Consider the following 72,089-nt stretch of genomic DNA (forward strand, 5'->3'; position numbering starts at 1 on the left):
CCCTGCAGAAACCCCACAAAAACCCCACAGTAGTTTTCCCACCTCTCCAGGGCAGAGTATACTTTTATTTCTTGTGACTAACTGCACCCGCTGTGTACCCTAACATGTGAAATGCCTCTCTCCAGGAGACTTAACTAGCTAGCTCACCTTCCGCAATCTAGGATAGCTCCAGCTAACCCTCATGGGGATACCATCATCTATGCTCCAAACTAAAACGCCCAATTCATAGGAATACTTTATTTACATACTTCTATAGTCCAAGCCTGTCAAGTCTCTAGTCCCGGTTTACCACCAGAATATTTTACCTCGAAGACTGAACGTTCCCTAGACTTAGAAAAGGGACTTCTACCTCAGCTATGTCCCTACTTAACACTCACCTGTTACTAATACTCTTGATATACTACACAATCCTATACATTACAATCAACACATCTCTCCTATCGCACTTATAATGCCCACCCGCAAACCTTTTGTTGCTGATTGTCTGGACCAATACTTACGTTCTGTGTTCGTGGTCACTGCTCAACTGCTGGCTCTCCATCCACCGCTCGCCTCGCCCTTCCGATCTGTCTTGGACCCTACGCCCATCACGGATGGGATAATTTCCAAAACGACTCACGACAACCTTTCTCCGGGTTGCGCTTTTCCAGTTTTTTCTCGCAATACCCGTTCAGGTCCGGCGATGAAGGAGGCAGCTTCTTGCCAGGCTGGTTCTACAAACCATCCTCTGCTACCAACTTGGTAGGATGGTCTCCTAGGCAAGCAGGGTGGGAGTCTGCAGATGCCAAACTCATGGAACGCCTAACTCCTTCCCAATCCCAAAAGGAACACAAGTCCAGACAACTAGCAAGTTCAACTGAGGTTTAATACAGCCAACAAACCACCAGGGATCAAATGCACGGATGCAAATCCAGGCACAGCTCGAAGAACTCTGGCTCGAAGGCCAGTTTTGATGGAATATTACGTCAGAAGTCCGTCATACTGTGGGCCGCTCTGCAGAAACCAATCTCTACTCCGGGTTTGCTATTAAGTAGTAGTTCCCCTATAGCAGCCCCTATAGAAGTTAGTGGATTGAATGTTATTATGTCAGGTGTCAGGCCTGGACCCTCCGCGCAAACTGGTACTTACTCATTGTTACAGTATGTGGACCTAATGATGATTGGTTGGTGGCCCCAGCTACCACCCCTAGAGCCATAAATTCTGATTGGCTGAGCTGTGAGCCCCCAGGCCTTAGACAAAATCAATTCCCAGCTCGGACTGCACCTGTTCACGGTGCTATGTGCAACTATGTGTCTGAAATGGAACCGTGTGTAGACCATTATTGCAGAGAGAGTGCTCCTTTCCCAGCGCATAACTGTAGCTCGAGTGTAATAACTTTGTTGTAACCATTGTCTGGTCTTTGAGACGGTTGCTTCTTCCCAGCGGCCAATTCTTGGTCCACTGTCAGCTTGGCTGGGTCACGTGTCTATAGACCGTGTTTGTGAGCTCTGGAGCTCTGAATTATTCTGCATTTAAGAAGGATTATCCTACTCTGCTGCCAGTGTTACTTCGATTCAGGGTAAAGAATGTCACTTTCCAACAGTGCAACATTGACAGTGGCCTCGTTCCCTACGCGGTAGTTCTGCTTGCACAGCACTCAGTGTGGTATCAGGTTTCCTGAGACGGTTGTGGCCTACTATGATTTCCTAAGCCATCGACTGGTTTCTCCTGTGTGTCTTCTGTATAGCATCCTAAGGTTAGTGCTTTATGGCCTGGTCTGGTCCCTTGAGTGTTCCTGCCATTCCATAGGGTATTTGCATGTAAGCATCTGCAAGCCGGTACACGTGATCTTCCTGCTTCTGGCGGTTTCTGCGTTAATGCGATAAGCTAATGGAAAAATAATAAACGTGCAGACAGTATGTGCATGTCACTGTCCTCTATCTGACAGAACTGTACGCATGTGTTCTTTGTGTAGTTGGGTGTGTGGGTGTCCCGAATGTGCAGATGGCATGTGTGCTTCATGTCTGATGCAGCTATGTCATGTGGTCTCTAACAACTTGAGGCATGGCTTCTCAGCGCTTTAGTCGATTCTGTCAATATAGTTGTCACTGGTTCCATCTTGTGCGTCTTCATCCACTTTGTGTAATGTTCGCACTGCTCCGGGGTTGTAGGGTCGACTGAGAGGGTATTTCTCGCTGTACTTTTCAATTGTGAGTGCAGTGGGGATTGGTGCGAGCTTGTACGATCGGTGGCCATATTGTCTTTGATTCTTCTTTCGGTTAGAGTGTCTTCCGGAATGGGGGCATAGTTCGACCTCCCCTCCTCAACTGATTAAAACCTCCAATATTGTACCCGGGGGACCAGGTGCTAGTAGGAAAATGTGTTGGTACCTGGAATACCCCTTGATTTAATGGACCATATGAAGTGGAGTAAATAAGCCTGAACGCCGCGAAGCACAAGGGCCGACGGGCTTGGATCCATCTGCACAATATCAAGCCCTATAAAGGTGAAGCTTTGACCTCTCCTGCACCTACCCCAGTGAAGCAAGTGTCCACAGTGAAGCAAGAGAAGAGTGGAAACAAATGACAATTCAATCTATGGCCATGAACACAGATAACAAGCTCAAACATTATTATTTTTTATTAAAATAGTTTAGTTTATACATAAACCTTTCATTTCTTAAACATTTCTTTCATTTTTACATTTAGTTTTGATTCTTAGGAACAAAACTCCAGATTATTTTCGATCTGTGAGTTCATATCTGTTGATTCAAGATGATGCTGGTGTCATGATCTTTTCCCAAAATGTTATTATGATGAATATCAGCTTTTTATCATGCCCCAGCAGTATTTGTGCCCTTCGCTCTTCTGGGGTGTGCGCCTCTTTGCTAATTTTAAAATATGATCTACATAGGGCTCTTTCTTCCTGTAGTTCCGGGCACACCATAATGATGTGATGTAGCGATTCAAACTTCCTTTCAGTTCACAAAACCTACATTGTTGTTTTCCATGATCTTGCTGTTTGATTAACGCCAGTCTCGATCTGGTAGGAAGTAGGTTGAGGCGGCGCCTCATGTAGAGCGATCTTATTCTTGTATCTGGGAATATCTTCAAATAGGCTGGTAGTTGTGTGATAGCCCTTGTTTCTGTATCGCAGTTCAGATTTTCTTTGTAGATATTTCTCTCTGCGATAGTCTTAAACCAGTTGTTCTACATCAATTATTTCTTTGCGTTTTGTGGCCGGTGTAACAACATCTCTGCTGATATGACTTCTGGTTCCAGGTATTTCTTCTGCTCTTGGTTCCATTCTAGTAGGATTTTTGAGCAGGTTGAATTGGGTGTTAATCTCAATATTTCTATTGCTGCAATTTTTTCCTTTGAGATTATCTTTCGATATAGGCACGTTTTTTCCAGTTCACTATCGAATTTATGGATTGTAGTGCCAGCTCGAAACGTATTTGTGCAATTGGAAAACACAATAGTAGGTTCAGTATTTTCCTCCAGAATATGGCCTCTAGTTTAGACCAGATTGATGGATCCAGTTTAATCAGTGCCTAGGTTCCATACACTAATGCTAGATCACTTTGCTTTTGTAGAAAGTTGATATTGGTACAAAAGAAAATTTACCGTACTTTTTGTGTAATAGGACTCTTTGTCTAGAAAGCGCATAGATTTTCTTTTGGAGCAGCTCAGCCCATTCTGTTTCCTCCTTGTTTTGGTAGATCGTGATCCCCAAATACAGAAAGGACTGCACTACCTTTATCTGGTGTCCGTTGTGCCTTGGGTTTGGGATCCGACCTTTGGATTTGAGCTTCCTTGTGGCCATGATTTTAGTTTTATCGATGTTTATTCTGAACTTGTTTTTATTCATGTATTTTGTCAACAGGTCCATGCTGAGTTGTAGACCGCGTGGGGTTTTGTCTAACAGTATAATTTCGTCAGCATACATCATTATGGGCAACGGTGTTAAGTTTATTTTTGGCGGATTGGTTGTTGATGCGCTAATTTCTTGCCTGATCTCTGCTGTAAACATGTTGAACAATGTGGCCGCCAATGGGCAGCCTTTGTTTAATTCGATGTTTGTATCTCGACTGTATGAATACCATAATTGGTCAGTCTCACTCGTATTTTGGTTTCAGAGTACAGTAGTTTGATCGGCTGTAGGATGTGGTCTGGGCAGTTCCATTTTTCAAGTGTGTTCCAGAGGAGCTGGCGATTTATGGTGTCAAAAGCCAAATGGAGATCTACAAATGCCATCCATACTGGTGTTTTTGTCATTATGGCTTCCTGTTTTACCAAATTTAGAAGGAAGAGATTTACTTCCGTGCTGACTTGTTGAACGAAATCTGTTTGCCACTTTGCAAAACGATGTTCGTCAATAGCCCATGTTGTCAGGTTTCGTAGCAGTATGGTTGTGAATATTTTCCCAAGGGGATATAACAAGGCTATTGGCCTGTAATTAGCTGGATTTTCTTTTTGCCCTTGTTTATAGATCGGAATGAGGGGTGCCGATCTCCATGTAGTTGGTATTATGTTTTGATCATTTATTATGGTTAAGAGTTGAACCATCATCGCTGCCCACACCTCTGGAGATTTTTTAATGGCTTCATTTGACAGACCGTCGGGCCCAGGTGGCTGTGACGTATTTAGCTTGTTGATTATTTGAATAATGTCCTCTTTTGAGCTAGAGATCGACCACTTAATGGTGTTCGGTCGATTATGGTTCGCTGCTGTCGGCCTTTTACGATATAATTCAGCAAAATACTCTACCCAATGTTTTTCCAACACATTTTGTGTAAGGTGGTGCTGTATCGTATATGCTGAGTTTAGAAGAGACCAAAGGTCCCGGGTGTTTCGATTTTTTATACAATGGAGCATACATTCTGCATCAGTCTGTAATAAGGCACTTTGATGTATTTTTATCCAGTTTTGATAACTATTTTTTTCCTTTGGTTTGCTTGCTTGTTTTTTGGATTGTTATTTTTCTGTCGGAGCCTACATTTCTTCCTCAGATCTCTTTTTTTTCTCTGATTTGTGGATCATATTGATGTTTGTGCAGCTTGTTGGGGGTTGCACTTATGGTCTTTGCTCGCTGCTATGGAGTTAATTGCCATTCGTAATTAAGCTTTTCGATCAGGGTTTTCTCTGAACACAGAAAGGTTCCTATCATAGCATCCATCTGGCATGGTTTGTTTCTTAGATGCGTTTGTTGCTTGTTAAGCTCCATTGCTGGTAAGGGTTGTTTATGTTTTAGCGTGCCTTGGGTCGACCATGACAGGGTTAACATGCAGTGATCGCTATGTGAAGTTTTCAATATTTCCATCTTTCTTTCCATCTTTATTTGTACTTTTTGAATACCTGGTGAGATGAAGATATAGTCCAGTATAGCCTGTGATGAGCGCTGGGTCCATGTTGGAATCATTTTATTTTCTATTTGATTATGGTATGTCCCTGCACTGACCATGGTTCTCATCTCCATTTCTTTAATCCACAGTCTTTCTTTATCCGTTAGTGAGTTTTTTTCTTTGGGTTTACTTTGTTGGTCCATTAGGTGTATATTCAGATCACCACAGATCTCAATGTTGGGGTATGTTGCAATTATACGATCGAGCTCGGTCATCACTTTGTCAATGAATATCATCTCATTAATCGCCGCTGGTTTCCAGTATAGATTAAATATAAGTAGGGTAGGAGTGTCCCTGGAGGGCTTCTTCCGAGGCACAGTGCATTATTCTCTTTGCAGTAATGTGTATTGTATCCAAGGGTTTATATTTTTTGATTCAGTTGGGGCCCATGGTGAGTCAATTTTTATCAGCATCAATTTCCCTGATGAAGGTCTTCCCATTTGTTGTGTTTGTGCTGGATTATGAAAGACAATACATCCTGCACAGACTGGTGGCTGCGTCATCCACGTCTCTTGTAGACATATGATGTGGCTATCTGTTAGGTTCGAATGTATCTGCTCGAAAAGATGACCAAAGCATCTGGTGTTCCACGAGATCAGTTTCATCCCGGCTTGTTTAGCCTCTGGTAATTGTAATCTATCTTGGGTATTTCAATGTATTCTAGCGTTCCTCTCATGGTATTTGTCGCCCCCCTTTCTTGGGGTATTGCTCAGATTTTCTTTAGTTCGCTCTTTTGACGTTATGTAGGAGTCATCGGTGTCCGTGTATTTAGTATATATACTTCTCTCTGTAGATTCACAGTATACTCTGGTTTCTGTTTTTGTCTTTTGCAGATCTTATCTGTGTATTTCTCCTCGATTCTGATCTCATCATGCAACTGAAACCTATATATTCAAATTGTGGCGCAATATTTAGGAGCTCTTGCATTATGGTCTTGGTCTTAAGTTTGATTTCTACTACGCTGAGAGCTTCATCGTCTATAAATTTGACAAGTTTGATGTCTTGGGTTCTTATATGTTTTAGTTCTTGGAAAGTTCCCAATAAGCGTATTGTGTTAGTTCTATTTATTATCACTGGAGTTTTCGATTGGTTAATTTGCTTCATTATTATCAACAACTTTTCTTGCACCTTTATGGGATCATTACAGGTTGGTGTTCGCAAAAAGGGATATGCAAAGTGTCTCTCCTCGAGATTGCTACTGCTGTTGTTATTTTATTTGTTGGTTGGTTCAGTGGCTTTTGACTTTTTCTTTGTATCTCTGTAACTTTGATTTCTTACGCCTGGGATTGACCTCATTTGGCTCCTAGATAACTCCAGCTCATCGTCCGAGATCTCTTTGCATGTCAGGATTGTATTATGCTCATCTGATGCGTGATTTTCTAAGTATTGGTCCAGTATAATCATTTCCGTATCAGTGACTTCTTGTCCCTATGCCGCCGTGCATGAGTCAGACTCTACTTCATATGTCGAGAGCTCCATCAGTTCATTCTGAACTCTGGCATCCTCATCCTTTTGTGTCGCAGCAATTCCACGTGATGTTTTCGGGCTTTGGTTTTGATGTATATGTTTTAGATGCTGTTTTGGGACTGCTCCTTGCGTTGCAGGTTGGGGCTTTGCCTCACTATGGTTGCTATGTGGTAGGGTGAGGTTCCTTAAAAAGGCACGTGAACCCATATTCCTCTTTGATATCTTTTTCCCATTGCTCTTTGTTTTTTGCGGAGGATTTATGATCGGTTGCTTTGTGAAAATTTGGAAAATCTGTGGTTCGTTCTCAGGTTGGGTCTGGTCCCGTATTGGCTCTTGCTGTGGCTGGGTGCCTTTTATGATGTTCGGTATCTCTTTGTGCAGCTGTTCATGGTTATTTTGGTGAACTTGTTGTTGTAGTTGTTCCAACTGAGTTAAGTTTGTAGAACATGGTTGGGAGTCTGTCCGTTTGTTTGTAATTTTTGACATCTCTTTCATTAGTGACATCAGGGCTGTGGTGGTGTGTTATCTCTCTGCACGGTCTGCAATAGCAATGTCTGCTAGTCTCGCTTGCCAGATCCGGCTTGTCTCAGCCTCATGTTCATGTTGTTGCTGTAGCTGTACCATAAAGTTCTCAATGCGTCTCCAAAGGTTTGGGGGTCTCAGATGACCCCCTTTGATTTTTCTCTTTCTCATCACACTTATCAGTGCATGAAATATGGTCCTGTGCTCTTCTTTTGCTTGTCTGGATGGTGATATCAAGTATTTGCTGCTCAGTTATGTCTTTGTGTTCTGATATGTCATCATCAATATCTTCGTTCATCGGTAGTGATATTACTCTTGATTTTGCCTTCTTGGTTAGAACGTGGTGTATTAATGTTTGATGCCCAGTTTTGGTGGATTTCGTATCTGTGGGCTCTTCAATCTCTGCTTTCCCCCTCTTTCGGGTCCATAGGGCAATGCTAGTTGACATCACCTTGGAAGTGGTACTGATAAGGGGTTGTTAGGACAGGGTAGGGATGGTGGGGTAAGGCTGATTTGGGTGGCTAGGCGGATGATATAACACAGAGCGCGAGGATGTTGTACCAGCGCTATGGTCCCTGGTATGATGAAAATTATCCAACGTGTGTGTGTATGGCCTGAGAGGTAAGGGTCCTATTCGCACGTTCAAAGGACACGTCCCTACAGTCACGTGCACATGCAACTACGACTTACAATTTTGCAACCCCGTATGGGAAAATGTTCGTATTATCACCTTACCGTTCAACCTCTTTGATGGCAGATAGTTTTCTCGGTTCAGGCTCATCTGACAAGCTTGAGCCTTGAGCCCTCAAGCTAGAGACCAGAGACTCTACTGCCCGACTCTGTGGCCTGGTCCGCGGCCAGATGTGGATTTTAAGGTCACTGGTGCAGGTGCAGGTCGAACAAAGAAAGAGGACTGGCAATCCAGGCACATTTCCAGCACGAAACGAAAACAGAGTCTGGGACCAGAGACTCTACAGCCCGACTCCGAAACATTTTTAGACTAGGGCAGTCTTATGGACTGATTAATTAAACAGTAATCCTGGAACACTCTCCCTAGATTAAGCCCAAAGAGACAATGTGAGAAGAGTTTGAATTTTGAAAGAAAAAAGAAGAAAGATGTTTTTGATTTTCATCTATGATACCTATTAGTACATTGCTATACACATTCTTAGTTATTCTTTCATTTTACATTTCTGAAACATATCCAGCTTTTACCCAAAGGAGAATAAACATTGTCACATTTTTGAAGAACCCCAAGAACAGTTGGATCATTTGGAGAGTGATGAGGTAATACATTTGCATATTCATACAATGGAGAAGCTTCAACAGTTTAGTGATTCATTGCCTTCCAGGAAATCGATAAGCTTTCATGTGATATTAACAGTGATATCAATCAGTACTATGATTTGTGTTTCCTTCCTTAGTATAATAGCCATAAGAAATGTTATAAATGGTGATAGCATAATGAATGATACAGAAACATCTAGTGTTGCCTCTGCCAAAGATATAATGTTCAGATTTTATACTGTAACAATGGACCTGTTTCGACTTAAAAGCGAGAGTGGGGAAGATCGTAAAACTATAAACACATATTTAGATGAGGCAATACATTTAAAAAATAACCTATGTACCAGCACATGAAAGAAGTGGGAAGAAGAATATCGGACGAAAGCTGTTATGTATGTTCCTTGACACCCTATACCTTGGGAACATCTAAAATATTTATAGCTACAGAAGTATCATTTCAAAAGGCATACTGTTTGATGCACCTTGCACTTTGCCTAACCAGAGGGCAATTCCAGGGAAGAACCCCATCCATAGAATGGTTGAATAAGAATACAAATCAGAGAGAAGACAACAAAATCCAGAGAAAACAAAAACACAATGCAAAAGCAAGAGTGAAGATGAAATATGAATATGTTGGGAGAGAGGACAACTGCAAATAAAGGGGACAGTGCTTCCTCCAGAAGGATTGGTTGTGTTGAAAACACTGGCTTTAACCGGCCAATTGGAAACAGTGGTGATGAATGCATAAAAGGAATGCAAAGACCAGTGGCCTAAAATTGTAAAATTACTGACTTGGGTCGATGATGAGGGGGGACCATTACAGATATTGCCCCTAAGGAATGCATCCTTGAGCTTCAGAATTAATGGGAAAATTAAAGTTGGAGAAAACATCAAGTGTGGCTGGATTTTCGAAGTACCAGCCTTGAAAGATGGAACCCCGGTCATGATGGATAATTATTGGGCCTGTGGAACAAGAGCATATATAAAGCTACCACAGACTGGGGAGGAATTTGTTCATTAGTACTGGTAAGCATATCAGCCTTGGTAGTACTGCAGAGCGAGCTACAGATAGTAGACTTCCCGAAGATTAATGCACACCGGAGAAAGAGAAGATCGCTTCACAGAAACCGACAAAAAAGAGAGAATTACTTCTCAGCAAAATCAATAGAGGTGTATCATGAGATCTCAGATGAACACAAATTGTTCAGCCAGACGACAGTGATATTTACATCTATATTCTTGCCAGGACTCCAGGCTGGAATAAATGCCAAGTGGCTCCAGATCACTAGATGGGAACTGCTGCAGTCGATCAATACAACAATAAAGGGATTCAACGCAATCAGAGAAGAATTAAGAGCAATAAGGCTTTTGGCCCTTCAGAACAGGTATGTACTGGACTTGATTACAGCAATGGAAGTAGGTGTGTGTGCCAAGGTCGGACCTTCTTACTGTATGTACATACCTGCCCATGATGAAGAAAATTGAACCTTAAATGAAGCGATAACTGCATTGACTAACCTACACACGAACATGGTAGGGGAAGTAGACGATACTAAAGATGATGATTAGTTTACATCTCTGTACGCATGGATACAAACTTGTCTAGCAAATGCTTTCAAGATGCTTGGAGCAATACTAGTGTTTGTATTGCTAGGATTCTGTCTCATAAGGATCATTGTGGGGCAATGCAAAAAGACAGCCAAGAAAGCTATTGGAATGAAGATAATGATTGACATTAATGCTTGAACAATTGAGCAAACCGAAGTCAGTACCCGAGAGCACATGAAGAAAAGTACTCTTGCACCTTGAGGAACTAAGTATCTTTATCCCAAGGATTGGAAGAAGTATGTGGGATGATGGATATTCTGTTCACCAACAGGGGATAGCCGTTATATGACCTGGAGTGTGGACGAACACATAAAGGGATTGATTTATTCCTTTCTGATAGTATGTTGTACTGCTTCCTATGCTTTTATGGTGTGCTTGCTTATACTTGCTCAGTTAATTAATTTTTAATTACATTTTAAATCTTGTATATTTATAGCTTCTGATTATAGCCTGTTTAAGTGCTCTTCGGCACCACCATTACTTACTTTTGTATCGGGCGATTTAAAACAGCAGTCACTGAGAACACTCTCCTTGCACCGATTGAACTACAACTTCCAGGGTTTTTGTAGTTCTACGCCCCTTATCTTCTGTCTGCAGGCGTGACTGCACCTGGAACAACTCTGCCGGTTAGAGCCTATATATAAGGACCCCTCATTCATCCCTTCTCATTGATTCCTTTCTGATGGTATGTTGTACTGCTTCCTGTGCTTTTATTGTGTGCTTGCTTATACTTGCTAATTTAATTAATTTTAAATTAAATTTTGAATCTTGTATCTTTATTTCTTCTAATTGTAGCCTCTTTAAGTGCTCTTTGGTACCACTGTTTACTTACTTTTGTATTGGGTGATTTAAAACAGAGCAGTCACTGAGAATGCTCTTCACACAGCGACTGAACTACAACTTCCAGTGTTTTTGTAGTTCTACTCCCCCTATCTTCTGCCTGCAAGGAGAGACTGTGCCTGGTGTGACTAAACCGGTTAGTGACTGTCCACCAAGCATGTATACCTCTGCTAGAGCACTCTACACTTGTATGCCACCAAGTCTCTCTGCCAATCTTGTCTCTCTTCTTTATGCCTCCTCTATCACTCTCATGCAACTTCTTTGCATCTGGAAACTCAGTACACACTGTTACCCCTACCAGCCCTAACTGCGCAATGGCTGCCACATCGTCTGAGCCTGTCAAGGTGGTGAGGCTGAGGGCTGTCAACTCCGCGGACACAAAAAATGGCGTTTTGGGTGATGAGATCTTTAGAAAATATGAGGACCCCTTCAGCACTGTGAAGCAGCTTGGTGCATTACGCCCGCCAGAGGATCTGGGATTGCATTATGGCTCCATCACCGTGGAGGGGCTGGCAGATCATAGTGTGGATAACATGAAGAATTGATTGGACAACATGAGGGTCCAGAGGCAGAAGAAGGATAGGGCGGCCATAAAAACAGGTCCCAGTATTGAAGTCTATTCTCATGGCCACTACAGGGTGACATTGTTGCAGGCCCGGATCTTAGAGAAGATGAACTCAGCACTTCATGCCTTTACCTGCAAACCCACATCCAGGCTGCTGGTAGGTACACCAAGGGAACATGGTGATATTATGTTAGATGCATTAAAAAGCATGATTATATTGGGAGGATGAGAACACCATCCACGCAGGGGTATGTGTCAAACAAGTATGTTGGGTCGGCTGAATTGGCCCACAATACCTAGCTCATGTGATGTATAGGCATCTCAGCAAATAGTGCTTGGAACCTCAGCATGCTTTAAATGGGACGTGTGGATGCCATTCTAGGGAACATCTGTGTGCAGGACCTGGACATCTGAGATGTACACATGAGGCAGCAATATGTGTTCACAAGTCAATGGTGCTAGGACATTTATTCAATTCTTCTGCACACACTACATCCCTCTTGGGCAGCGTGAATTTTGTTCCTGAGAAATGCAGTCCATGGGGGCCTGTGGGAGGGCAAAGTGGCTGGAGTGTTGATTGACGTAAAAGGACACACAGTGCAGAGTGTCCCATCTAGTGTTTGGTATGGTTATGTCATAAAGGATTTCCTTTGACCCTTGCTTATGCCAAGGATGTGACACTGATGTGCATAATGAGAGGTTAGTGGTGTGAGAAGGAATATAATGTCACATTGTGCAGGTGTGATGGAGGGGCCACATGTTAGTCCTCTTGCAGTGACACAGGCAAATGACTGCTATTTTACATACTGTACAAGATGCAGAATTGACGATGCACGTACATTGGTGTCGGAATTATAAGTGAAGTAACCATGTGCCCTTCCCATTAGGCTATGCCTGCAGACATGCATGTGACACCAGCAACTGTGTAGACAACAGTTAGCACGTGGACTGCAATAATGTCACGGTGACCACTTGTCACAGTTGTGCAGAGGCATGCGAATGCAAGTTCTTACAGTGGGGTTAGAAATTGAGGAGTGCTGGGAGCCATTTAGTTCCTGCTTGTAGGATAGAAGAGCCTGGTTAGCTGAACCCAACAGCTGCCAGGAGATAACTTTGGCTCCCCAGCCCAACTGATGCTGAACAAACACGACTATGTGAATTTAACTCTGTGAATTTGGGACAATCTTTGAATAAACATTAGGACGCAGATATACAACATTTAAAGCATAACGTTCATGAATAATGGACAGAATGATATGTTTGCATCTTATTTGAAAGTTAGATGTGTGGAACGCCATAATCTATCTCCTTTTTCCCCGGTGGTAGCCCCTGGTCACTGGTTAATATTGGATACCAGGAGCTGATTTTAGCTCCTGATTATCCAGTCTTAATTTCGATCCATGTTATAGAGATGTTGATTTCTTCTCTGGAGGAGATGCATTATAGGGATGAGGCCTCCAGAAGGCACTGTAGACCCCAGGCACTCAGCATATCAGCTCCATATCATCAAGCTCGGCTGTGGACCCTTGACTGGATTTGTGGAGTCCTCTAATGGCACGGCGGCTGAGGGTGAGGACATGGCTAATATGATTGCTTTGGATACCTCAGCAGCAGAGCAAGAGAGAAAGGTTTTCCAAGAGACAGAGGAGTCACAGAGCACAGAGACCTCAATACAAAGGGGAGGGTTGAATGCAGAAGTGGAGGAGGATATCATTCAGGGCCTGACCTCTGTGTATGATGGAGGATCTGATGGGGAGTCACATGCTGTCATTATGGGCATGAGACTGGAGGATGTGCAGGACACAGTGGAGGTGGCAGCAGAGCCTCCTGACCCAATCTCATCCACTGTGTGGCATATTTCTTTGCTTATGCCTCCACTCAGACAATGGCCACTTCTTTGCCTGAAGACTGTGGCCCATAGTGCTGCCTCTGCTGGTCAGTGGGTTGCATAGGACTGGTAGGTGGATTGCATAGGCTCTGCTTGCCAGGCAACAGCAGGCTACACAGCATCACAGAGAGGTGTTTGTGCTCTTCACCCACCTAGCGGCAGCACTTGAAACAAGTGTTTATTTTTGACAGGCTACCTGATTGGCCTCCTCAACATCAATATCTGTGCCCCAGGTTACCTTAAGTGGGGCCTGACATTGGCTTTGGCTCCTCTGGTGCTGTCCCACCATTGTCCACTCTGAAGGTGTCTTTGTCCCTGGTTGAGGTAGAGGTGCATACGGGTGCCGACAAGGTGGCATCCGTGGATGTAATGCAGGGGTAGGGGCAGGGCTGTGGTTGACCTGCTAGTATCCAAGTCTGTGGCACAATGGACTCCTCTCACCACAGCCATCATATTTGCAGAGGGAGAATGCTTAGGGAGGATTAGTTTAGTTTAGTATAGTTTAGTTTGTTTATTTCTAAAGCGCGGCCAAACCCTCAGGTAGCTGGGTGCATTAAGCTTGGGAACAGCATAGTTACATAAGGTGCGCTTGCAGGTACATACAGTGAATAGCATATAGGTGAATACAGTAGGAGGCATGAGGCATCGTAAGGTGTGGGTTACAGAGTGGTCCAATTCAAATATAGGCTAAGTTACAACGTGCTGGATAGAAGTAGAATGATGCATTGTAGGTGAGCATGCAGGTATCATTTCATTGAACAGAGAGCCAGGATTTCACCATGGCTCTGAATGGCCAGAAGGAAACTTCAGATCTGATTGTCAAAGGGAGTGTGTTCCAGCATTTTGCAGCGAGTACAGGGAAACTAGATCCTCCTGCTGTTTTTAGATTGAATTTGGAATGTTCAGTTGGTGCAAATACGGTGTTCTGGTGGGTCTGGATGTGCTATATCTGGAGAATTTGTCAGACAAGTAGCGTGGGGCGGTCAGTGACAGGCATTTGTGTATGATGAAAAGAGATCTTAATTTAATTCTGTCCTGGATGGGGAGCCAGTGGACTTCCTTGCTGGCAGTCAAGATATGGGCCTTGCGCGGAAGGTTGAGTGCGCATCTTAGGGCATTGTTTTGTAGAATCTGGAGTCTGTTCAGATTTTTGGTAGCAGTGCCGAGGAAGTGTGTATTACAATAGCTTAGTCTGGATAATATCAGAGCTCTGGATAAGGTGAGGCAGCTTGTGGTAGATAAGAATGTTCTGCAGGCATTAATGAGTTTGTTGGTATAAGTAGTAGACGAGATGGTGACATTTATTTGTTTTTGAGCGATAGGGTGGAGTCAAGGTACGCACCTAGTGTTTTGACCTCTTTACTTTAATGATGTTGCCATCAATGGTGAATGATTGGTACCTAGTGTCCAATTTGTTAAGGTGGGCCTGAGAACCTACGATGAGCAATTCCGTCTTGTCATCGTTTAAGCAGAGGCTGTGGGTGGCCATCCATGCTTGAATTTCGAGGTACATTTTGTTGAGTTTTGCAACATCTCTCTCATAGCACCCAGTGAGTGTGAAGAGGTCCTGGGTGTCATCCGCGTAATTAGTGTAGGTGACACCCAGATCGTTAAGACGGTCAAAAAGGAGCTTAGTGAAGATGTTGTTGGGAACTCCACATTGGATTGGAACAGGGTCAGCAGCAGCCAAGGGAGTGAAGACGCTGGTCGACCTATCAGACAAGAAGGACTGAATCCAATTGGTAGCATTCTGTGAGAATGCGGCAGCCGAAGAGAGGTTTTGCGTGAGGATTTGGTGGACAACTAGGTCGAAGGCCGCGGATAGATCCAACAGGAGCGATATGGCCAGATTGCCCTTGTCTTTGGCTTCATCCATTTGGATTTTTAGATCCACAAGGGCAGTTTTAGTCCCGTGTCTGGGTCTAAAGCCGGATTGTCGCAAGCTTAGGAGGTTATTGTCTTCCAAATGTTGTTTATTTGGAGGTATGCCACTCTGTCTAGTATTTTGAGGAGAAAGGGGACAGTCGTGATAGGTCTATCGTTCGTGGGAATGTTAGGGTTTAGATTGGGATTTTTTAAGGAGAGGAAGGACCCAAGCTCCTTTGAGGTTGTTAGGGACGGCTGAATTCTCAAATGAGGAATTGACCAGTGAGGTAATGAATGGGGCTAGATCTTTGGCTCCGTCCTTGATGACTGAGGCAGGGCACAGGTCATCTTTGCAGTTGGAAGGTTTAAGGCCGGCAATTATCTTTACTACTTCGTCCTCGGTGACTGGGGAAAAATGGAAGGTAGGGCAGTCGGGAGTGGTAAGGCTCTTTTTGCTGCTGAGCTGGTCTTTAGAGGCGAGGCTAGCTTTTTTTACTCTATTTTAGCTTGTGGGGGGGCTATTTTATTTGATAGTGCTAGTTGGATATTATTGCACCAGACTTTGTCCTTGATGCAGTCCTCTGTGGGTGGCATTGGTGATTCAAGCTCTCTTAGTATAGAGAATAACTCTTTCGTACCATATTTGGCATTGTGTATTCTCAGGTTATTAAATCTCTTTTTTGGTGTTTAGGATAGCAGTTTTATAGGTGGAAGCTGCCGATGAGAATTTATCTTTAGAAAAGAGTGAAGGGGCTTTTCTCCAGTGAGTTTCCGCAGCTCTTTTAATGTTGCGGAAGCCCTTGAGTTCTGCTGAGAACCATTTATTTGTATGGGCAGTTGGTTTGGCTTTTCTTAGTTTGAGAGGAGCTTTCTGGTTGAGGGCTTGTTCCATAGTGTTGTTGTAAAGATCTACAAGGACAGTCGGGTTGGCATTCCATGCAGGTATGTTACCCTTGGGAATGGGCATTAGGAGAGGTCTGAGGTTTTCTATGGTAATGTTGCGATTATTCCTAGATGTTATTTGTGGTGTCCTGTAAGGCAGTGCCGTTTTGGGTGCATTTTTGGGTAGCGAGAAGGTGATGAGATGATGGTCTGTCCATGCACACAGAGTGATGTCAGTCAGCAATAAGTTGCAATTGGCGTCAGGTAGCCAATCCAAAGATCTCCCTTTTGTATGTGTGGGCTTGTTGATATGTTGTATTAGGCCTGAGTGAGTGATAGTGTCATTAAGAGCGGGTGCATTAATGTCATTTGGGTCATTGAGCCCCAAATTAAAATCGCCCATGATAATAATTTGTGAACCTGGTTTGGTATTGGTTGTAAGTAAAAGGGAGATGTCCTCCTCGAAGGTGGACAAGGCGCCAGGAGGTCTGTAAATAAGGTGTAGGAGTATGGTTTGGGTGTTAGATAATGGTAGTTTGAGGGTAAGAAGTTCAGCTGATGGTAGGGTTGTGTTAGAGACTTCTCTAATGTTCAGATTAGTTTTAGCAATAAGGGCCACTCCACCCCCAATTCCGGTTTTTCTATCCGCACGTATGATGTTATAGTTTTCTGGGATGGCTATAGCTAATGTGGGGCCAGCTGCTTGGTGGAGCCATGTTTCTGTGACCGCAAGGAAGTCTTAATGGTTTGCGGTGGTTAGGTCTGCAACGTCTGGGGCGTGAGCTACCAAAGAGCGGGCGTTGATGAGTGCACCCTTAATGGTAATGGAAGTAGGTACTGTGATGTTCGTTGGTGGGGAGTTGTAAGATGTGGCACAGTCATGGTTAATAGAGGATTCGGTTTGAGTTGTCTCCCGTGTGTCGTTCTTAGCCTGTTGGGTGATCATGCTGGGGGGCTTAAGCCTCAGGCTAGTGCAATAACTAAGTCTGGCATTTCTTGAATGAGTAGGGCAGGCTGCGTTCAGTCTAAAATCAATAGGTATGTAAAGGCGGGAGCCTAAACGTGCATTTCTTGAAGGTGTGGGGCATAGTGTTGGAGGGGATGCGAATCTAGTGATCCATTCTGCTGGAGACAGAGGTTCAGGATGGGGTGGAGACGTTGTGTTGCTGCAATTCAGAGGTGAGATATTGTGGAGTGAAGGGAGGAAGGTAGCCATAGCAATTGTCGCTCCTTTTAGAGAGGCCATAGTAGGAGGCTAAGCTACTGGATATGTGCCTAGCAGTGTAGGCTTAGGTCGGGGGACCAGCGAGTTGGGTGCAGAGATGGTATGTAGGTCAAACTGATAACTGGGAAGAAGATAGGCAGTCCTAGGTGATACAATAGCAGAAATGCACTAAAACAGTCTGCATGGATTACAGTGATGGTCAAGCTGATAGCTGGGAAGAAGATAGGCAATGCTCTAATATAGTATACATAGATTGCACAGTAGTGGGTGAGCAGGGGTAAGCGGGCGATAGCAGGCACATAGAAGTACTTGTGAGATATATGCATTCAACAACGGGCAACTTCAGTGCAAGACATATACTTCAGAGAAGAGGTGCAGCGCGTATAATGTGCATGCGATTAGGTCGCCACGCTATTGCAGAACTTCTCGAATAAAGGATGATATGAGTGATGAATAGGCGCGAGATACCTATCTGCAATAATGTTAGATACTGGCAAATCTAAAATCAAAACACTAATATGTGTAGTGATAAGGTTAGGTGATGATCTATGCAGACATTGGGGGCAATATTACAACAGCGTTAAGGCAATAGTGCTAAAACATAGAGAGTTACTTAAAAATATTGGGCGGCGGTATAATGCAACAGTTGAACAGTTGGAAAAACAGTATCTGCGGTAAGACAAGGCAATGCGATGCGACCATAATATGGGAGGTAGAGGGGGAGCAGAGTAATACCTGTAATAGAGTGTAGGTAACAACAGTTAGACCTAGACAATTAAAGCAGGCTCAGGCAGGAGCTTGAACGGCAGGGCAATGCAGAACAGTCTAAATCAAGCAGACATTACAGAATGGGAACGCATTCTGATACCTGAAGGTGCACAAGCTGTGAAGCGGTGCATGGGTAGACGGGTTCGTGCTGATCCGAGTGGGGGAGCGCGCGTTGCACATATGGTGGTTGAAGCAAATCAGTCGTTAGGGAAACGATGAGCTAGGCAGTTCAGGCAGCAGTTCAGGCGCTTACCAGGGTTGGGTGCTCAGACGTGGCATCCTGGAAAACGATGTGATAGCGCGACGGGGCCCTCGGCCCTTGCGGCTCAGGACAGGCTCAAGAGATGAGCTATGCCTTGATGTGTGTGCCTTTGTGGGTGTGCTGGCGTTCACCTTCCAGCTCGGGATAGGCTACAAGAAGCAGTTGGTGACCAATCTTGTCACGGGGAGTACACCTGGTAGGAAGTTAGGCCAGGGCAGCAATGGGGAAATGGCGATCGGCCATCTTTGAGTGGCTAGACCTTGTGGCAAACAATGGAGGCTGCACTCAGATGGTGATTCCCAAGCAGATTAGGGTGCAGTAACGAGTCGACGGCTGGATAGTTGCACTTCGGTGGAAAAGTAGGATACTATTCCCATATATCACAGTGATCTCGGCTGTAGATGTTGCATTTAATACAATGCAGCTGATTGGGGACAGGGGCCTACCTTAGGGCTTAGGTTAGATTACCAGGCAGCAAGGGTTGTCACACTAAAGACGGGCAGACATCCAATTGCAGACAAGCAGGAGTGCTCAACAGCTTTGGGATATCAGCAGGAAGCAAGGGCAGGAGGTCATAGCGGAGGGCATACACACAGGTGCTAGCTGTCTGTGCACGTATGAAGCAGCAGGAGGAGAAAAGATCTTCAGCCACTGATGCAGCACATGCCACGGCCATTGACAGGTCGGAGAAGAGGAAGACATTGCATGGGCTCAGACTGCCAACCTTGAGGTCCTGCTCCAGGCAGAACGTTTGACGGAGGAGCAAAGGAGGCAGATGAACTGAACATTGAGTGGGAAGCCAGACTGAGTGAGGGTGGTTTAGATTGCTGCTCAATCAGCTTTGGCCCACACTATCAATAAAAAGGAGGAAGAGGCGACGTCTCAATGTTCATGTGTGGGCTTTCTTTTTGTTTGTGAATGTTTGTTTACTGTTTGGTTGGGCTTGAATCCTGTTTCATTCAGAAATCTTCTGAAGTAACCTTTCTGTTATTTTGTGTAACTTACTTATAATGTTGTTATCATTCAAATCTATGATGTTACGTTATTAATGCAAAATGTGGTGAATGTGTTAGCATGCTGTTCAATGGGTGTCTGAGTGGGTAACTGACAATGTTGGAGTGCTGTCATTGCAGCAAATGATATACAAGCGACCGCGGTATGTAACTGGGCGTATGAATTGACCCAAACTCCGATTGGGTCGGACTGGAGGGTGTGTGGAAGTAATTGTCGGGGAGGAGATATTCCTGAAAGATGAGGGTGCTGCAGTCATTCGAAAGAAGCAGAAGTGAAGTGGCGAGTCAAATGTTGAGGGGGAGGATGTTCCTGTGTCTAGGTGCATAGACAGAGAAGCCCATTATTCCTGTTCTTTCCTTCCTGGCACAGCAGAGTTTAAGTTAGCACGTCCTTGGTTCTGGAGCTGTGAAGGCCTCTAGAGTTGCAGATGTTATATACAAGGCCCCAAGGGGCTTTGGAGGAGACAGCCTTATATTGTAGATGCTGTTAGGGGCTTTGTATATACTTTTATATTAGTACGATTTGATTCATCAACCAGTACACACAATTTTCTAATTATTCATCACATTTGCATAAACATAAACAACAGTAATACATTATTTAACATGTTACATTCAAATTGTGACAATAGTTCTAGCAATAATTATTAATCTAATGTATTAATTAATTTCATAATTTACAAACGGTGCTTAAAAAAGGTGATTCCCAGAAATGATATACCCCCCGTGTTCATCCACATCAAGAGACAGCCTGTTGAACATGTACGCAGGGTAGTATTTTGTAAGCAAACACACTGCATTAGTAGATGTTTTGTTGTCTCTAAATATGAATGGCATAGTCGGTATACAGTAATTTAAACAAACCCAAAATAACGAAAAATAACAAATTATTTGGTAAAACTATATATATGGGGTGGGGGATAAGGGGACAAAATGGGTGAGTGGTTTGGGGTGAGCTTTCAAACATAGGGAAACGGAGGGCATGGGGGAGGACCACACAAATAAAAAATAAAAGACATCCAATATTTTTCGTTGTTAAATGTTCGTTATTAATTCATTGGGCCTCATTACGGGTCCGGCAGTAACCATGCCGGTGATACTGGTCAGTTGCCGTCGGACCCGTAATGATTTACCATCGCATGACTTCCAGGTATCATCGGGGAATTACAACACTGGCAGCCCGGAAAGTCAGGCGCAGGTAAATTGTAAGTCCCCATTCCCATAGAGTACCATAGGACTTTATGGAAGCGGGGACCATGGAAGCACCAGCATCGTTAATGACGGTGCCACTATTTCCGTGAAAACTCTGCGTGCGGGTGCCGTTCCACCTGGCAGGTCTGACCGGCCGCGCTGAACGGCATCTGCCTGCAGATGTTATTTGATTTGTTTAAATCACATGGAACTGGCATAGTCTACAAATATGATATTCAGCCTAGGACCCATCACGATAAAGGAAATCAAAAGATTAAAGCGCAGCAACATTATAAACCCCTTCAATTTTGCATTACTTATCGTAATGCATTATGGTGCAGGAGTCAAACAATTCATCCTCTGCAAAAAGCATTCCCATAGGTTTTTTCCATGCAACATTTAAACTCCATTCCCAGCAGTAAGTCTTTTTACACAGTTGTGTTTTAAGTTGAGTAAAATCCATTGACAAATCGACCTGCAAGTGGATTGCTCCATGGAACCTCCTGCACAAATCAACAAAAGCATTTAAGGTTTTACATTCTGTGGATCCCTGTAAAATTCGATTACCTAAGGAGCACAGTACAGGATCGTTTTTTGAGGTCACCATTTTGAAATACAAAATGCTGCATTTAACTTTTAGTAATGAGGTCAAGGCACCTCCAATATAATAGCTTGGATTGGAAAACCCCTATGGAGACCTAAGGTCTGCCACCAGACCATACCCTCCGCTTGTTTAACCAAGAGACCTGCTTGTCTGAAGACTGTATAAAATTCCATGTACAATGCACGTTTTGTGTAGCTTGAGTGGCCCTTCTATATGTGATCAGAACGAGTGACCCTTTTTATAAATAGCCATTTTTTCATTGATTTGGTATTAACATATTCCTTTAATCATACCCTAGTTTTAGTGGTGCTAAATACCAATCCCAGGTAGATTATTTGATCAGCTCTCTCAATGTTTTACCCATCCGTATGCCACTTAAAATAACGATTGCTGAGCTTGTTTGCGCAGACCAATGTCATAGCCTTCTTATAATATATTTTTAGACAGTTGGCCATGGTGTTTGAGGATAAAGCATTTAAAGAGCAGTGTACACCAATGGGAGTCGAGTCAATGATAACAAAATCAGCGGCATAACCTAACCACAAAATGGGGTGCACATGGATTTTTGGGAGGATAAGAATAAGCCCTTTCGAAGAATGCATGCATATCAGAGGTGTAAAGAATTGTCTATTATTTGGGAGCTGAAGTAGTACAATGAGGGTGGTGATAATGTTGTCTGAACTGTATATTACTTTGAAGTGAAATGCTGTAGCATATAGTACACATTTCAGGGGTGCCAGGGTGGTTGGCGGAAGCCATTCCCCACGGTCATTGACAAGGATTTTATCACAATTCTTTTGTAGAGATGAGGGACTTGGTTGTCCTTATGACTGAAAGTTGTTCCAATGTGCTTTTTGCAAATGCGGCTATAGGGTCCTTAAAGGAGAGGTGTCTATGGTTGTTGGAACCAAGGTGCTTTGTGCAGGTGGTCAGCAGGTGCAACTTGCTGTCGATAATGGGACCTCTGCCACACCCACCTGCTTGACCCTGTCCCTCGCTTTCTCTCAGCCAAGCGTCCAAAGGGAAGGCGAGACATTGTAGACGGCTTTGACCCAGGAGGACATACAACCAGAAACCATGCTCCTTAACCATCAGATGAGCTCCCTGTATTCTATTGTCAACACTTGTCTCACTCCAGGCCAGACACATAATATCACTCATTGCCAACAACGGTGCTCAGAGGCAACTTCATGGGGTTGCATTGATGCTACTTCACACACATCACCATATGCTCAATCTGCAGTGCTACGCCCACTACTACATGAGAGAAGTTCCCAAATGTCCATTCAGTAAACCACCACACAGCATACATTGCCTACATGAACGCCACACACAACGTGGTTGCCAACTTCATGACTGAGACCTGTATGGCATTCACCTCCACCCACATCCAAGGCATCCTCATGCACAATGGCTACAACAGTGCATTGCTACACAGCTCAGAAAATATTGCCCGAGACAAACCAATCATTTGCATTTCTTCATGGACATGCACCCAAATGTACGTCCCCACCACATGTCCATTCAGATTACTCCCCTGTCACTTAACACTCTCAGTAAAAAGATACAATGACCATCTACATCTAATAACCACACAAGCATAGAAGCAGTTCTACGTGGAAACTGTCCTCAGGGAAATATAGTCATGTGAAAAATAAGTTGGCAAAATGTAGTCTTTAAAGAAAGGTAGTCATTCAACACAAGCAATGCAGGGTGGAAATGGTGCCAGTAATACTGTGGGGTGAAATATAACCGGTGGATGCTAGAAACAGAGGCCAGAGTCAGTGATGAGTGCTCATAGAAATATAAGGCCAGCACAGAAATGAGGTCTGACATAAAGCCTATGGAACCTAAATCATAAAGGAAAGAAAGTAGGCCTAAATCCGAAAGCGCTAAATGTGCGCAATACATTTCTGGAAGGAAAAGGAAGACTTGTGGCTGACAATCTATGGAGAGCTGCACTGACAAATAAAGAAACCGCAGTGCACAGTATCTTCGATGGGATACCAGAATTGTGCTCCAGGCAACCAAAGTGAAATGAAGCATGTCATGTGTAATAAATAAAAGAATGTAATTTTCATTTTACCCTCATCCAGATTAACAATATGCTCAGCGAAATGCTCACCAGACTTTTCAAAGTGTGAACATGGCTTCTGCCTATAACAACCTTATACATACGGACAATTTCAAAGCAACACTCATGTATATTGAAACTGTGAAAGCTTATAAGACGCTGTGTAAAGTTACAATTATGTGCAAGTTTAAAGGTTGTTTGCTGCAGGGTATATGGACGGTTATGTTTCCAAACTTGAAACTAACCTCCAGGACCTCCCTCTTTTGCCCTGGAGATGCGGGCCTGGTTGTCTTCATCCATCAGTGCCCTTCCTTAAAAATACAAGAAAGAAATACTTTTTAGATCAGAAATGCAGTGATAAAAGCAGGTCTGTTCTTCAGCAGGAGTGACCGTCAGGTCACAAGTCCCATAAAAAGTCCATTAGTGTGGCTATCAGACAACTCTGCTTAGGTCACATGCCTGAAGAGCAACGAAACTCAGGGAGCAAGGGTGGGGGCCAGAGAGACAGAGGATATGAAACTGCAGTTTGATTAAATGGGAGAAATACATTTTATTGCATTAAAGGGACAGCGTGCATGTCACAATGTTCATTCCAGCCTTTTATTAAAGGTGACAGTCACCACCTTCTAACCATGCTAAAATGATTTTGATGACATAAGCACAACTAAAGTTATTAATGAAAATGTGATGTGGGCCTTCCCTTGATTCCAAGAGATGTGACAGTTGGTAAAAGCATGCCAGTAATCATTTATATGACAACTGTAAAGTGGCATATTTTTCACTGATATGGCTCCTGAGCAAAGGAAGAAAAACTGTATCTCTGCAGAGGATGGACATGCAGACTCCAGACTGGACTCCTCTGATTCGCCTTAAAATGTAGTTCTCAAAAATATATTCAGACATGTAAAGATTTTGAATTTAGGGTACTTGCCATGTTGTGAGATTTCTATGTCGTAAAGCATGCCGAACCCACCTGTCAAAGTGAGAGGATGAAACTCTCTCCTCGCACAGCTATCCCAAGGCACTCCCCCATCCCCTTGTCCTATCAGCACACAGGTGAGAGGAGGGGAGTAAAACTAGCCAATCCCTTTCGCGAGAATCATGACAAGTTTAGTGATGTCACTTGCCCTATAAATAAGCCAGTTTGCATCAGAAATGGAGATCTTTCACTAATTCCGAGATCCAACCTGTTGCCAAAATCTGGCGAGAAACATCCCGGCAGGGAGGCCTAAGTCTTGCATTGGAAACAGGAGCCACGAGCCAGGAGACATAGAAGCTGACTGGGACCCCTTGGAGGAAAGAGAGGAGACCCTTGACTGACCCCTTTGCTGTCCCAGAGGTACCCTGATGCCCAATTCCAGGCTTCTCCTGTAAGTAGAACTACCCTCTCCTGTAAGTAGAACTACCCCAAATCCTTAGATTGTGTAGGTCCTGTATTCTTCCAGCATTGTATTAGTTATTGCCCTATTGAAAATATCCTGTTTGTCTGTGTAGATCCCGGGCATATTTATCAAAGTAAATCAATTATTTCTCCTATTGAATTCACAGCATCTGTATTATTGACATTCAAAACCAACAAACTTTTCCCAGTGTGTTTTGAACCGGTATAGACATAAAGATCTGACAAAAGAATTCATCCCAAGCCTTGTTCCACGTGTGGGCGCAGGGTGTAAAAACGAAATTCCCCATTGATCCACTTCATCTTAAATCAGAAGAGTGAAGTCTGGTAGTGCCTTTGCATATGCACATGCATATGCAAGGTGCAAAACGAAATTGCCCCTTTGTATGCGTTGTGCTCTGACAACAACTCCATAAGCCCCACCTGTTCTTTGTAGGTGTGGCAAAACAAATGTTCCCATTTGCATTTTCTTTCTCACATTGCATCTGTGATTGTAACCAAAAAAACGATTTTCCCATCCTGTTCTGACCAAAATCCCAAAGCTTTACATTGCCGCTGTGCTACATATCCCGAAATCAATGTTCCCATTGTGCTCTGATAAAAAAAAAAAACAATGCCCTGTTTGTTATTGTTAGGTGTGGCAAAACACATTGTTCTCATTGCTTTTCTGTGTCCCATATTGTTTCTGTGATCAAATATCCCAAAAACCGATTTTCCCATTGTGTTCCCACTCCATGCCACTGGCCTTCCATTCAGAGTAGTCAAGTTTATTTGACGTTTGGAGGGTGAGGCTTGCTGGGAGAAAATGTCATTAAATCTGCAATAACTGTGTGTTGAATTGCTCTTTTTATGTATTGGTGGGTGATTTAAAAGGTAATAATTGTGACTGCATATCTCTGTGTCAGTACTTTACAGATGTCTTTTTGTTCTTCTGTTGCCACAGCCTTGGTGGCTGGTGTTAATCTAGTTGTAATTTTTGGTTGGAACAAAATAATAAATATATCCATTTTGAATACACACCGGCCTGGTTCCTAATCCATTGTGGCACCGAGTACTTGTTGCAGTTGGGTGCGAGACGGGTTGGAGGCATCACCAAATAAAACTTGAATCAAATCCAAAGTGCTTTATTGTGCGCCACATTCATTGTGGGGAAAGGAACTCCATTAGTTGGGTGTGACCGCGTAATAAACTGTGACAATACATTCGCCAAAAAAGCTATATTTAAATACACAAATGTGCAAGGCTGTAACCCTAACAATCACCCAAACCTCCAACAAAACCTCCACAATCACCGTAACTGCATTCCTAACCCATACGCTAACTCTAGTTACAATCTTTATTCTCCCCTGAAACCTTACCTAACGCAAACTCTTGAGCATTCTAAAGCACTGTATTTGTATGTGACTCAATACAAAACATCCAAAAAGAAGGCCTACACTGATTATAATCAAGATCGTTATTCTAACCCTTACCCATATCCTTTACATGACCCCTATTACACCACAAACCATGCAACACTTCCCCTAGCAGCTCTGCTTTTTTGATTACTTTTCAGCTGTATTTTTACTACTTTTTCCTTGGTGACTTTTTCACTGCTGAGGTATTTTCACAATTAGTTTTTCAAAGACTACATTTTTGTTGGTAACATTTTCACTGGTTACCAACTACGCTATCATGTTTCACTTCACGGTCAAGTTTGCAATCATGTGTGGGACTCGCACCAACAATATTTTCCATCATGACTTCGACAATCCTGGGAACTCAAGATACCAGCACCTGTAAAATGGTGTCCACTGGCTTTTAAATATGCTGCCACTAACACAGTATACTATAGAAAGAAAACCCAGGAAAGGTTCTATCTGTATTTGCATCATGCACACTGTATACAGCATCCAATACCACTCACCGGTTGACCATCTATTTCTTTTGTCATTAGGAAGTGAAGCTGGGCAATAAACTGTAAAATCATCCGGGCTGGGTCCCTGATTAATGTTGTTAAGAGTGTACTTCCTGCAGCATGTGTCCGGGTGGTGACGACCAGTGCCCAACCGGCCCAAGCAAAACGATTTGAAGTAAACAATTACCCAGGACAACAATGCGCATTATACACTATTATGGATTAATGTCATTTAATGTGGCCTCCAATCTGGATAAATATTGAAAATCGCAGGTAAAGGTTAAGCCTGAAAAAATAGACTAAAGTAATAAACACAGCCTGAATACAAAGAGTTGTAACAAACAACAGCCAACACGTGTTCAACCCAATTGTAGGTCGTTTTCAAGGCTGTCAAGGAGGTATTACCCAAATTGACCTTTTACAATTGACCTTTTGCACAATTGACCTAATTATAGTGGTCTTAGTTGACCTTCTGCACAATTGACCTTTATATTATTTTAGTTATTTTATATATGTATTGGATAGGTTTTGGATTATAAATAATATAAGGGGTTTGGGAGGGGGGTTGCAGGGGTTTTTGGATTGGGTGGGGAGTTGCGGGGGGTTTCCCCCTGCATGTATATACTAATTGAACTTCTAAATTAGGTCAATTCTCCCGAGGTCAATTGTGAAAAGGTCAATTAGTGTACAACCGTCAAGGATGCTGAATCAAGCACAAAAGTCGAACAATGTAGATCACCCGAATTGCGAGTCCATGAAAAGGTAAAGAAATCAACGTGGTATCAGTCAAATTGAGCATTATAATAGCCACAACTCACATAGACAAGCCTATTGAATCATACAATCAAGAAATAAACTGTGTGCCGACAACAGGTAAAAGCAGGAGAGAAGAACAGAAGGACATACAATTAAATACTCATCATGAGATCTATATGTATTATTAAAGTAATGAAAAACAGCCTGGGGTAAAGTCATATGCCCGTGAATAAATGGTCTACTGATGTGGTGAGGACTGGGTACAGAAAGTCACAATTGGCCAAAGACTCCCACACCAACGGAAGACCAAAGTACACATCTGACACAATTCGAGAATGAATGCAAGCATTCTGCTGGTGCGCGTTAACCCCAATGGGAATAAGGCGCCTGGTCCAAGGAACTGTTACCTAGTCCGCTATATGTAAGTAAACAAGGTTATCCAGTTCCAATATAATGTTTGAAGGAAACACCATGGAAGGGGTGCAGGGATTGAAAGAGCAGATCCAGGTAAAAACACCAGCGGGGGCCAGATTACAGAAACTGTACACCAGTGCAAGTACAAAAATTACACAGAAGTAGCACAATGGCAAAGTTTGCCCTATTTTTTTTTAAAACAAAGGGACATATTATAAAACTATTGCACCATGACAAGTGCAATTTGGCATGGTATAAGCAGCTAGGCAAAAATTGCCGTAGTGCAAAAAAGATGTATTTTCAATGTGTTTTTTTTTACCAGTGCTAATAGCACTAGGGCATACTTTGCCCCGTTGCAATAATGCAGTCAAAATGTATATTTTTTGCCCAATGGCAATTGTTGCGCTGGTACTTATATCATGCCAAACTGCACTTGTTTTGGTACAATAGTTTTCTAATATAAACCGTTGTTTTAAAAAAAAAAAGGGCAATCTTTGCCGTAGTGCTAATACCGTGCAACTTTGCACTTGCACCGCGGTCACCAATGGGAAATCGAAAGATCATGAATACAAGCTCAAATTGGTCTGAAACCGATGGAGAAAGGCACACAGGCGGAGTATTGAAGACAGCAGACAGCTCTGCACAGCCTCTGCGCACGGAGATGTGCATGACCGTGAGCAACGCCTTACCATCGCATGGCTGTGCAAAGCGCATGCATGTCCAGACTTGTCGAGATCGATAGATAACAAAGAATGGCTGCGCGCAGACCTGTGCAGCCTCCACAACACACATCCCATTGTGCACACCGCCTACTAATTGGACAACTTTCAGGACTATCACCATGATTTCGGTGTTTTAAATGGGTGGAATCCCAAGTAACAAGCGATTGGGAACTGAACGAATAATTGTGTTTGTATGCTTTAATGTAAACAACAGCATAAATTGAAGGAATTGAGAAACATCATCTTCCCTTCTCCTCGCTTTCCGAGCACATTATTAGCTTTATCACCTGGAATGATTATATTAAATTCAAAGGCAGGAGGGGCCGTGTAAGGAGTGTATGGATAATGAAGTGTCAGTACCCCCTACTCCAGTAAACCTCAATGACCACATACAATGCTTGCTGACACAGCTGTAAAGCCTCTTGCTAATGTCCAAAGAGGTAGTCATATCTTTTTCTGTCATTTCTCTGGCTTCTGTTTCTATTCTTTCAATCATCTTGACCTACTGCGGCTCTTTTTCTGTCATGTCTCTTTCTCTGAGTTCCCACTGTTTTTGGTCACGTTTGTCTGCATGGAGCCTCTCCTTTGAGTCCAGAGTGTCTCTTGGCCGTGGTTCTCACGTTTACATGTTATCTGTGTCTCTTAACGCTAACCTCTTTTCGGATGGGTGCGTGGCTCAGCTTCATGCCCCGTTCATTCGTCTCTTGATCTGCAGTCTATATTGTGCACCATTTCTCTTCGTCTTTGGTCACTTTTTCCTATCACATCGCTGCCTTGTATTTCTTTGCTATTCTGCCCGCCTATTCGTTGTCTTTTCTGCTCAGTCTCCTGCATATCTTAACTGTTGTGTCTCTTGGCATCATGTCAAACTTTTCTGTCAAGAATCTCTTTACATTGTGTGACTGGAGGTCTTGGGTAACTCAAGAGGCCATCACTATTCCTCCAGAAAACAAACACTCAATGCATGGGATAAAAAGGCTTTGACCACTTTTATTCAAAACCTGACATAGGAATATATTTCAGGATACATAGAATACTAGGACCCCTTCCTTCAGTCTGTACCAGTGGACCTGCATCAAAAGTAATAGAAATGAAGGTAAAGTAATGCAAAAAAAGGATAGTACACTAAGCAAGAATGAATGCACATTTATTGACCCAAACAGCTCGGAAGCATGGTTCAGATAGACCAGTGTAACAGAACTGAAAGAGGTGAGATGTCAATGCCGCCCACTACGGCCAAACTTTTTATACAAAACGTGTCAAATTGTGCTATAATATTTTAGTTACATTTTTAAAGCAGGTCACAAGTGCTGATTGGTGGGACTATTCCAGTCCCCTATTTCTACTGCTCTTCTGGCCACCCTGTTGCCTCCCTCTTCCGCCACCTTCCTTCTCTTACTTGGCTCCCTTACCCGCTCCTCCTTCCTCCACTGCCCATCCACTGTCTTTTTCTACACTTCTTCAGGGCATAGCCCAGACATGTACCCCCCACAGAAATCTTTCAAAGATGGCAAGCTGCTCCACATTGCCACTCTAGCTCAGCTGTCAAACACTCCTCGGACATCTGCCATCTCCTTGAAGAACTCAACCTGGATGGTTCTCAGTCTGACCAAGATGTCGTTCACGGCCAGATCTGTCACAAGTTTTTAGACTCTCCTCCCTGATGGCTACAAGATCCTCTATGTGCCCAGAACCAACCATCTAACATCTGACAACTATCTCCGAGTGGGCGGACCTCACCTCCTCCCTCCTTGCCTCAACCTCTCAACTTCCCCTTCTCAGAGACTTCAACATCCACCTGGATGTTTCCTGTCTTTCTTCTGTACTCTATCGCAACCTCTGTACCACTCTCTCTCTATTCACCCCTCTGGCCTGATTCACTCTGCAGGCCACATCTTGGATGTTCTGATCTCCTCAGTCCTCCCCCTCTCTAACCCTCTCACCACTCCTCTCTCCTGGAGTGATCACTTTCTCCTTTCCTCTCATCTCTCTCTCTCTCTACCCCTCAGGCCAAGCCTACTCCAGCTGGCCACTAACTTCTTGGTCATCCTACCCATGAAGTGTGTGTCAGTTGAGGGTTTCACCTCCACTTTCTCTCCTCCTTGTGCACCTTTGGCTGACACAGCCCTTTCTAACCTGACACTGTTGATGTACTTGCCCCTGTTGTGAGGATCCACCTGAAGCCCAAATCCAAGTCCAACTCTTGGTATGACACAGACCTCGTCACCCTTAAACGCAAGTGTAGGGTGGCTGAGAGAAAGTGGAGGGCAAAAGGTACACCCTCTGACAAACTGGCCTGCCGCCTTCTCCAAAGGCAATACAGACTTTCTGTCCCTGCTGAGAAGGGAGCACACATCCAGGCCCATGTCTCTACAGCATCTAACAACTCGGCCAAACTCTTTAAAATCGGCAAAGAGCCCGCCAATCCTGCTGCAGTCTCTACTTCTCCTGTCCCCTCCCAGGCCCGCTGCACGGCCCTGGCTTCTCATTTCATCAATAAAACCCAGGACATCCTGTCCACCCTCCTCTCCATCATCCTCCTCCTTTCCTGGCCCTCCTGCGGCACCTCCCCTCATCTCTTCTCCTCCTTTCCTTTGTTCACCCCTGATGACGGTTCTAGACAAGTAAGATCTATGAAAGTCTCTCAAAACAGTTTCTTCCAAAACCATCAAGGACCACATTGACACCCTTGCTCCAGCCTTGGCCGATTTCTGAAATCACTGTTTCGACACTGGAACCTTCCCATCCCCTCTGAAGCACTCCCTTGTGCACCCCCTTCTTAAGAAACCTTCTGCTGATTTCTCCTGTCCGGCCAACTATCACCTGATCTCCATTACTCCTTTCCTGGGAAAACTCCTGGAAAAGGTGGCCATCTCCCAGCATAACCTTCACACTGAATCTGTTGGTTGTCTCCTTGACCATCAGTCAGGCTTCAGAGTGGCCAGAAGCACGGAAACTGCTCTCCTGAACATCCATGAAGACCTGCTCTCAAACCTCGATTCTAACATGCCTTCTGTCCTCATTCTCTTCGATCTTTGCTCTACAGTCATCCATGCCATCCTGCTCAACTGCTCTGTGATAACCTGGGTATCACTGATCAGGCCCTGGTCTTGCTGACCTCCTTTCTCACTGATTGATCCTCCCAGGTCCAACTAGGGTCCTTCCTCTCCTCTATCTCTCTCTCTACCTGTGGTGTTCCCAGGGGACTAATCTTTCTCCCTGACTGTTCAACAAATACCTAGCATCCCCTGCCCACCACATAGCCACCCTCTGTTCCAACTTCCATTGCTATGTGGATGACACTCACCTCTCCTTCAGGCTACCTTCAGCCGGCTCTACTCCTTCTCTCATTCCTGACTGTCTTTCTGCAATTCAGGAGTGGTTTGCCACCAATGATCTCTGTCCTAATGCCAGTAAAACTGAGATCCTCCTCATTGGAACACCAACTCACTTCTTTCCTCTCACTCTCTGGCCACCCACCCTGGGCCCCCTTCCTTCTCCTACCTGTGATGCTAAGAACCTCGGGGTCATCTTTGACTCCACACTCTCCTTCGCTCCTCACATCTCTGATGTCTCTAAGAAGTCAAACTACCAGCTGCACCTCCTCAGAGGTATTCTTCTATTCCTCACTTTCCCCCAGAAGCTCACTTTCTCCAGAGCTCTTGTTCTCTCTAGGCTGGACTACTACAACAGCCTCTTTCTAAATATTCCTGCCTCTACTCTCCGTCCTCTACAACTCATCCAGAACAGGACTGCAAGACTTGTCATTGGCCTTAAACCCAGGGATTGTATCTCTCCAGCTCTGAAATCCCTTCACTGGCTGCCAGTGGCAGCAAGGATCAACTTCATGATCCTTTGCATTGTTCAAAAGGCTTTCTGGGGCTGAGTCCACACTACCTCCAACTCTCTCTTCCACTCTTCCACCTACAATTCTCTGAGGGTCAGTCGCCTTTCCAAGCAAAGAGTTGGGGGCAGATCTCTTTCTTTGGCTGGGACCTCCCTCTGGAACAGCCTCCCTGCAGTCCCCTCTCTTGCACTTATTTGCCACTCGTTGCTGCACTTATGAGTTCCCACACTTGCCACTCGTTGGCTGAACACTTGTTTTTCTCCTTTGTCCCACACTTTTCCATCTTCCCCCAAACCTGAGCACTTCTCCCCTCCCCCTTCCCTGCTCTTGCACGATCTGAATGACACAAGGCCTAGTAACATCATTGTTTTGTCCTCCCTTTTGTCTCCCCCTCCTTGTTTTATCACGCCTAGAAACAATTGTCTACAGGTGCGTTATAAATGCCATATCATTTTATAATTCTCTTGGAGCACCCAGGTGCCTAGCTCATTGGACTCAAAATATCTTTTAGAATACCTTCACTGTGGCTACATTCTCCTGGGAGCATTTAGCCATGCAACATTTCAGCGCACAGTGTCTGCTGAATGTTCAAGAAATACATTCTGCTTGTCACACAAGGGCACGCTGTCTGTGAAAAATGCTTCTTTTTAACGTGGGACTACAAAACAATGGCTTTTCTACTGATCACATACTGTTTAAAGAAAGCCCCCCTGCAACATCTTGCACCCCAACCCTGTGTTTACTGAATAAAACTACCCCGTAGTACCCCCAAAGCACCCACCCTTCCTTGAGTTACACCCTGGGACTTCTCGCACTGTGCCTGCTTCTATGTCACCTTAAGCCAGCAGTGCCACGTTCAATGACGTAGCCCCCCATGTCACACACTATGTCATCCCACCATGATATATTTGCCTTCACCACATTACGTGCACAACTGGTCTGTGAACCCCCTTCCGCCCCCTTGGCAGTGTTGGATCAGGACCTTTACAACATTTCCCCCCCCAGTCGATTTATCAATCAATTTTGTGCTAGTATCTCTTTGCTCTTTTATCATACATGCTTCATCATCAGCTGAACAGTTTACCCAAAAAGCCTCATAGTTTTCTATGTCCAAGGGTGTCATTGTGAGCATTCCCGGGAGACCATATTCAGGTATTTCTGTTTGTGTTTGTGTGTGGTGCATGCAGGGGCATCCTATATTTCCCCTCTCCCCTTTTTCCCTTCCAAATTCTTAATCCTAACTGACATGCACAAAAGGTGCTGAGCATCAGAACGAGTATTGGGACAGTTACTTTGAAAATGTTTGGCAACTACATGGGAGCCCAGGTAAATAGATTGTCGAGACAGTTGTCTGATGTTACCATGCTTGTTTCCCTCTTCATAGTCTCGTGGAGCATATGTTACTCCTCAATAGCCTCTGTTAAAGTTCAGTTCTCTGCATCATTTGCCAGCACAAATGTGCAGCAGCTGCTCCCGATCTTCTTGCAGATACCCCCCTCCATTGCTGTTAATAGGTCCAAGGTGTACGTATACTGGAGGGCAACTAATCTGACTGCCCTCAGTTCTTCCCTCACAGCATTCAGCCCTTTCTCCGTCGAATTAGTACTTCACATCGCGTGATTTGCAGCCACTCTACACTGACTGCTGTTTGGACACCTGGAAGAAAAAGGGACACAAATAAGGTTGATGCTTTTGTAAACAGTTTATACTCTGGTGGAACAGCACCCAGTCTGCCTGATGAAATTTGTGTCCAGTAATTACCGTCCCCACAATTTCTCTTCAAGTTCATGGATCAGGCTGGTTGTGTACTCAGCCCCCTGCTTAATGCTGTATTAGTGTGTAAATCGTTATTCAATAGTGCAGGATCATTGTTGAAGGAAATGAGTTCTGAGCAGGGCACCAAGAGGGCAGGGGGATGAGGGAATGTATGCCTTCCCAATCTGAAGAGAGCTGGGCTGTACGCCTGGGTTCTGCAAGCCCACCATTTGTCCAAAATGACTGCAGTCCCGCTCCTCAGCGCCAGGATACTCATCACCTTGATGCATCCAATATTATTCCCCAAATACACCGAGCCAGTGAATCTGAAACCAAGAAAAGCGTGTAAGTTCCTCTAGGTGCAAAGTTTGGTTTTTCTCATCCACCCAGGTTAAAGTGTGTACATGTTTATTCCAAACTTTAAGGCAAGTGAGATTTATTTTGCTCACTATGTGTTCCTCAAACCCTACCAGTTCTTCCACCCTACATTGTAATATTCCAATTCAATTTTATTTATTGTGATTCTGGTTAATAATAGTCAACCTTACACAAACTATAAACAAGACATTCACAACAATCAATACAATATATAAAACCCAATATATGAACTTTAAACATACACAAACCAGAAGTAAAAACAGACACACACATCACATTATTACAAGAGGATTATCTTAATATCACGTTTAGAATCACTCTAGAATAGATCAATATAAATCCAAATTCTATTATACCTAAAGCCTTATATCACAACAACAATTGAAGGGCACATATACCAGTTACACATTTCATTTCAATACTCTCAACCATAACTCCCCTCTGTGCAAAATACACAATGAAGAATCATACACACAGGCTGGTATATAGTTACCACACTACAGTCTCTCCTAATCAAGAGTTTAGTATCTTTGTGGATCATCTATCAGTCTGTTTTAACATCAAGAAAACCCTCCTCCTTTGTGGGTGCTTCTCCTGTCACTTTAGTATTGTTTTGGGGCATCAGTTTGTGTGTAAAGATCACTCTTAAATTGATATCAGATCTAAGATTTAGTGGGGGAAACCAGGCCCTAGACCTCTAAGAAATACAAATTAATCTTGCTGCAGCCAACAATTTTAGTGTTACTATTGCTAAGAGAGTTTCCTTCCCACTAGCCAGGCTATAGACAATAACACTGGTGTCTGTGTAATTAGGATCCCATACAAATCTGTATGAAGAGCCATTCACTGGACATTGAGGGCCCCACAATGAACCAAGATGTGTTCTCTGCTTTGTTTCCATCTAGTTCATCACATAACAGACAGTTACCCCCACACCGTTCTCTTAAACCTATCTTCCCATATCTCTCGGATTGCACCTGTTAGAAATGAATTTAACCTACACCGAAGGAATTCACTCCACCAATAGGGGTTGGGGAACTTCCTTAGATAGAGTGTTAAATATCTGAGTGGTGTATCCAAGGGCGAAAGGCTCTTATACAATTTTAAGAGTATGCTTTCTCTATTGTATGACACCATTCATGCTTCCTTAAATTGTTCTTTACCAGCCCGGGTTTGCAATCAAGGAGTCAATATGTATACCACAGTCATTCAAAATGTTGTCTGCTGCAATTCTAAGGACCACCAGGGTAGGACAGTTTCCCTTGTTCATTGTTGCACTCAATTCGCTGTAAATAGAATCCTTAGATGGACGAAATAATAATCTATATTCAGATAGTATTTTCCATTTCAGGATATAAGACACAGAGGCCCAGCTCCATACGCAGGGCAGGTATTGGCAAGCAATTGGGCAAGACTAGGGTTTTCCTCCATATCAATGTCGCTATCTTTTCTCAGTCTAGCCGCGAAATACATCAGCAATTTCCACTCCATACATTAATGCTAGTAAGACTTTCAGTTGATAAAAATCTATCACTGGCATGAGTGAGAATTGCAATACTGGATGTTAGAATGGATTTCTGATCTCTGCTCTGGTGAACAGATGTTCAGGAAGCCACCCTTGTTTAGTGAAACAGGGAACACTTTTGCGAAGTTAGTCAAGACAATTCAAGGAAGCTCTGAGAGAGCCATCAAGGCTAAGTCTCAGGAGTAGTAGGGGTGATTTGAGGTCTTAAATGAGCACACACAGTAGGACAACAGGAATTACCCTTAGACAGTAGAATATCAAAAATATTAGGCCCAAAACAAACACAAGTGAATAATGCAGAACACAGTACTACTACTACTTAAACACACAAAATCAAAATATATATACAGTCACTTTTTGGTCAATGCGGTAAAGTGCAGATTTCTGCCAAAACCTGTAAGGAGGGAAAGCAAACAGTCTTTATCACAATGGCCAACTTCAGAAATGGATATCCCTAAATTAATAAGTGAGCCCTATGAAGATTGGAGCCTTGTACTCAATGTTATATTCGTGCATAAAAGAACTTGTTGATGTGTAAAGCTATCATGGGACAAACTTCAATGGGAAAGATAAGTTAGAAGAGGACACTGGAGTGTGAGGAATTTCGTTCCAAGAGTAAGAGGTGGGTCTGCTACGGACAATAAAACTGTCCCCAACTTTTACACAACTATAGGAAACAAGAGCCACCCAAGTAAAGGCAAAGACAACAGAGGATCCCTTGGGCCTGATTCATGGAATCCGGTGCAGAAATGGTGCAAGGGCTGCATGCCGAGAAGAAACCTGCGGAAGCCTTGGCGAAGAAGAAAATATTGTGCGCCACTCGTATTCATGGATTCCAAGATGTATTACTAGCCATTGCGCAAGTCACAACAAGCTGCTTGAGGAACGCCTGCAACATGCCCCCATGCACACCAAAAAGCAAGCCAAAGGACTAACATGGCGCAAGCCTCAGCGCCACCCCTGGCTAGCATCCAGTATCCCAGTGATATTGCATGCCTCACATCGCAATCCCAGGCCGCACCCCAGAGAAAATGTGTGCCCTCCGTTGCAAGCCCAGGCTGTCCTCCCTACAACCTCTGCACCCATCCTGTCCATATACCCCCCTTACTGCACATGAACCACTGTAGTTCTTCCCCCACCCCTAACCCCCTCGCCTGTGACATCACCCACAGGCAGCCCACTCCAGACTGGACACCCCCCACAGGCAGCCCCCTCCAGACTGGACAACACTCCCCAGCCCCCCTCACCTGTGACATCCCCCAGAGGCAGCCCCCTCCAAACTGGACACCCCCCACAGGCAGCCCTCCCCAGACTGGACACCACCCTCAGCCCCCACACCTGTGACACCCCCCACAGACAGCTCCCTTCAAACTGGACACCATCCTCCAACCCCCTCACCTGTGACACCCCCCACAGGTAGCCCCCTCCAGACTGGACACCCCCCACAGGCAGACCCCTCCAGACTGGACACCACCCCCAGTCCCCCTCAACGTTGACACCCCCCACAGACAGCCGCCTCCAGACTGGACACCCCCACAGGCAGGTTCCTCCAGACTGGACACCATCCCCAGTCCCCCTCACTTGTAACGCCCCCACAAGCAGCATCCTCCACACTGGACAGCACCTCCAGCCCTCTCGCCTGTGACACCCCACACAGACAGCCCCCTCCAGACTGGAAACCCCTCAGCCCCCCTCACCTGTGACACCTCCCACAGGTAGATCCCTCCAGAGTGGACAACACTCACAGGCAGCCCACTCTAGACTGGACACCACCCACAGGCAGCCCCCTCCAAAGCAAACACCAGCCAGGCAGCCCCCTCCTGACTGGACACCCCCCACAGGCAGCCCACTCCAGACTAGACACCACCCGCAGCCCCCCTCACCTGTGTCACCCCCCACAGGCAGCCCCCTCCAGACTGACCACCACCTCCCAGCCCTCCCTCACTTGTGACAGCCCCCACAGGCAGATCCCTCCAGTCTGGACACCATCCCCGAGGCCACCTTACCTGTGACACCCCCCGGGCATCTCCCTCCAGACTGGAGCCCCCTCTGGACTAGACATCAACCCCAAACCCCCTCATCTGTGAAACCCCTGAAGGCAGCCCCCTCCAGACTGGAACTCCCACAGGCAGCCCCCTCCAGGCTGGACACCACCCCCTCACCTGTGACACCCCCCAAATGCAGCCCCCTCCAAACTGGACACCACTCCCAGCCCCCTCACCTGTGACACCCCCCACAGGCAGCCCCCTCCAGACTGGACACCACCCCCCACTCCACTCACTTGTGACACCCCCCAAATGCAGCCCCCTCCAGACTGGACACTACTCCCAGCCCCCCTCACCTGTGACACCCCCCACAGGCAGCCCACTCCAGACTGCACAGCCCCCACAGGCAGCCCCCTCCAGACTGGACACCACCCCTAGCCCCCCTCACCTGTAACACCCCACACAGCAGACTCCTCAAGACTGGACACCACTCCCCAGCCCCCCTCGCCTGTGACACCCCTACAGGCAGTTACCTCCAGACTGGACACCACTCCCAGCCCCTCTCACCTGTGACACCCTCCACAGGCAGCCCACTCCAGACTGGACACCAACAACAGGCAGCCCTCTCCAGACTGGACACCACACACAGGCATCCCCCTCCAGACTGGACAACAACCCCTCACCTCTGACACCCCCCACAGACAGCTCCCTCCAGACTGGACACCACCCCCAGCACCCCACGCCTGGGACTCACCCACAGGCAGGCCCCTCCAGACTAGACACCACCCCCCAACACCTCTCCCCTCTGACACCCCCCACAGGCTGACAGTCTGACACATTACCAGTGCAATGCATGTCTGTTGCTCACCTGAACTTCAGTGGTCTGACAGCACCATGAATTGCAACACCAACATGTATTCCGCAAATCCGACCAACTGGAATCACCGGAGGCCCATTCTTGAGTGGAGCATCTGCTCACACACCCTTCCAGGCCTTAATCATCCCCCACCATACACGTGTGACAAGTGAGTGCAAAAACATGTTCATGCTGCCCATGGCTCATTGCAAAGGCATGAAGGCACAGTGACAGAATGTGCACCCACGACAGAAGCAAAAATAACAAAAGTTGTTGCAAGATCCAACAATGGCCAGGCATGTCACAGCCTGAGCATGGGGGAGCTGGGTGGCAAAATACCTGTCAGGGAACAATCACATGGCAGGTCCGTGCATGTGTGATGGTAGGGCAGTCAGAGAGAGCATGACTCACAGAGCCTGATGAATTGTGCAGCCACTCAGGAAGATTAAATATGGGCCACTACTGCATTTCAGTGGTAGAGGTTGAACAACACATGAGAGAAGGCATGTGTGATTGCAGATGCTGATGAAGGCGTATGCACGACATGTGTTTTACACAGCATTGACAAAGTAATGTGCTATGAACGTGACCATGGAAAACTCCCACAGTGAGCCCACCTCCCTCCACCCCAATCACACTGATGCCAAACAAAGAGTGATGCAGCACAGGTAAATGCAAATCCAAAAATACAGTGCACACCCATTTGTCTGATTGACGCACCACTACATGTCAGGGACATGTGCATCCTGCCATCCGCAACCATCCCTGGAAACACAATACACAAGCATGCACGCAACACGACACATGACTTACAATGGAGAGATGCACTGGCTGACAATAGAAATAGCAAACAGGCCTACACACTGTTAAGTGACTTCAATTCAGCACTCCAACTAAGTCAATGCCTACTCTGGGAAGCCCAAGGGAAGCCCCTATTTATGTATTTTTATGACAAGTTCAGAGATCTGGATGATAAACCCTTGTATATCCCTCTCTCTTTGACTCCCCCTGACCTCACTGAGCCAAGAAGTAGGTTTGTTTTGCAAATTAAAAGATTTATTTGAAAAATTAAACAATATGTATATATCACACTTTTATGAATACATTAATATTTGATAGCACACTTATGAATATGACAGTGATCAACAATGGATAATATTACACTGGCACACTTTTTTAATTACTTAGGAGTTGGTATATAGAGGATAAGGTAGCTGAGAATGCTTTTATGGTTTCAAGGAAATGCAATGATGGAAAAGAATGCAGCACAGAAATAACTGAGATGGTTTCCACAAGAGATAATATGATCACTTTTTCTTTTGTGGCAATTCACTCCCCCCCTATGCAATATAAAGAGATGGAAGGTGAGCACACAATTTTCAGGAATATAATCAAATGCAATACAGATTCTAGTTCCCCCCTAGCAAGCTTAGAGCAACCGGTATGCTTTTAAAACATGCAGAAATACTTTTAATGTGATTTGCAATGAAGTGAAAATATGCTAAAATGATTTTAATTCCCTATAGGAGATTCAGGGTGGGTGACAGCTACTTTGAATTAGTTCAGGTCAACACTAGCAATGATTCATGAGGGATTATCAGGTTGAAAACAAATTTCAGCAATGGAAGCAAAAGACAGCTATTTTTGACAGGTGAAGAAGTTGAGTCAAATTGCAATTCGCGGCACTTTTTCCGAGTGCGCCGATCGCATTACAGAAAAACTATAAGAGTACTTTTTGGGTTCGTTGGAAAGTTCCTAGAATGTGCGGTTAAAAAGATACGGTCGATTTAGTGGAGGTAGATTCTCAGAAATAAAGTAAAGCTTAGAATGACAAATGACACTTTCACAGCTTTGAAATCACAGAATGAACACACGATTTCTATGATGCAGTTCTAAATAGGTGGAAATGGTTTGAATTAGATTATTTTAAACTAAGAGATTGGTTTGCACAGTTCTGGCTGGATACTCACACTATAAATTTGAACTAGGCCGTCAAGATCTGGTCAACAGGTTTAGACTTCACTCGCCCCGGACGGTCTCTGGCACTGGTTCTGCTCACAGCGATCTGGGTCAGCTCTGCTCTGCTGGTCTGGATCTCTGGTTCTGGCAAAAGTTCTTGGCACTGCGGTCTGGTCTGGGTCTGGTCTGCGGTTTGGATACAGCTCTGCTTTCTGGGTCTTGTACTGGCACCGCGGTCTAGTCCAGAAGCGAACAGCACAGCCCGGCTGTTTTATTCTGATGTACCCCTTGGAAGCCTGAGGTAAATCAGTTTGCAAAAATCTAAGGCCAGCTGAGAATACTTTTAGCTTGCAGTAGGCCTTCTGCTTCAAAGTTCTGGAATCTGGAGTCTGGTTTTCTAAGTTCTGGTCTCTGGATATTGCCTAAATTTGAAGTCGTCCGTCAAAGTGCTTCGCAAGAAATCAGTTTGAACTGGAAAGTGAATGTCTCTACCTGGATCTCAGTGGCTCTTTTTTTATATCTTTTGAAAATGGGTGGGAAGGCTGACTTTCTATGCCCAACCTTCTGGGGATCCCGATAGGCTACAATATTCTCTGTCGCCTGACTGGGGAACTGAGTTGTGAGTCATCCCGTGTCATGAGACATCATTTTTATGGCATACAGAAAGAACACTCCCCTTGTCACTTTGCACACAAATCTTTTTTTAACTTAAATGCATATTTATCTATGTACAATTTTTCTCATATTATATGTCCAGTTAAAATATTTTCTGTAGCGCCAAACCATCTGATCCCTGTCTTCGTAAGATGTTGTGTTCACTTCTGACAGAATTCTGCCCTTTTCATCCAGAACACAATCTCTAAATCTTTCCAGAATTTACACAAATGTGTGCAGGGAATATGGGCATCAGATGATGAAGTGTCAGATTTTTAACATACAGACATTTGGAGTAATACCCTATTTTCCGCTACTACCCCCCAGAACATACCACAGAGTCCTAACACCTCTTAAAATGTGCCCAGAAAAATCACAGGAATAATGACATTATTGATATAATTTTGACAATTATGTACTATGAATTATCCATCTTTCTAAAATGATGCTCTGGCCCAGAGGGGTCTGGTTTCCCAAAGCACGTGGGGAATCTCTGGTTTGTCCACTTCCTCCAAGCTCAGCTGGCTCACAGAGGCAGTGCCCCACTCATTTACTTCCAAGAGGAAGCCATTTACGCCCCCTGATTTAGCAATTGCTTGGAGCAAAGGGAAGTTCATTGTTCTGTTTCCCTGCTCCCAGGTATCCCTCCCCTGATTCAATCAGAGAGGTGTGATCTCCTTTTGGTGGGGCAGCAGAAGGCAGGCCATGCCTGTGAATGCAGTTGCTCGGCAAGTTTCAACTCCTTTCGGGGGTAGTTGCGGGGCAGAATTCAATCTCCTTAAGCCAGGCTTCAGCCAAAGGTCACTTTTGTTCCCATTTTTCTTCATTCAAATCAAACTTACAATTTTGACACATGCAGCTAGAACTCTGATTCTAAGTTCAAAACCATGACATTTATGCAGTTGCAACCTATGTGACACTCAAAAGTAGGTCACTCATTTATTTTAAACATTTCAATTTTAGTGGCTTTAAATCCCATTTCACTTAAGCTGCTGACATCCACAGCTCAGCCAGTTTTGTTATGAATATTATTTTAGGCTCTTCATCTTTCCAGATTTGGTATGCCCACAAGACTTCATTCTACCAGACGTCTGCTGGTGTTCAGTAAGATTTTTGAATATCTTGCAATGTTTGAAATAGGCATTTTGAGCTTGCATTCAGAGAAACAAAGGTGATTTCAAAGCGCTTTTTGAGCTAACAGGCACTGCTGTTTTTCCTTTGGCACCACGTTTCACTCATGGCGCTTCTGGCCCATCATGCTCGCACTGGTGGGTGGCGACCATTTTGGTGTGCGCAAAAACTGCACGGTTTTCCTGGATTCTGGTGCAATTGTGGGCTTTTTGGCCATCTTTGATTTTCCAAGCCCACAGCACCAAATGTTGCAGCATAATAACTTGAACGTGGGTCGATACACCTGACAACACAAATGAACTGCACGAAGTGTGGAATCTAACAAACAGAACAATGTATATTAAAGAAATATGTGCAAAAATAAACTACGAATGAAGGTAAAACGAGTCCATGTAAAATATGTACAAAAATAATTTTCTTAAGCCAAAACAACTATATACAATAAAAACGGGGAAGGAATGTCTGAAAAGTCTGGGTAAAATAATAAATGAAGAAAGGAAACAAACACCTAAATAACCATGTACAGAGGCAGTGGAGCGGGCTAGTCAAACTCGTCGCCAATCTCACTTAGGCTCTCTACCAGGGCTGAGTCCAGTGCCACATCCTCACTCTTCAGGCGAGCCTCCAATATTCCATGGAGGGCTTGCATGGTCTCCAGCATCTGTGTCTCTATCACCTCGGATTCCCTGCAAGTGGCCCACAGGATGGCAGCCCGCCTACTCGTACCAACGCAGCGCAATTTCAGCCATGGCCAACACAATACTCTCTTCCCAAGCATGCTGCCTCTCTGCTCCGATCTGCTGCCCATATTTCCGGAACACGGAAACATCCTGTCCCTCAGGTCCACGTGTGCCTCCTGTCTCACACTGTGCACTTGTCCTCTTTGGATGTTCTGCCCTGAGAAATGAAGCCTCCTCCTGGTTGCCAGCTGCTGCCACAGTGCCCGGTGCCTGCTTTGTGTGTACGCTTCCGAGCTGATGACGCTACCCAGGGGTGTACGGCTCGTGCCCTGCTTCTGGGTGCCTGCTGTCCCTCCATTGCCGGTTACCCTGTCGGTGCCTGGGTAGGCACCATGAGCACCTCAACAGATTGACCTTGGACTCCCAACTCGGGCAGCAATGTTGGCTCCACCAGGCTGGGCAATGTGGACTGGACTGGTGCACAGGCGGCCCTGGAGGTATCTGGGCTGGAAGGCACCCAAGAGGATGACTGGCACACAGAGGAGGAAGACGAGGAGGGGGTTGAATCAGTGAACAGTACATGGAGCACAACATGGAACAGGCATGTTGCAAACCAGGTGAGGAGGCAGCATACCTCACTGTGATGAGGTGCAAGCAGACTGCATGTAGCCTGCAAATCATCATGGATGAATGCTGTATGCCTTGTCACCCCAGCCTGACGGAGTGGCACATAGTCCCGAATGGCAACACAAGATGGTAAGGGGGTGTGGGTCTGTGTGGAAACATCAGCTGACACCGGGCGTTGGGTCTTGGTGGAGACATCCCGGCAGGCGCATAAAGCTGCATCCGATGGCCCAGGGACTAGAATTTCCACAGGTACCTCCACGGTGGCCTGCACAGCCTCATGCCCCTGGGACAGGACTGCAGTAGGCACTCCCACTTCAACAACCCCACCTGACCCCATGGGCTGGGCGGGGCTGCAACCGCCACCTCTTCCCCATCTCCCCTGACAATCTGGATTATTCTGGGGCATCTTCGGCCATTGATGGCCCATGTATGGCATCACCACTCCCCACCGCTGCAGGGGAGTCCACTCCCACCTTCACCTTCTTCAACTTACCCCCAGCAGCCATGCTCACTGTTACTGGTGCTGCCACAGCCACATTGCTCCCGAAGATGTGCTTTCATGGGGGCGTGGCTGGGCCTTACACCCCTGCCTGGTGGAGGCATCCCTGCTGCCATGCTCCACAGCACTGGTTCCGCCCTCTTCAATAGATGCAATTGTGGAAAAGGAGATACAGAACAGAAACACCAGTGTACTGCACCAATTTGTGCATGGCAATACCAATATTCAAATGACCATGACTAGTCAAGGGAACAACCATCAACCTTCACCCCCACGCACATGGACATGCAATCCACATCCATGCAGATAAAAACCTGGCCATCACTCCAGACATTCACATCAGGCTTCTTTCCACTGTCACAACCAATCAATTGTGTATGCTCCACACACATGCATCATGTGCACATGCACATGTCAGCATTCCACAGCAACAAGCACATGCATATGCCATGCACACTTATCAACTGAGCGGCCACAAGCAGTGTGATGAGCAATCACATCAGAGTCACGTTAATTGTAATTCCTCTACACGACTACGTCACACATCCAAATGCACGTACTGCATCCAAGTGTGAGTGATGGCCAGTCAGGGATTCACATCTTTGGCACATATACATAAACATCATACATGCACATGATGTGGGCAACACTACCTCAACTGTCATGTCACACTGGCACGGCTCAGACACAAGTAACAAAACATGTGCACGGTCTGAAAGGCAGCACTCCAACACACAATTCAAGTGATATCTCATTCAAAATACATATAGTCTGAATGCACACATGGAGAGCAATGTCTGGGGCATGCACGCATCCATCCGTCTCAGAGGCATACTTGCTGCAAGCCTTAGTGACTCACTGCCAACAAGCAGTAACATGCGCATGCACTTAAGAGCATAGCAACACATGGATACTCACCATTCGACTCCAGACATTATTGTAACTCACAGACCTGGATTTGCAGCACTGGGTAAAACTTCTCCAGGACCCACATGTTGGTATTAGACATGCGGCACCTGCGTGCACATCGCACCTCTGTGGTGGCACTGGCCTGGATGTGGGTCCTGTATTTCAGGTCCTCTCATCGCTTGTGCATGGTTTTGAAGGTGCGGGATGCCACCCCTTCCGCAATGATGGCATCTGTTATCCAGTCCCAGATCTACTGACATCCTTCCTTGCCGCGTTGCATCAATGGGTTGAAGAGGGCATCATAATTCTCCAGAACCTTCTCCCCCAGGATGTCAACTACCCTGGCAGTGAAGTTGACAGCCCTCTGCCTCGCTGCCATGGGGTTGGCGTTCTGGTCTGAAGATGACGACGCAGACATGGCAACCCCAAGGTAGGTGTGGGTGGGCACGGTGATCCTGGAGCTGGGCTGTGGAGCATAGGAATTGGTATGGCACGGTGGGAGTCTGACGAAGCAGCTGAGGTGGTCACAGGGCCAAGGACAGGAGCACTAGCATCTCCAAATGCAGTGCAGGTGGGCAGCAGGCACACACACTCGATGGGCAGCAGCAGATGGCTAAGTAGGAGGCAGCTCAGGGCAATAGGATGCAAGTAAAAAAGTCACAGAGGCAGGAGTGTGGGTCTTCCGTTTATTAATGGTTGGGCAGCCGGAAACAGAGTGACAGGACTTTGGTGTGATCTCACCAGTCACACCAAGTCCAAAATATTAGTGTGGGCACGTGAAATTCGAGGAAAGGCCCTCAGTGCATAACTTACATGACACAGGCTGCGTGCTGGCATTGAGCACGCCAGAATCAGGGATACATAAGAACGTGTATAAGCAACTCCGACCGGAGATGGATGATTGGAATACTGCAATTTTTGGGGTGCCACGCAACTCGTTCACTTCAGGGACCATACAAACTTCTTATTCAGTTGGGGGATTTGCCTCTGCGCAGACGCAAGTCTACTTTTGAATTTTCAGATGCTAACAGTGAGTTGCGTATACATTTTTCCTACTGTGGGTGCCCTTTTGTATCGCATACCTCGATTCTTACCTTTAGTGTAGCTTTCCGGGGTTTGTGTATGCATTTTTTGTGCTGCTGGGTGCCACAGCGTATAGCGTAATGCTTTTTCTTTTTACGGAAGCTATCCTGGTCTCGCATATGCAATTTTTCATTGTTTGGGGTACCTGTGCATTATGCATCCCGTATGTTTGTCACCTGGGGTACTTTTGAGCCTTTCTGGACCACAGAAGTACGTGTTCCATCACATACACTCTCCCCTCACTCTAATTGCCAAGGACATTTGCTTGGTGCGCCTTCCATTGTTCACTTACACCTGGAACATGAGTGTAAAGGCCAAAAGAGGAAAAGGGGACAGAGGTGGCCGGGGTCAGGGACGTCCTAGGAAGCAGCTGTCCCAGGCCCGAGGGACCAGGGTCCTCCTGCGGAAGCAGATGTCCAAGGCCAAGGGTCCAGGGACATGCAGCTGAAGCAGCTGTCTGAGCCCCAGAGGGTATGCCATGCCCCCAGGCCTCTAGTGGTCTGGCATCTGGAGCCCAGAGTGGTGCCAGCCACACAGGGTCAACACCACTTGGCAAGAAGGCAAAGCCTGCAGAGCAGCAACAGGATCGACCCCATGGCATGACACTGCACATTGAGTAAGAGGAACTTCCATGATGAAGAACTCCAGATCCTCATGGACTACATGACGGAGCACCACCATAACGTATGGTGCTATGGAAGCATGTCACGGATGAGATCAATGCATTAGGGTTTGAGTAGCGCACTGCTGCTCAGGTAGTGAAGCACTGGAATGACCTCACCCGTTACACACAAATCCAAGCTGGGTGCTAACCTCGCCTCTGCTATGGCAACTTGAGGGGGGTCACCAGAGAAGGAGGAGCTCACCCAACATGAAGAGACTATGAAGAGACTATGAGCAAATTCATTCTAATGGAGCAGGTGCAAGGTGTGGGAGACCTGCCAGATTACGAGGGCTGAGGGCACGTCCGGTGAGTGACCAAGGTTGATCCTCCTGGTACGTGTAGTGAAGCATAACCAAGATGTATGATTGTGTTGCGCATTTGGCTGCATTTGAATGAGTGCCCTGGGTGCTCCATGTCGCGGTGTACTGACTCCTGTCCAGTGTACTCAAGAGTGGATACAACCCATGTGTTGTACATCAGTTGAACATGGCCGTGTGACAGTACTCATCCCCCACTAGCATACCCCCCAAACATCTACAACATGATAACACTATGTGCCCTCTTGTTAATTTCATCCTTGATGTAAGTGACTCTGCTCTGCTAGACATGTGCTTGTGTCAGAAAATGAGTTACACATCATGCACTGCAGGGTATAGATTCTCTATTCACAGATGTACGTAGGTGCTTCAATGCTACATAGAACATCCGAGATGACAACCAACACGCCTCATGGAGAGCCATTAGTGAGTGTGCATATGTCTAGACTGTGCACATCCCTGCTGCCGCTATGGCAATGTCCTGAGTCAAAACGTTGTGAGGCCTGATCCCTGCTACCCTTCCACACTCAGCACACACTCCATGGGTCCATGCCCCTGTCCCTCTTGTGGGCCACTGTACCTTGTTCCTATCTCCAACTCCATTTACTTACTCTCTCCAATTCACAGACCTTGGCTAGGTGCTACTCTTTAAGTCATACTTCAACTGGGACTGTTTTCTTTTTTCCGCACTTATGGCATGTTCCCATTGTGTGCAGTCCCTGTGCCAGGTCCACACTAGTGTGGCATGTGATGGATGCAGACTTGGATGTGAATATGTGTGTCTTTCTGTTGACATGTCATGGAATTGCACATCACAGAGCCAAGAGCCACATGACCATGCCCATTTCACTGGTATTAGTCAACAGTTTGCTGTGCCATGTGCCATAATGTGCTTGCTAATGACCATGTTTGTTGGCAATGTGTCCACTGGCAGCATGACCCTGAGCAGGGAATGTTGTTGCCAGTCTGCATATGCCATGATCAGATTGTTTCTTGTAGATACTGTGTGGATGTTGTTTCTCTCATGGTGACATGCCCTGCATTTTCTTGCATGACAGCAATGTGATACGCATGTTTACTGTAGACAAGTTGCACATGACTCCTCATGTCTTTTTCTGTTCATGTGCAGGTGAGGAGACACCAGTTGCAAAGGAGGAAGAGGAGGAATAAGAGTCTGTGGTGGTTCCTACCACCAGTGGAGGACGTGGCGTGGCAGGCCATGAAAATCCACTAGTGCTACAGACCATGCTGGGCCTTTCAGCATACAATTCTGACTATTTCGGACTCCAATAGCTCGGATGCTGAACAGGATGTGCAGTCCTCAATGCTGGCGGAGGTGAGTGCACCAATTGTTGCAGCAGTTGGAGCCCGTGAGTCTGCAGAGGGTCAGGTGTCTTCACAAGGCCAGTCAGTGGTGTCAGGGCTGTCTGTGGTGGTTACGGATGCAAGGTCATGCTCCCATGTATTGGTTTCTGGTCCTGGAGCAGATGTCGAAGGGAGGGTTTCAGTCCTGCAGCCAGGGACAGTGAAATAACAGCAAGGGCCATGCTCCCTTGGGTCAGGCAGTCATGAACCCCACACACAAGAGGGATGTGTGCAGCCTGGGCAGACGGAGTGGGAGCAGCAGATGTTGTGTTCCATACACCGACAGGGTGCTACCTATGAGAATTTGGCTGAGGGTGGTCAGTTCCATGATCCCACCAGCAATAGAGGTGGAGCAACAGTTTCAGGAAATGCCGCTCCCATAGGCTGCGCATGGAGGCCAACATCAGGAGGCGACTGGCAGATCTGAGGTCTCTGCTGAGGTCTCTGCTGAGGTCTCTGCAGGCGTCTCTGCAGGCATCCCTGCTTGCAGAGGGTCGGGCACACAGGGAAGCCCTGAGGCAAGAGTTGTTGGCCCACAGAGTTGCAATCCATGAGGAAGAGGTAGCCACCAAGAGAGCAGAATATCTCAGAGGAACTCTGTGCATACCGTGAGGTTCTGCATGGTGACCTCCAAACCCTCAGTGTGCTGGTGCATGGCCGCTGCCACTGAGGACCAGGCCAGAGCACTGCATGGTCACCCTCAAGCACCACTACCAGCTTCTGGCTCAAACCAGGATGGTGGTGTAAGCTTAGACATTTCTCATGGCCCACCATAGCTGTGCGGTGTGTGAGCCCATAGATGGTATTTTCTTTTTTCTTTTCTTTTTTTTGCACCCACCCATGTGGACCCCACCCCACTGGTCCATGATGGACATTTTTGGTTTTTTCTTTTTTTTGTTGATACTTTTGTTCACCCCAGGGCCGGATGTTGTATTTTATTTTTGAGTTGCCCTTTCCTGGTTTATTTTTTTATTATTTTATTTATTTTTTCCTTGAGGTGTGCTGTTAACATCTCAAGGCCATGAAATTTGCAGTGGTAGACATGCAAGCATGCATAGTGAGGTTTGCATGGTACACAGGATGGCCTGGGCAGGTAACTATGGTTTCTGTGTTCCCTCGCACATGTGTGTTGTGTGAATGGCACTTCACTATGCCTGTTGTAATGTCTTCTTCCATGTTGTTTCAGTAATCCATGATCTGGCGGTGACTGCTGTCCAGGGGAGAAACCCTGCACCCTTCGACGTCCATGTTCCCCATGCCCTCCATCAGGCACTGTCCCGCCTGTACCTAATTTGGAGACGGTTGAAGGTGATGCGGGATTCACAACAATCCAATGCATTCCGTGGGTAAGCATGAGCACTGTCTTACATGTTAAGCATGCGTGACTGGTCACCATGTTTGCTGCATGTGTCACTTAACTTATATTTGCTTTGCATGCTAACATGGTGGTATGGTTATTTAAGTGGTACTCAGGTCACTGTGTTACCTACCTTGGCCTATTCATCTATGGCCGCACCTACTGTGGTGTAGAGCATGTCATTGTCCATCTCAAACCCAGGCAGTGTACTCTTTGATGCAGTAGTTGCTCTCAGTGTCACTCTCTCCCCGTCTCACTGTTGTGGTATGCTGCACTCCTGGGCAGATCACAATATATGTCCTGTCACACTTTTGCACACTGTGCTCCTGCAGTGGGTGTGCTCTGCATATTTGCGTTATCAAATCATGTAGTGTCATGGATGTGCATGCTGTTTCTGTTGTTACTATGCTTTTGTGATTGCATTTGGGGGAAATGTCTCCCGATGGTGTGCATTGTATGCAAGGTGGGTGGATACCCTGTAGAAGTGAAGGGCATTAGATGACACGTGTGTGGTGTTTGAATGGGAGTGTCTGATGTGATCACTTGGGAGTGACTTGTCATGTGGGGCGACAGTACTTCTTCATGGGTGCTTGTTTCACAGGGTGTGTTTCTGGTTATGGGTTTGGGCATGGTGTTGTTTCGATGGATTGGTGGGGCCACTGGTTTTATATTCCAAATTGTGGGTGTTAAAACTGTGTGGGCCTTTTATGGATATTTGGGAGTGGGTTGCATGGCTGGCTGTTTGTGACCTGTGACAGGTGTTGATGGCCATGCTGCTGTGTATCTCATGGCACTTTGAGCATGTATAATGATTGACACTTCACATCCCTTGCAATGTTTGTGGGGTTATGGATCAACAGCACTTTTGGGCTGTCTTGATTGTGGATCAACCATTACGGAGTGCAGCAGCAGTTAAGAGCCACAAACATGTGGGGATTTATTACTTTTTTGGGATGCTACGTTGTGTACCAGCACATTAGGGTTAGGGGGGTTGGTGCTTTCTCATGCGTGTTGCATGCATTCTGCACCATGGTGTTTGCAGCTTCAAGTTGATCGCTGATGGGTGCATGGTACTGCTGCATTCTATTGAATGCAGTATTTGACCAATTGTATGCTGTGACAATGAAGTCTGCATTGACCATGCAATTTGTGTGTGCATCCTACATTTTGCATGCATTTATCCTTGCATGCTGTATCCGATTGCTTTGTGTTGTCTGCTTATATCTACCATGGCAGTTGCCTCAGTGGCCAGCCTTCCATTGTCACATCGGCCTCTGTGAATTTAAGCGTCAAGCATGATCCTGTCGACAGTGCAAGAGGTGAGTATTTGTGTTCTTGCATTTTAATGGCTGCCTCATGGCTGCACTCTAAAAAATGTGCAGCCAACTATTTCGCAGTATCTTCTAACCCTACTCCTTCACAGTCCCTTTGTAATGCCCTCACATCTCTCCTATTTTCAAAATGCCGGGACATATTGAACATCCTAGTGGCATGCCCGCCCAACACAACCCTCCCCTCCTCTGTGCCCCCCATACCACTCACCCTCCTCCCTCCTCTTTCTCCTCCTCCTCCTCTGCTCCTATCTCCCCTGAGGAAGTCACTAGAGTTGTCAACTCCATGATGATCTCTTCCAAAGAGGTGGGCCAATGCACATTCTGAACCATCAAAGGCAACATCTCCTCTCTGGCCCCTACTCTTGCTAATCTCTGCAACCACTCCTTTTCTGGTGGTTCATGTCCATCCTCCCTCAAGCACTGCCTTGTGCACCCCATCATTACAATACCATCTGCAGACCCTTCCTGCACAGCCACCTAATGCACCATTTCAATCACCCCCTTCCTTGGGTAAGTGCTGGAGAAGTTGGCCCTCCCCCAAATCAACGCCCATAACGTACTTGTTGGCGGTGTACATGTACACCAGTGTGGATTCAAAGCTTCCTGAGCCACGGACACTGCTCTCCTGAACATCCATGAAGAACTGCTTGCATCCCTCAATTCCTGATCCCCTGCTGTCCTCATTCTCCTTGAAATCTCGTCTGCATTTGAGACAATGAACCATTCCATCCTCATTAAAATGATCCATGATACACTTCTTATCTCAGAGAGGGCAGTGGAGTGGCTTAGCTCATTCCTAACCAACCATTCCTACAAAATCATCCTTAGCCCTTTCTCCTCCCCTACTTCCTCCTCCACCAGTGGCATCGTCCAGGTATCCATTCTTTTGCCCTGCATCTTTGACATATACATTTCCCTGCTGCAACGCTTCATTGCCTCATTCTCCCAGAAATGTCAGTGCTATGCTGACAACACACAACTCTTCAGCAAAGTTCATACTGACACACGTGCACCTTCATTCATCCCTGACTGCCTCTCTGCCATCCTGGCCTGGTGCACTGCAAAGGACATCGGATTGTACGCCTTCAAAAATGAGAGTCTCCCTATTGGGTCCCCAGCAGCCTACTTCTTCCCTTCACTCTTGTCTTCCTCCATGGGCTCACTCCATGCCCCCTGCTCCGACGGCATGAATCTTGGAGTCATCTTCGACTCTACCCTTTCCTTCATCCCTCATAATCTGGACATTGTCAAGAAGTGCCTCTTTCAGCTCTTCCTTCTCAAAGTAACTGTACCCTTCCACACCTTCCCCCCAGAGATTCAATGTTACCCGTGCTCTGGTTCTCTCCAGGCTACACTACTGCAACAACCTCCTCCTTAATCCTCCTTGGTACACTCTGTGACCCCTCCGGCTTACCCAGAATAGGGCAGCAAGACTTATCCTTGGACTCAGGCCCAGGGACCGCATCTCTCCTGCCCTACAAAATCTTCACTGGCTCACGGTCTCAGCACTGATTAAATTGTAATCCCTCTGTATCATCCACAGGGCTATCTGGGGCCGGGTACCACTGTATCTTCAACGCTTCCTGATCAAATGCTCCTCTTCTAGACTCCGGCGTTCCTCTGGCAACAACTCCCTACATGGGAAGCTTTTTGCTATAGAAATGGGTGTTGGTTGATCGGTTTCCTCAGCAGGCTGCTTTCTGTGTAATAGCCTCCCTCTCCCTCTGTGTCTTGAACAGGACCCCCTTAAGTTCCCAATAAACCTCAAGTCCTTTCTCTTCTCCTCTCTTCCCTGCTGATCATACAGTAGTGTGACTGATGTGCTGGGCCCTTGTGTGTCCTTGGGGCCCTGACCCCCCACATCTATCATCCAAGCCACTGTGTATATAATGCACTTGCTCACACTCAGCCTCACCACGGGAGGTTGCACTTACGTTTATCTTCTCTTTTCTTAGCACTTCACCCCAAGCAGTTCTCCATGAACAACTCAGAACCGTTTCCCTTACCACCCTCCCCTGTACACTTGAACGTTGGGAACACTCACAAGGCATAGTAGGTTTCTCTCCCCTCCCAGTTATTGTCATGATTTGTTTGTATTATTGATTCCATTATTTTTCTCTGTTGTAATTCATTGTCTACCTTCCCCTATCCCCACCCTGTTTGCCCTGAGTGAACTTAGAAACATTTTTGGTAATTGTATGAGTGTCTATTAAGTGACCAATACATAGGTTTATAAAATATTTGCTCCCATGACTGTGTTCAGTGCACTGTCCCAATACTACGCAGGTGATGGCATACCTTATCATGTCATTGGTAGTCTTCCAGGGGTGTCCCTGCTTTTTTGTGGGATCAATTATCTGCATATGTGATGTCTTCTCATTTTCATGCAGCATGTTGACTTATGCGGGCATTGTGTATGTTCCATTGTGTAGTGAATGGGGATATGTGACATTCACATTTGCTGCGTGTGGGATGTCGTTGTTTGTCAGCATGCGGGTTTGATTTGCATGCAGTGTGCAGGTGTTTCTGCATGTGTGGTGGAACACATGGTGATGGTTGTCTTGTGAGTTGTTATTTGCATGTGTTGTATGTCACTGAGGGGTGCCAGTGGGTGGGTCTTGTTTTTTTGTGCAGGGATGTGTTAGCCTCACTATGTTTCATTTTGTTCATTGTCTGCAGATCCTCCATCAAGGAATGATGGCTATTTAATGGGATGAAATTTGACTGTCAACTGCATGCCAACGGCACAGGTAAGATGTTCATTTATATTGATTGTTATGGGATGTTGAGGAACTTGTGGTCAATACTGCACTGCTTTTCTACACACCATAATAGGGGCATGTGTGTCTGCATCATGCGCAATCTAGGACACGTAAGCAGATACTTCCAATTGTGCTAATTGAATTTTGTGTCCAGGTAAATAGTTAAGGACCTTTTTGGCTTGCAGGTCAGGCGTGATGTTTCAGGATTTACCAATGCTTACACATTTGAAGGGTATGTTACTCAGATCAACCAGAGCATAAGGGGACCACTACAGTGGGTATGGTGTGCAGTATACATATCCTTTTACATGACATATGGGATGGTTTTGTGACACAGATTTAATTGAATGGTTGGCATGTTGGTAGTGGTGTACTCCCTCTTCAATGTGTTTCCTTTGGAAACACATGATGAAATGTATTTTAGTTCTAAGGGATGCACACAATTTAGCACTTCCAAGGGCACATTTTCAGGGTGGCTTTGTGGGCACAGTGGATTGGCTCATTGTCATCATTGAATGGCACCTGGGATCTAGCAGGATTGTGTGCACTCTACAGGGGAGGTAATACGATTGCACAAGATGGGTACGTGCAGCCTCTCCAAATATAATGCTATTTGCCCAGCCATACGCAAGCGGTGGGCCTGTGCGTGTGGATGGGGTGCCACCACCATGTCCACTGGGACACCACGCTGTGTTGCAACACTGTGCAGGACACATGCTGCCCCAATGATCCTGCATGCTACTGGTGGTGCATATAGCAATACACCACCAGAGTGGTCAAGGGAGCGGAAACATGACATGAGCACTCCAAATGTGCACTCCACTATGCCCCGAGTTGCAATATGGGCAGTGTTGTATCTCACCTTGGCAGGTGTGTTGGGGTTGCGTATGGGCATCATCATATATGTGCTCAGAGGGTAGGCACTGTTCCCTATAGAGGTGAGAATGATTGTCATTTGTTGACAATGTCTATTGGTCTGAAGGCATCATGCATGCATGTGCATGGCCATTCATACACACCACATAGCCATGTGTTGCCATCCTTCCCAGCTTCCAGGGCCCGGTGTAGAGGGGAAATCCTGAAGATGTAACTAACATGGGTGCTGCCAGGATAGTTGGCATACACTTCAGTAATGATGCCCTTGGCATCACACACAACCTGAACAATGATGGGAGTGCCAGTGTTTTCTGTTGCTCGAGGTGGACGTAGAGCAACATGTGTGCAATCAATGGCACCTAGCACTTTTGGGAAGTGTGCCACTCCATAAAAATCCTGGACCACTGCTTGCCTTTCTGCAGGTCTTCTGGGCATATAGATATACCGGCGGACAGAACGACATACAGTTATTATTGCCAACACATGGTGTAGGCAGCGTGACTGAGTTGCCTGTGAGATGCCACCGAGTATGGCGGTGGTCCGCTGGAATGAGCCAGTGGCCAAAAAATGCAGTACAGTGAGCACCTTTCTCAAGGGGCTCAGTGCTTGGGAGCACATGAATGGTGATGTGAGGTCATTTTCCCACTCCGTGACCAGGTCTAGGATGATATGTGTCGGTACCTATACCTGGCATAGACTTATTCGTCAGGCATCCCAAAAAAGATGGTCCTTGGGTGGAAGATCCAGGCCATAGCCACCCTCCTCCTGCTGTGTCCCGGGATAACTGCTGCAACAAATGGTGCATTCATTGAGGCTGTATACAAGCGATTGTTGATTGTGCATGCTTTTTATGCATTTGTTTGTGTGCACGTTGACGTTTACGCCTGCTATCTCGTGGCGTAGGTGTTTCAGGATTTGCAAGTGATTTTTCGCGTGCCGGCGATCCCTGTTCAATTCCATGAATACGGCTGTTTTGCAGGCGTATGGGCAGTGCGACTGTTTGACAGTGGAAAGTCCCTCTTAACGCCCGTAGTTTTGCTTGTTCTTCTTCATTCCATGTGTTCCGCCCCATTTTTAGGTGGCTGTGCTGGCCCTGGCCGGCCCTTCCCTTGGAGACTAAAGCAAGGCATTCATGGGGTTGCAGCGACGTGATGGACCGGTGCAGATTCCTCGCAAGTCCCAGGTAAGCCAGCGCATTGTGTTCCATCAATCGACGAATGAGAACTTGTGCACGATTTTGAGCGCCCATAATTGCAGTGCAGATTATTCCATGAATTGGGACCTTAGTGTGTAAAAATGATATGGGTGAACTAGGGGCCACCGGTAAGTGTTATGATTACTCACCGCCCTTAGCTTACTCCGGTTTCAAACTTGGCAGGTTTGAAGAAGGTTGTCTGGATTACAAATCCCTGCTTGGTTACGCTTCAAAGTACGCTGCAGTGTGGATCCGATTTACAACTGGAGTTGGATCTCTCGACACGAATGCAGTACAAAGAAAGCATCGATGCAGCTAGTCTAAGGACACTCAAAGGCAGGAAAGTCGCCAGCAGTGACCACCAATGTCGCACAGTGTCTTGCAGACTGACCCCCGCTTCCCTCTCGTGGCCCAAGCAGAAGGAAAGCCAAGATTTGGCAAGAAGAGGCTTTGCACTGCAGACTAGGGTTCTCCCTGTCGCGGTTTATTATGCGGTCACACTCAACTCAGGGCGTTCCTTTCCCTGAAAGCAAGGAAACGCACAAAGCACTTTTTATTCAGATTAGCTTTGGTGAGGCCTCCAACCCGTCTCGCACACAACCCCAACAAATACCCTGTGTCCCCAATGGACTAGGAACCAGGCATGTGTGTAGTAAGAATATATATTTATTAATTTATTTAAGGTTGGACAAACAGGTTAACATCAGCCACAAAACCTGTGGCAGCACCCAATATGACAACATAAGTCTATTCTTCAAGCAACTCAGATGAAATATTAAAACATGCAATCACAACTTACAACAGATTTTATTTTGATTTAACCAATGGAAAACATTCACAATATAATAAAGGGTCCACAGGAATGGCTTACTTGAAACAATACTTTTCTCCCAGCAACCCCCACCCTCCAGGCCTCAATTAAATATGACCTCTTTGATTGAAAGGCAAGGTCCAAGGAGTGTGAGCATAATGGAAAAATCGTTTTGCTGAGGATTTAAAATGTATGGTTGGGAAAAAGGAACTCACATGAAACCGGTTTTCAACACACATGCAAATGAAAGGCAGAACTTGATGATTTGGGGTCAGAAGGGGCCCCTCAATCTTGCTGGTCTTACATATAGGCCCAAGATGGGGATCCCGGTATGCTTAGTCACCTTAACAGGAACTTTGAGCGGAAACTCCGTACACTAAGTTCCAGATGTGGAAACCTCGGGACTGACACTGGTGAAAACAGCCCCAGAAGTACTGGGCCTAACTTAAGCCCCCAAAAGGGGAACCTCGGATGAAGATCCTTTCCTGACAGCCCCTTTCCAGGGGACCTCTGAGGAAATTCTGGAGAGCCGATTAGATCCCTTGGCAGGGGTGCCCTAAAAAGAATTAACTTACCGGTTGCTTTCTTTTTTCTTCCATGAACTGCTGTAACTGTGGTGGAGGAATCGCTGAAACACCTCCTCCCACCTGACAAGCTGACGCTGGAATGCCCGGACAGAGAACGAGTTGCGGTAGAAGCACAAGTCCCATCGGTGTTCCGGGCCTAAGCACTCCAGGCAAAGAGAGTGGGGATCCGCCCTCGCGAAATGACGTTTGCAAGATGAACAGGACACGAATCCCAGATGCTCTGGCATAGACGGAAGAAAGATGACCGTGGAACCGGAGCAGGACAATGAAGGACAAGGGAACAAAAAGAAAACTATTTCCTGAGATGCTAGTGCGTCAGACCACATGGAGAAGAGGACTGGGGGCGATACTCTGGGTCGGAGCTCAGGAAGGCGGGCCTGCGGTCACGTGCAGTGACCCCGCATAAAATAAAGGTATTACCCAAATTGACCTTTTACAATTGACCTTTTGCGCAATTGACTTAATTATAGTATTCCTAATTGACCTTCTGCACAATTGACCTTTATATTATTTTATTTATTTTATATATATATTGGGTTGGTTTTGGATTATAAATAATATAAGGGGATTGGGTGGTGAGTTGTGGGGGGTTTTGGATTAGGAGTGGGTTTGCGGGGGTTCCCCCTCGCATATATGTCCTAATTGACCTTCTAAATTAGCTCAATTCTCCCGAGGTCAATTCTCTCCAGGTCAATCGTGAAAAGGTCAATTAGTATACAACCAAAATAAAAGGACAAAAAATAGTTACTTTTTTGATGCCATTAAAAAGTGCTCATCCGGTCCCGTCCCGAAGGATGGAATGGCCCACAAGTATGGAGGAAAGGGGACGGGACATAGGGGTATTCATCTTAACCTCTGGCATTGCTCTAAGCAACCCTCCAGACCACTGTTCTTCACCTGCCCACAACCATGTGAGATGAACATAAGAAGATTCCACACTTAGAATTTACAAAAGGGCTCCCATGAACTTCCGCCACAGTGCAATGCAACTACTGGTGAGCACACACTCCCCAGCTGTAGCTACAATCTTTAAACAGGGATAACTGTCCGAGGATTGTTTCTAGAAAAACATCTGTACACCCTCAGATAAATGATCCCCATCTGTATGAAAACGTTTTTTTGCAATGACAACCCATGCCTGATGTTCAGCAAATGAGGGATACAAGTCAGTTTTGACAACTCAAGTTTATATTTTGTACTGATGCATTCATAGCAAGTACTGAGATGCCTACTGCAGAAGCAATGCGTGGAATCATCTCAGATCAATATAAAGTTGCAACTGGTAAACAATGGCACAGCCACATAAACTGGCCTAGCAAAGTATTGCGTACTATCTGACTTACCCAAGTGTACCATGTAATTTCCTCCCAAGTGAAGTACAAAGCAATCTGGTTCAGGGAACTTTTCTATCATGCAAAACCTTCAGAAACACGCGCCGCAAATGACGAAACGTAATGCTGTGTGCCTCCAAGTCAGAAACAGGCGATCCCCTGGATGGACGACCACTGCTGCCAGCTCATTTTTTGAGAGGTTGGGCTGCTCTGACTATAAAGGAATGCCTGAATAGCCGCACTACCAGAAATGGTCCTGTAAAAGAAAAACAATAGTAAAGGTAAGGACAAAGGTTGACCCCCACCTTCCCAAACATCAGAGGAGTGGTTGCAAGATAAAGTAACGCTTGGTGAAAATATCTCTCAAAAACATCCAGACTTCCATCTACCAACCCCTTTTACGCCAGCCAGCCCCCATTCCCAAACTAAATGATGTAGTTGCAGCCCCAATCCGAAATGAGTACGATGAGAAGCCCACAGACGTAATGCCTGCCCGTTTAAGTGCCATACCAAAAGCCCGGACAAACTGATATTTGGTCTGTGCCCTGCAATTATGAAAGGCTGCTCCATCGTGGGCATTTGTATCCAACTCAACACGTGGATACTTCGATCGCTCGAGTGCATAAATCCACTATCTGCCACTGCAGGGAGCAAAGGGTGTGTCTTTGCCAGGTCATTCCGGTCCATGTGTGACCATGGACATCATATGCCTTTCCCAGACCCTCCTGTAGCAACGGAAACTGATTTACAACATTTTTTTACTGGGGTTTCCCCCATCTCTCCCCTACTTGCTACGACTATGCGAGTATTCTGGCTTGTCCTATGGCTTCATGGTGTACTTTCTATCGCTGCTACTGGAACAGGAAGCAGGGCGACTAGGCCCTGCTCGACATCCTATTCCTTTCCTTCTTCATCGTCTCCAGCTACCACATCCCCTACACCTCATAAAGGCATGAAATCATAATCAACACAACCATAGGGTGCCGTCTCCCGCCCTCCCTGCTCCACCCTTGTACGTGTGGCTAGCCCTGTGTTCCATGTCCACCGCAACCTTACTAATAACTGATTTATCGAGCCTCACGTGAATCTGCCCATGTCTCCACCTTCCTTCTTTTAGATCCCTTACCTGTCTTCTCACTTCCTCCCACACTTCATCTCTTTTGCCGCTGTAGCAGCACTACCTCGTTCTCTGCTAGCCTTAGCGCTTCCTTAATTTTTTCCAGTTCTTGTGTCTCTACCACTCTTCACAGCCTATCCTAGCAGGAAAAGGCCTAACCTCTTCTTCCTCTCTCGTTTTCATTCTGTCATCCACTCTTCTGACTGCCGGCCTCACTCTTTCTTGCTCCGCCACCCTTAATCGTTCTGCTGACCTAGCAGTTGGGGGAGTTACCGGGGGAGTTAACCCCTTCCCGCTCTCTCTTTTGAACCTCTCCACAGCCCTAACCATTGAAATGGCTACACTTCCACTTTCCTCAAAATCCCAGTTCTTAGAAATCGTACCTGATGTAGGCGTTACCTTTGTCTTGCAACCACTGGAGCGGTCACTGGAGGAAAATGTGGTACAAACTCAGGGTCTGTGTAACGCGTTGCGGGTGAAAAAGGATAGCATCCATATAGGGGGGTACAGAAGGAATTCCTGCACCCTTCTTTTTCGTCTATCTATGATTTCAACATTGTGGCCTTTCCTGCCTTTTTTATACATCCTCAATGATTCCAAGATGTTTAACCTCTCCTCTAACTATGACCCCTTGTGCTTTGCAGTCAAAATGGCATGCAGGTTCTCCGATATCCCAGTATCATAGGTTATCCCTTGACAGGCCATGAAGTGATAATTTTCCACTTACTTTGCCGCAGCCACTCCCTGTGGTATTTTAGAATTTTCAAGTTTTAGCCAGGCAATGCCTGGCACAAATGATTCAATGGAGTTTCCATACTCCTCCCCAAGGAATCAAAAATATTTTCACAGAAGAAATGTAGAGCTGAATGTGCCACAAAAAATGTTCGCCCAACTAAACCCCTTTTTTTACCCCCACCAAGTTTCTTAGTTGTTCCCCTCAATCACTCACTTTACTCGTTTATACCACAATTACCTCACTCAGTTACTTACTTCAATTCTACTTATCACTCTTACACAAAAGACAGCATCTTATCAAAAACACTTGCCAGTCAATATTTCCGCGATTTCCTCGCCACTCGAGCATAGGAGAGGCGCAATGCTTTCCGCTACAGTACTGCTGATCTTGCTCTCCTTATTACTAGTATGACCTTCTCTACTACAAAACTGTCTTTCCCTGAATACAGGAGGTTTCCCCTTCACTACTTTGACTAACCAAGAAAACCGGGGTGAGGGGTTCCGCCCACTCTGCTAATACAAAAGAATGTCAAGGCCTACTTCAGAAAGGTATCTACGGTTGGACTTACATAAGATGCCATCCGACCTTTAGGCGAGGCATCCAGATAAGCAAACTAAAGGGTATCAGGACAAGCCTCACACAGGGAGTGTGGGGTGGGATACACCCTCACAACTCTAAAATAACAAACTATGTGATAAATATATACAGGGGACTTACAACAGAGAACAGTTCAACTACTTCATAAACATCCAATTTTCCAATCCCTGCAAACCCAACTAATTTCAGACACACACTCCAAGCATACCCTTACCAAAACCCCTTGCTTTACATCCCAAATGTTTACTCACATGAACCTGAAGTGCTCCAATGTGGTGTTCCATCAAGTCGTGTTGCACAGCTGGGCCACAGCACTGCGTCTCTGGGGAGCAGACAGACCTTTAACCAATATGGCATCCGCAGACCTCTTTTTCACCATGCACAGAAGACTGGACCACGCAATGAGGTGCTACAGCTGAGTGGTGTGGACGGAAGACACCCAACATCTCAGAAAGGCTGGGATCCTACCTGGCTCGCCAAATGTGTAGGGGCTGGCCCCTGAATCACCTCAACTCAAGCAGGCCCACCACTTGAAGAACGAGTGCACGTCTGTACATAAAGCAAGTTTATTGTATAATTATCCGGGGGGCAGTTATTTGGTACCGCAGGACCAAACACACCCAAGTCACAAGAATCCACATGAGTTGACATCTTTTATACATTGTTGCAACAGTTAAAACACTCCCACATACTTTATTACAATCTACCCCCCCCCACATTACACGTTTTCAGTGGTAGTCCGTAGCTTAAATACCATCTTCAGCTCATGTGTAGAACACATCTCTTAGGATTAATTGTGGTGGATCATGACATCATTATTTAGTAAAACATTGTTATACAAACATAATTTAATACTAGCAGCAACTGTCTAAGCTCTTTTAACCTTAATGTTTAATTGCACATAGTTCACGTAAATATTTCAAACGATAGAAGGAAGGCTGGCTAAATAATTTCTCTTTGAGTTTGTGATGCTATCTGATTCCCCAGATCATTGGTTGCATTGGAAAATTCGAATCTAAATACCCTGTCACTTTATCGCACATAGCACATCTGACAATAAAATTAGAGCTCCTGGTTTCTTATTAGTTAGCCCTGAGCATTGACTCACCCAGTGATTCACTGCTAGCCAAAACAAATAGTGAAACTCCTTTTGTCACGCTCCCATTCAACAGATTATCTCTGACATCTGTGATATTGATCAAACCATAAAACTCATGGCTAGCTTCTGCAGCTGTGTTGAACATCAAGGTTGTGAAGTTACTTATTCACCCATCCCCTGGCTTCTAAAACCTCAGAAACTCAGTTACTTAACAAAGTTCACCTTGCAAACAATCCAGACTACTGTAGTTTTGATTCATTTGTAATAGCCCCACAGTGTGAGATTCATGAATTCCCCATGTATTTGTATTAATGTGCATGCATATTTTTACATTTTGGTGGGTTTAAAATGTTATCTTTCCGCACGCGTACAAGCTGATATATATCAATTCTAGACAAACAGTAACACTAAAAGTAACATCTCATCCATAATTATCTACACTTTGATACGTATGAAATTGAGACATTGCATCCAGTTCGCCACCAACCCGTTAGCAATACTGCGCGTGCAACATAAACGCCTCGTAATCATGGGAAGCACCCCAACATGAAGAAGGTCATACCCACACTGGGGGCAACATGACAGACGTTCCACCTAGCATTCTTTCTCCAGCCACTAGTTTCTTTTGCCAAACTTGTTCACCTGCTGTTTCCCAACCACACACACGTCCTTATGTTTCACTGTTTTCAAATTGGCATCCATGGCTGAAGCCCTCATGTCGGCAAGTTCATGGGATTGGCCAAGCTCTATTATCACCGGCTCTCTTAATATTTGCTGTTGCATCTTGTCAGAACTGCATACCAGGATAATTTGTAGGCGCAATTATTCATCTTCAGCCCAAAGCACAAAGGACATTGCTTGGTGCCTCGGCCTCCCATGCAAAGCATCTAGCAATTCTCATTCTTTTTGTTTTACTGACCGCATGGCAAATCTTTCAAAATCTATGTTCACCATGGGCGGGAAGTATTCCATTAGAACCACTGTGGCTGCAGCATATGAATTGTCCAAAGGGTGAAGAGTTTTGAACAGTTTATGAACCACTGGGTCTGCAGAATATAAAAGAGTGGACTTTTTTGTATAGTCATTTGTCTCGCCCACAGCATTAAAGTGCATTTCAAGCCTTTCCATCCAGAGGCTCCAGCGTGGTCCTAAGTTTGAGACAGACCCAGGAATGACACTCGACTAGCTGGGCTAGCGAGCCCTCTTGGAGTGACATGCCACCACACATCGGTCCTTGCGCAGCTTCTTCAGCCATTTGGATGAATGCAGGGTAAGAATATGAAAAAACCCCAAATGGGATCTGCAGCTGGAGTGCACTCTTGCGGAATGATCAGTCTGGCAGTGTGCTCATATGTGCTGCTGACCACCCAGCTCGCCACCAAAAACCTAATATCCTCCCTATCTGCACGAGAGACCGGGTCTGTAGAAGTCTTGGTAAAAGTTGATAGCACTTAGGTGCTGAACCTTCATCCTAGAAAGGCCAAAATCCTGGGCAAGGCAAATGAGCACTCCCTACTAAAGCTGCAACTTTCGGGGCATTTGAGGCAGTACCTACAGCAACGTGGTGAACATATCGCCGTCCCAGAGGAGGTCCCCAGTGCACCACACGAGTACCTGTACAGCCGCGAGATGCCTGCTGCAGCCATAGTGAACACACGCTGGGGGCGTGTGAAGAGGAGCCATGCGCTTTGCACCGTTTTGTGACAGGCAGAGAGCGAGTGATATGGTGTTCTTCATTTCCCGGTCACCAAAACTAAATACAAAATTCTGTCGGGGGCCGATGTTGTAGCATGGTGGGGTCGGGGAGCACCGACTGTCAGATCTGCCTCGTCACCATTGTTAAAACCATCTGCTGTGGTCACATATGGCTCACTTGAAGCAGACAAGACACAGACAGTGTTGTGGGTTACTGGGTATCTACTGCTGCACTAACTGCACGTGCAGAGTAACGCACCTTTTATTTAGATCTCGTCATGAGCGTTCTTAAAAACACACTCCCACAGTGTCCGTGGCATAAATCCCAGTAGCATAATATATCTCATTTTTTATCATCCTAACTTTTTCTTGTCATGTCTCTTGGTATAGTGAGAAAACACAGGAAAGGCAGAAAAACCAATGATTTACGACCTAGGTAACCTAGGTACATGTACGAACTCAAGTAGTGACATTTATACTCAAAACTCGTCATAATTGACATGTAACACTAAAAAGTTGACATGCAATTCTATTGGTTGGAAAAGGTAACTTTAATATAGGTACTATATCTGTATATGGTAATGGAGTGAGGGGATTGGGTAAACACTGTCAGGTGGGCGTCTAAGCCCTTCCTTCATATATGACTAATGTAGACGTCACTAAAAGTATGACGTCCCATTGGTTCTACTAACTATAGGACCCTAGATTATTTGGTCCATTACGGTTGGGTTGGCACCAACCCCATGCATACATTTCCACTTTGCTTAGCAGCACGCAGAACAGTCAGCCAGGTGCAGGGTGCCCCCCAGTTACCCAGCCTTCCTCCAATTAAGGTTACAATAAATCATTGCTTCGGCAACTATGTGTCAATTATTTTACTGTGGTTGGCCTCGAAACTGCATCTTCTGTCTGGAAAAGTTCTGCTATCTCTGCCTGGGCGGATGCCAAGCGTAGGTGTGAACCCGTGCTTCTTCTCGCTCGGCTGGTCACATGCTACCCACACCGTGAATTTGTCTAGCTTGTCTCAATTTGTGCATTTAATTCTTATTCAGCTTGCCACATGCCTACGCCTCCTTATTTTGACCCTTCAAAGACAGGATATTCTGTTCTTAAGTTGCAATTATATGTAGCTACTGTTTGTTCCTTCTATTGGTGTGACCTTGGCTCTCCTGGCACGCGTTGCATCTGCTGAGTTTCGATTCAGCCGTCTCTTCTCGTTTTGCTTAGAATATGAATCTTGTCTTGTTTGGCCTCTAGTAACCTGAGTTGATTCTGCTTTTCGTGCAAAGTGGAATCGCACTTTTAACATTGTGCTTCGTTTGAGGTCGATTATGTACAATGGAAGGAGGTGGAAAAAAACAAAATATAGTTTGAAGTAGAGAAGAGAGGATTCGCCTTATTCCTACGATGTTAATACAAGCGGCTAGAAGAAACGTGTACCCAGAGTCCCAGCTAAAGGGGGAACGATTAGACTACCATACGGTTAAAGACGTTGTGAAAGGGGTACGTTTAGACTCCATGAAGGGGTAATGATTAGAGGCAGAGATATCTATGACCAGCTGGTGTTCGTCTAGTCTGTCAAGCGTCTGTCTTATATGTTTTTTGTTGTGATGTCATATCGACAATTTTCATTGCGAAAACTGATTAAAATGTACGCGATTTAACAGCTGAGATAAAATCGCATATGAATTGATGTTTTTGAGTAAATTAGAAGGTATAACATTTTGTGAAAAATTTGGATTGGAGCTTGCAGTGTTTGGTGCTCACTCATATTGTTGGAACTGTTTTAGTCACACAAAAGTATTGACCAGTGTTATATAAGAGGAAAGGGAACAGATTTAAGTATGTAGGACATACAAAACACGCACCCAAACTGAAGAAATACAGCACAGAATGGGTTAAGGAACCACCCACAAAATGTTTATGCAATGGCCACAAGGTGGGACCTTATCTAAAGCCGTCTTGCAACACATGACAACATACTTGCACGGAAAATACACAGGCAAAAAGTTAGACAAACGCCTCGCTGTTCTGGAGCTTTGGAAAATGTATGAACAGGGAAAGGAAGAGGAGCCGCCAGTAGATTGGATACTTAATGTATGCACAGAGGGGGTGGGACGCCTACCCTGCCACCCGCCCCATCTGAAACGAAAGCTGAAGTAAGGACAAGGGTTTATACCCGCTGAGAGAGCTTAAAGCAGACATGGGGTACAGCACCCTGGCATATGAGTCACCTACACAAAATAGTGACAAAAATCAAGGGAAAGATAAGGATAAGAATATTACCTCCACAGCCCCACGGGACAAGGGGAGACGCTATGACGAAAGAAGAGATCAGGCACAGACAAGTGCATCTCTCGACAAGGAGAGAGAAGGGAAGAGATGGAAGGGAAACAAAGACAGAACTGATGAGATAGCATTCGCAAAGAATGAATGGATGGGAGGACAAATTTCAGTAAAACTTGGATGGCAAAGGCATTGATGACGAAGGATAGAGGATGTACAGGGAAAGGGAAAGAGAAGGAATTAAGAGACGAAAGAATAAGAAAGAAAGACAGACAAAGGCGAGAACAGCTATATCGCAAAGAGCAAGCGAAACAGCCCGATCGCAAACCCAGAGCAGGAGACAAAGAGAAGAGGAAATTCGATGGGCAGATGAACGTAGAAATGAAAAGAAAAAGGAATAAGAAAGAGTAAGAGAAGAGGCGAGGAAGCGCAGAGAATTTGATGATGACATAGAAAGTAAACAGAGACAGAGAGCACGTGATCTTGAATATCTGGAGAGAGAGGTTAGAAAACCCACTCCAGTAGTAGATTGGGAAGATATAGAAGAATTCTTTCCTGCTTACGATTCAGTACCAGGCACGTCTAGGGCAAATATGGAAGATGACTTCGACACCAGAAGCATCGGAGAAACGATTGACAGAATATATGATAAAATGGCGTTAGAACAAACACCCCAAGGGCAGGGGGAAGACAAGCGCCTGGAGAGCACTCAGCTGTACGACACTGAGGATGTCTCCCGAAGTAGTGGGAATAGAGACCTATCCCTGGATAGACTAGAAATAAGTAGGAGTAAGGAGGACACAAGAAGTGGCACTAGTTGGGGACAGACAATGTCCGACTCGGAAAGGTGCAAGGAAAATGAGGAAGAGAGACGGAGCGAAAGACGACTCCCCAAGGAAAAAGGAATAAGATGGTCAGACACTAGAGAGTCTGCACCGAGGGCATCTGAGTCAGCCACGCAGTCTGACCGACATGAAGAAGTATCTCATGGTCAGAGGGGGTTGTCTTCACCGCCCTATGTAGACAGGCTCAGGACATTGCCAGGAAAACGGCGATGCGGGAATATTACCCCTGCAATAGACAGGAGAACAATGCGAGAAGAAAGAGAGGGCTATGCATCCCAATTTCCGTTGCTTGAGAAAGGGGGAGTGGAACCGCAATATATTCCATGGCCACACATGGATCGAGAAAATTTGAAAAACAAGCTTCCAATGCTGACATCGGGAGCCGGAAAGTGGATACATGAGTTAGAAAAATGACAGGAGGACACAAGCTAGCTATATGGGACATCAAACGTCTCCTAATCGACATACTTGGTGAGAGAGCAGATGATGTGTGGGCATGAGCAGGCTACCCTGGTGTAACCACAATTAATACCTCGCATGACGGAGCTCCATTTAACAATTGTAGAGCCGCAGTATGGAAAGCGCTACAAGTGCTATACCCAGATACTTCCGATATGGAAGCTATAATGACGCGTAAAATGAAGGAGTCTGAGGATCCATTAATTTATATACAGAATTTCCAAGATGTTTGGGTGCTCGAGACTCATGAATCTTGGATGAAATCTATACCTGTGTTTTACCATATATTGTGCCAAGGGCTGCCAGAGCCGGTGCAGAAACAACTCAAAACATTGGTGGGAATTGAGGCCAAGCCTTGGGCTGAAATACAGCTTATTTGAGCTACACTGAATCCAATAAAGCGGTGATTGAAGTGCAGAAACACTATCAGTTTGGTGATGATTTCCTGGCAGATAATATTTTAGTTTATTTGCAGAACTCCCACACAAAGATGGCGGCGACAGCTGGGACGCATTTGCGCGCGGCGTCCTTGTTGAACTTTTACACAGAACAGAGGTGAGCAGCGCGTCTTGGTGATGGGCTGCTCGACTTCTGCTACACGTCTGGATCTTCCGGTGAGTGATCAGGAGGGGGGACATTGCGTCTCCACCAGTATTCAAACAGATACTGGCGTATATTTGCACTTTAGCAAATGTCCATGTATGTTACTGTAACCATGGCCGTAGATCGTACTGAATCTCTATAATTAGAATGCAACATTTCCCGTTTCTACCCACAGGCTCCTGCTCAAGACGCAAAAGAGACCTGGCAGCATCATAGTGATTGCTGCATGTTATTTGGTTCTGACTGGAGTTACCTCTTCTTTAATTGCAGACATCCATATTAGGAGTATTGGGAGTCACTACCTGGTATTACCCCTTTGCTGTCCGGATATTAGGAGGTGGTCTCCTGACCAAAAAATGACTAACGAGTTTGTTTACCTTGATTTTAAGGTTAGTGTATGTTTCACTTACACCATAGCTCCAACCACTCCCTAGTTACGCATTGAGACCTAATTAGTTTATCCTTATCATTTTTAGGACAAATCTTGATGAAATATACTGAACGTACTGAGAAATGTAAACACGTCCTGCCCTGAAGATGAATTAGTAAAATCCGAAAGGCGTTGGCACCCACTACCACATAGGAGTGTTTCATATGTTGATGACTGTTTGAGCAGAATGTACTGTATTGCTCAAAACAAAACAAAAGCTATGTGAAATGACTGAATTGTTTCATGGTTATTATATATTCCTTTAGGATTATTTGAGCGCACTTTCAGCTCAGCTGTATTATTGTTTTTTGAAATGCTCCATTGTATGTTCTTTTCTGAATTTGTATCACGCACTGTGCACCAAACAGTGTGGAGTAAATTGATTGTGTGACATATAAACACTATTTTTACCTGTTTTAACCTGCCTCTGTTCAGCTTGGTTTGGTGTTACCTGACTGTATTCAAGCGGGTGGACAGGAAGATGTGAGCATAGAAATGCTTTATTAACAATAATCTTGTGATAAAATGAAACAAGTCTGAAGATTTGTGTCTGAAAATAATCAAACATCACCTACTGCTTTGGTCAACTGGCTCCTTCCAGGAGTTTGTGAGTCCCACCAGGGTGTGAAATTACTTTTGGGATTTTTTCCTATTGGGAGTGCAGCATAGGGCTACTGGTCGGCAACATCCAGTGTTTGTTTTTTGTTTCATATTTTGGATCCCAAGTGGCCTCGAGATCTTCCCAGCTGCACGTGAAGTACTTTTTACTAACCTACACACATTCCCGACAAGTCCCTTAATGTTACGCCTATCAGAAGAGTTTTTGACATTTTGTTGTGCCTCCCACCCCACAATTTGTCTGCTGAAATACAGTTGACCATCGCACACTATTGCAGACTGCTGCAAGAAAAGAATCGCAAATAAGAAGCCAACACTATCAAATCGACTATTTGCCCATCCATGCTACCAGACACACCGAAAAATAATGAAAACACCTGGCTCACTAAAATTGAGCCAGGCTTCAGGAAATGTGGCTACTGCACAATGTGCAAATTTGCGGGAGATAAGATTAGAAGCCTGGAGGGGCATCATGTAAAAGTATTTGTGATTAAACACTCAATTAATTGTAGATCAAAATATGTGGTCTATGTGATTAGATGTACTTGTACAAAATTGTATATAGGTAGTATCAAAAGAGAGCATAGAACCAGAATTCTGGAACACTTGGCTAAAATTGGGAGTCAAGATCCCACCCTAACCCTGGCAGTCCATTGGCAAAAGAATCACCAGTTAGATGAGAAGTCTGACATACAATTTATTGGCTTGAAGCACGTTACTCTGAAGAAGAGGGGAGGGGATCGAGTCCGGGCATTACGCCAAGCAGAAGCTAAAATCATCTGTTTCTTTAACACAACTGTGCTTGGTTTAAACCTGGATACTGAAATGGAATCATTTTTATAATTACTCAAATGTATCCTATATTACCTATTCTGTTATAATTGATGGAAATGCTGAGAATGCTGTTTTATCTATTATGGTCCAGGCGATATTGCATTACTTACAGCTGTAATGCTATCCTTTTTTCGAATTGTAAGCCAACATTGAGTTGAGCCTTAGTAATTATCAACGTGATTATCCATTGACAACTCACTCCTTTATTGTTCTTAAATATATAGCAATTAACTAATCCGCTTTCATCTAACATGTGTATGCACGATTTTTGTGAGTATACACCTTTAAGGAATTTTTGTAACAATGAAATAGCGTTTAGTCTTGATCTTTAATAAATAGTTTGACTAAAATAGCCATTAAAGGACATATTTGGATTCATTATCCACTAGTTGGTTAATGAGTAAATGTAGACATTTGCCTCGCGTGCATGTTGCCAAGCAACAGGGCGGAGCGGCACATACAGCGTTCACAACACGAGCAAATGCAGACTAAGGTAACCGAGCTCATCAGATTTAGAGCTTCGCGTGCACGTTGCCAAGCAACAGGGCGAAGCGGCACACACGGCGTCAGGTATCCATGGGAACGAACAAATAAATTAGTCCCAAGATGACGGCCGTGTAGAACAGTGAAGCCGACGCGAGTGACTACTTTCCTTGTCAAGTAAGTGGCGTTTGTTGCTTTAGCACATTAGCGACCCACATGAGGATCGCTTTTCAACTTGTAGACTGTTAACTTTATCATGTTATAACGGAAAAGAAAATACTATATAATGGAGAAGTATACTGCGCTTGCACTACAGTGCATGATGCATGACACGCGCATAGATGAATTTGGAACTGAAAGACAATTGTATATTCTTTTCTTGGTAATGGAGCAGATAACAATGGGATTCGACCCAATACATTTTTCCTGAATAAGAAGTCAGTGAGCCCCAGTGTGGGTAAGTTTTGGCCTGAAGTAGCCGTGGTTCTTTTATTACACACAGCAAATAGGTAATAACCGTGACTAATATAACATTTGTCTTTTGTCTCCCGTTTTGTTTGTATGTCTCTCCTCCCCACTTTTCCACCTTTCTCTGTGTAATTATTCTTTTTTTAACTCATTATTGAATATTTTGATTTGTTATCTACTCAATTTCACTGATACTTTCGTATTATGGGTTTTTTCTTGCAATGCATTGATTGTTTCTTGATTTACTTCCACCATGAATACATTGTTGTGTATATGCTTTTTATCAGTTCAACATATTAGCCCTAATTTGAAAAAGGCCGGCAGTGGCCGAAACACGTGTAATTTTATAAGGGCAACTTTTTTGAGAAAAGATACTAAAATACATTTACAATCACCTTAAATAAGGCGCAATGTCCTGGATCTTCTTTTATGCTTTTGCATATTCTCTTTACTATTTTTGACGGTTTTCTTTGTGGCTTACCGTCGGTCCAGTGATTTGCACAGATCATTGAATGTCAGCAATAGAGGGGTTATTGATCCCTGCTTACACTTTGGATCTTTTTGCATTTAATTAAGGTCGAAGGAGTCGCCCAACAGACCAGCTGTAACCTTAAGCCCAGCTTTTTTGTCTTCTACTGGTCAGCAACGTCCAGTGTTTGTTTTTTGTTTCAAATTTTGGATCCCGAGTGGCCTCGAGAT

At 45.2% G+C, this 72,089-nt stretch overlaps 1 long non-coding RNA gene across 1 annotated transcript; it reads right to left on the reverse strand.

Annotated features, from left to right (window-relative positions):
• Positions 1-31,221: 31,221 nt before the first annotated feature.
• Positions 31,222-60,060, reverse strand: LOC138548657 (uncharacterized). The gene is made up of 2 exons (XR_011292455.1): positions 59,133-60,060; positions 31,222-34,561 (listed from the first exon to the last, which is right to left on the reverse strand). It is a non-coding gene; the product is annotated as an uncharacterized lncRNA (long non-coding RNA).
• Positions 60,061-72,089: the final 12,029 nt, after the last annotated feature.

Source organism: Ambystoma mexicanum, chromosome 1q (assembly GCF_040938575.1).
Source record: "Ambystoma mexicanum isolate Mex_15411 chromosome 1q, UKY_AmexF1_1, whole genome shotgun sequence".
Lineage (NCBI taxonomy): Eukaryota > Metazoa > Chordata > Amphibia > Caudata > Ambystomatidae > Ambystoma > Ambystoma mexicanum.